At 32.2% G+C, this 63,276-nt stretch overlaps 1 protein-coding gene and 1 pseudogene across 1 annotated transcript; one reads left to right on the top strand and one right to left on the bottom strand.

Annotated features, from left to right (window-relative positions):
• The first annotated feature begins 2,530 nt into the window (after positions 1–2,530).
• On the top strand, positions 2,531–27,124 carry LOC149562366 (AUGMIN subunit 5-like; annotated as a pseudogene).
• Positions 27,125–42,790: 15,666 nt separating this feature from the next.
• Positions 42,791–45,931, bottom strand: LOC149562365 (sugar transport protein MST4-like). Its single transcript, XM_089825891.1, has 4 exons — positions 45,545–45,931; positions 44,779–45,101; positions 43,684–44,310; positions 42,791–43,580 (listed from the first exon to the last, which is right to left on the bottom strand). The coding sequence occupies exons 1-4, from the start codon at positions 45,681–45,683 to the stop codon at positions 43,077–43,079; spliced, it is 1,593 nt and encodes a 530-aa protein (XP_089682017.1). The 5' UTR covers positions 45,684–45,931; the 3' UTR covers positions 42,791–43,076.
• Between the last annotated feature and the right edge of the window lie 17,345 nt (positions 45,932–63,276).

Below are 63,276 nucleotides of genomic sequence, written 5' to 3'. Positions count from 1 at the left end.
TTCTACATATGATGTAGTATGTTTTAGGAGTGACATTCCTACTATGATAATACCGATGATCTCTTCGGTGATTTGGAATGTTATGCATGGAGGGATGGGTAGGGCCCACAATGGTCTAATGATGATATTTACAGTTGGGAGGAACCATGCACTTAGATAATTATATGTTATGATTCATGGTTATCTCTTATGATGGATGTTTATATTTTCTATGATGATGTTCATGTATGGTATTTGGTTTCATTTACTTTATTGCACTTGCATCATGGATTAAAATAGGATGATGTACTTTATTTAGTGCATGTATATTCTTTTAAGCCTTTCATACCCTGTGACATGTACAGTGGATGATTGAGCATTCTGAAATGTAATTTACTAAAGGGACATTTGGAACAAATCATATTATTTTGAGAACGTTGGATTTATCATTATTACTTCATGAGGATGTGATGTTAGATGGAATTAGATAGAATCAATAATAGTTAATTTTGATGTGATTCAACATTAAGGGATCCTTAAAGAATGTAACTTGTTATGTATGTTTATGGTTACTTCCAGTTGAACGTTTTTTATTTCTTCTGTTACTATGTGCATGGTTTAACTTTCATGTTTTAAAAAAAAAAAAAATGCTACCAAACTTAGTGAAACTTTAGGTTAATTCTTTGGATCCCTTGGTGGGGCGTTACATGTTGATTCTATGTTACTCGACACATACTGAACTACTGATGCTCGACACATGGTTGATCCTGGTTTGCTTGACACCTATTACATTCTATCTTGCTCAGCACCTATATGACTCTGGCTCACTCGGCACATGTTGCATTTTGACTTGCTCGGCATCAACTATGACTCAGCACCTATCTATCACTCAGCACCTATATAATGCTCAGCACATGAAGTCACTCGACACTTGCTGAAATTCTAGCTCGGCACATACTATAGCTCAACATATGTAGTGTACTTGGCTTCTATGTAGAAAGTGGTTAAGTGTGTTGACACTCAAATGTCAAAACCATTCTGAGACCAACAACCTATTCATCATGGTTTTTGAAGTGCTAAAAAGAGCTTTCTTATAAAAGGTGGAAGGGGGAGAGATCAAAGGCATTAAATTAGCTCCCTCCTTCCCAATAGAGGTCATACAAAAGCTTGTGGACAATACCTTCCTTAGTGAGAACACTTTAGTGTTGGAAGCTAGAGCCTAGAAACATGTCCTGGAGATCTACATTTTTAATGTAGGCCACAAAATTAACTTGGATAAAAAAAAGGTGTTCTTCTTCAACACTAAGCTAGATATTCAAAGAAGGTTGCTAAATATTCTAGGTTGCAATATTGCCTCCCTTCTTGGCATATATTTGGGGCTCCCATTGACTGTTAAAGAGGTTTGTAACCACTTCTGGAATATTATTCTAGAAAAGATGCAATAGAAGATGATTGGGTGGAAAGGTAAAATTTTGAGTAGTGCAAGTAAGCTCCAACTCCTGACGTCTTGCTTCCAAGATATCCATGTTTACTTCCTCTCCCTGGTCAAAATCTCTTAGGCTATGCTTGAGAAATTGGATAAAATCCAAAAAATCTTCCATTGGTCAAAAGGGGGGAGAAGAACTGGCTAAGTCTAGTGAGTTGGGATATTGTGTGTAAACCAAAAAGTAAATGAGGTTTAGGAATCATAAAGCTTGTTGACTTGAAAAATGCTCTTCTCACTAAGATTGGTTGGAAACTTGCGAAGGATGAGGCTAGTTGGTGTAAGATCCTCAAAGCTAAGTACCTAGGAAACTTGAAAAATATTTACTACATCTAGAGGAATGATCTTCCTATGGGATCCAGAATATGGGGTAACATCATGAAAAATAGAAGTCTTCTTAGGGAAGGAGTGAGGTGGTTGGTGGTTGAGGGTAGTCAAGTAATATTCTAGGAGGATACTTGGCTAATTGGCAAACCACTAGTCTGAATGAAGTTTGGTATTCTCAAAGAGCATCTCCAGTAGTAGGTGGGAGATAAGGTGATGGATTTCATAGGGTTGGGTAGGAGGTGGAAGAAGATACAATTGCACTAGGGATATTTAGATGGGGGAAGTCTAGTAGTGGACCTTGAAGAGCTCCTTATAGGTTACAGAATTCCAGAGGTGGCTCAAAAGGACACCTTCATTTGGAAGGCAACAGTGTTAGGAGATTTCTCAGTTGTTTCTTCTTATAGGATGATTTTTGAGAAAGATATGGAGCCTAATTGCTGATAAAAAATCTAGTTTAGCCAACTGATTCTAAAAGTCATGATTTTCTAGTGGCTCACTATGCATGGGAAGATCCTAGCCATAGATAATCTAAGAAAAAGGGGCTTCCAATTACCCAATAGATGTTATCTTTTTAAATAAGAGGAAGAAAGTATTCCACATCTTTTTTTGGAATGTATCTTTTCTATTAACATCTAGGGAAGGTTTCTTCATAAGTTGGAAATGGTGTGGGTGTTCCATAAGGAGATAGATCAATTTGTTGTGAATTGGCAATGCCCATTTCTCCACCCTCTCCTTATCCAAATGTGGAATGCGATCCCCTCCAATGTTTGCTGGGGTATTTGGAAGGAGATAAATAATAGGGTCTTCAAAAATGAAGAAATAAGTGAGGAGATCGGTACAGGTTTGATCTTCAAGCTGATTGTGGAGAATATGCAGAATTGCAAGTGGTGGAAACTATTGGTTCCTCCTATTATGATTGAACAAAGGATTGCCAAGTGTTGGAATCTTGTAGAAGGATTCATGGAGGTTGACAACTCCAAACAGCTTGCAAGAATAAGGATGAGATGGAGCCCCCGTAAGGAGAGTTGGATTAAACTTAACTTTGATGGTGCAATGAGAAGGGAGGGTTTGGTAGGAGAGGGTATGGTTAGAGATAGCAATAGTAGAATGTTGTTGGCCTATGCTGGTAATCTAGGGAAAGCCTCAGATAATGTTGCGAAGGTTATGGCTCTCCTTTGGGGCTTGAAAATGGTAATTGGTGTGGGATGGGAGAATGTGGTGATTGAAGGAGACTTGAAGATGGTCATAGAAACATGAAATGAAAGATGAAATTTGGTTGAGTGATTAAAAGGGTGATTGAAGAAATTTGGCATTTATTAACTATCCTAGAAAGATATGAAGAACAATATATTTACCAAGAGGGCAATGTAGTGGCAAACGTGATGGTGGCATTAGGTCTGAGAGTGTATGGCTTACGTTGCTAGAGAGAAATAGGAGCGTTACCAAATTTGGTAAGACCTTTAGTGAATAAAGACAATTCCCATGATTGAGTCTACTTGGATAGATTATATAGTTCTTAGTGACAACTCAATGTTAAGTCAACTGATGGGGCCAGATCACTATGGAGAGATGGCAAGAAATGATGGAAAGGGCACTTCCAATAATAAATTCATGTGGTTCAAAAGGGAAAGAAAATCAAAGTATGATTTGAGTATAATTTTTATGATTTACTTTATCACAATTTTATACTGGATGTCGAGTAATAATTCAAATTTCAAATTGCTCTAGCTTCTTGGAGATGATGAAATAGAGTGGTCTAGGGGAAGTGGCAGTTGACACATGATAACAAATCTAAGAAGTGACTTGGGTATTCATGATAGTAAGGGCTTTTATGAGTACTTTGTGCAACTTCTTTTTTCACATACGTGTGACTATGATTTTAAAATTTTCCTATGGTGTAGAGCTTTGAAAGGAGTGAGAATTGTGGTGAAGCTTTCTACAATGGGGGGAGATCTATTGCATATTCATCCTTCAATGATTGAGGATAGTGCTCGAAAACCCTTAACCTGGTACATGCTAAAGGAGGGGGGGTTGGTCTTAGCAATTTGTGGATTCTTGGGATGATAGAAAGGTGTTGGTTAATGGGATTATGTTTCAGGTGTCTTAGGAAAAAAAATTTGGCAATGGGTCTTGTGATCAAGGGGAGAAAATGGCAGAAGGTGACTAGGGTTGCGAACGAAGCCACCCTGAATCAGTTATTTCTAGAGGGTGAAGAATCCATTCACCATCATGGTGGGTTTCTATGCGAAAAGCTTCCAAAGTCATGGAATGAAGTTTGTTTGGTGTTGATGAAGTATCTCACCCTGGAAGGGAGGTATGGAGTGTGCTACTATTACCATTTTCCCCTCCTAAATCATTTCTACCATCGTGATAGTATTTCTATTCCTTTCTTCCTATTACATGAATTAGTTGATATTATCTCAGATGTTAAGGAAAAAATGAAAAAGGGAGTTAATTATACAATCCTTCACCAAGGTTTGATGTTCTACCTATACCAATTCCATCTAACCTTGTTACCCCCTAAAATTATGGAGGTTGATATCCCAACTTTTCATAACCCCCACCCCCACCATATCCCTCTAAGAATTACTGGCCCTAGAACCCCTACCCCCCAACCATCACCAAGTGAGTCCCCTAAGGAGAGAAAGAGCACCCCTATTGGAAAAAAACTGAAAATAGAAAAAGGGAAGGAGAAGGATTTGGAGGAATTGGAAGAAGAAATTAGAGGTGGAAGACAAAGATTTGGAGGAATTATGAAAACAAATTCCAAAAGGAAAATGAGGACCACTACTTCATAGGAGGAGGATTCAAATTCTAAAGAGATGGCCCACCCCAAAACAAAGAGTGAAATAGAAGACGTCAAACTATGGCATGGGGAATGAGGAGGAAAAGGAGGTGGAAATTTTGGATTCCTCTATGTTGGATTTGGGTGGTGAGGATAAGGAGAGAAAAGAGGTGACCCATGTCTTTTCTTCTCTTACCATGGGTAGGGTGGACCTTGTGCAGGATCAGTTCCTAGAAATGGTGGAAAGAGCCCCCTCTCCTATGATGATGTCCTCCCCGGCTAGGGTGATATATAAAGAAAAGATTATTTCTAACCCCCCAGTTTTGTAGGATAACAACAAGGACATGGTGGAGGAAAATTTGGATGGTGAGTTAGAGGATATCATGGAGACCCACAATTTGGAGGTTAAAGAGTTGAGAGAGAGGATGCAAGCCCAGGAGGAGAGGGTCAGACTTTTGTCAAAGTTCACCATCAAGGTGACATATGCGGCAACCACTACCCTGCACCTATTGAAGGACAACCAGGAGGAAGACTTGACTTAGGAGGACTCCAAGATGCTTTTGGATTTCCTGGTAGAAGATTGGGCAAACATCCTCCTCAAAGGGAACGCTGAGAAGAAGCCCAATTCAAGTACGCTCCTCTTTGTTTTATGTGTTTCTTGGTTTGTTGGTTTAAGGACTTAGTTAGTTTAAAGGTTGTTTATCCTTTGTTTAAAAACTCCTTTCTTTTAAGTAGTATTGTTACAGGTTGTTATCTTAGTAGGATTTCTAGTAGATTTTATTATTATGATCCTTCGAATGATGTTTCTATTTTGATAAGCAGTAGTAGGGGGTAATCTTTTGTTTGGATGGTAACCTAGTGGTTGTAGGCCAGTTCATCTTATGTAAGGGCCAGCTCCCTTATTTTGGTTGTTTTATTATTCAAAAATAATTATAAAAAACTAAAACTTGAGAAGGCTATTAGATTTTTTTTAATGATTTTATTTCTAAACAAGTAAGATAATTAAAGTAAAGCTTATGTTTTTCTAATGATCTATTATAAACACAAAGTATTTTTTATCGATTTTTATAAATAAAAAAGTATTAGATTATACTTAAAATTTATATAAATTCTTTGTTTTATTATTAGTTACAAAATTAATTTATGTTGCTATAAAAAAAATTGAAATATTTTTTTCTACCATTTTGTATATCTTTAAATGATCTATATAAATAAAGAGATAAATATGTATAGGAGGTAAAGATAGACAAATAGAGAGAGGAGGAGGGGCATTATAGCTTAAATTAAAATTTATTAAATTTTAATATTATTAAATAAATGTATAATTAATATGTAATATATAACAAGAATTAGATAATGTCAAAATAATAGTAATACATTTAGTAGTAATATTTTTTTAAACCTTTATTTATTGAAACAAAAATGGTCTTTTTATTTAGTTTATTTAGATACATGAAAAAAATTAATATTACAATGACAATTCAAACTATAAAGTAATACTTATTTTGTAGAAATAGCTACATCAAGATATAGTAATAATAAAAATTTTACAAAATTTCTTTATAGTACATTAGCTTATCTATTTTTGGACATAAGATGTATTTTCTTGTATGTGTGACCATCTTAACATCACCAGCTTCCCTACATGATTACCTAAAAATGTATGCTAAAATAAATATAATTACCATTTTGAAAGCTCAAATAATAAGCAATAAAGTTACAAAACCATGAAGGCTGGTCACAATCTATGAGAATAACATATTAGACATTTAGCCAAAACATTGGATAAAATGTTTATGAACAATACAAGCAAAAGTTGCCCATAAAGCTTGGAAAATAGCACAATGTAGATATTGGTTGGAAGTTAACTTTAAAAAAAAAAAATAGTAATTTATTTATGTGCAACTATATAATGTTGGCGTCTCCAAATTACAACTAAGTTCTATGTGATAGTTTTATGGTCTTACAGATGGTGGTTTCAAGAGACCTTTGATATCCTTTATGACTTTTTATTTTTCCAAACAATAATTATGACTCTTTTAAGATTTGACTCATGGTTTATTTTGTATGGGTATGTGTATATATAGAAACATCTCACTTGGGAATGTTATTTCCAAGTTATTTTCTTTCAACTTATAATTAGAGCTTAGGAATATGACTGTCAAGGCCCACCACATGGTGTGTGTCATTGGTATCTACTTTTATATAGATTATACTTGTGTGGCAATTTGTTCACCTGTGCAATTGTCTTATCCATGCTTTCACATGTTGCACTCTCTTCCAAACATAGCATTAAAATTCTTATACAAGTGCATTTGTTGGTTCTTAGAGGAAGATAACCATTTAAGGGAATGCATTCAAAATACATTCCAACTATGTTGCTCCCAAATAAACAACTCTGACCATAAGCTACAGGCACACCTATGGAGAGTTCTAAGATGTTAGCAATAGTAAAGTGTACATCAGTAAGACTCTTTATTCTACAACATTCATTCAATTGTTGGTTGATCTAAATGTTTGCAGAGTTTGTATGCAACACACCTTTGTCTTCTCAGCTTCAACATTTTTCTAATACATAGAAGCCTTCTAATGTAGTTTGAAGAAGACATCTGATGCAAAACAAAAAGTGGAAAGGAAAATTAAACATCTTATTTCCATCACTACACTATTACAATAAAGTTGGTATCCTCAAGACTCTTTCCCTCAGAGCCTTTAGAATTTGCGACGAAGAAAACTTACCCCGAGAGCTTGACCATTTATGTCAAGTCTTCAAGTTCAATGGGTACTCTCATAAGCAAATCTCTAAAGCTCTCACCCAAGCTAAGTCCTCTTATCTCTCTTGCAGTAGTCATCCTACCCCCTTCAACCCTCCTCCTCGTTATGTCTCTCTTCCTTTTGTGGAAGGCATTTCCCAAAAAATTGGCAAAATCTTAACCAAAAAGGGCCTTCAGGTTGCTTTCAAACCCCTCTCGATATTAAGAAATTATATCCCCCCGCTCAAGGACTCGCATAACTCTCTTCTTGACTCTGGTGTCTACAAGATCGAGTGCTCATGTGGCATGCCCTATATTGGGGAAATCGATCGCTTTGTTATCACTAGGATCCGAGAGCACAATGCTGACATTAGGCATGAGAGGTTGTAGAAGTTTTCCCTTGCTAAGCACTCATATTCTACCAAACATCATATTTGTCTGGAGAATACCAAAATCGTGTCCAAGGAGGACAATTATTACAAGAGGAAGCTAAAAGAAGCCATTGCCATTTCCTTGCATCCCATTAACCTTAATTGTGATGATGGGTGGTCCATCAACCATACGTGGCGCCCCCTCCTCGATTCTCTTGGCAGCCCCCATTCTGGCATGCTTAGCAGATCCCTCCATCCTTGATTCTCTATTGGTTCTCCTTCATGCTCTTTCTTTTGTTTTTTGTTGCAATGGTGTTCCCCTTCTTCCCCCCCTCCTCTCTCATATTTTTTGCTCTCCCTTTCTCCTTGGTTTCTCTTGGTGCTCTCCCTCTTGGGTTTGTGTTGATCTCTCTCTCTCTCTCTCTCTCTCTCTCTCTCTCTCTCTCTCTCTCTCTCTCTCACACACACACACACACCCTTGCTCACTCGATCCTTGCTTCTTGATTGCTCTTGTTGTCTATTCGGGTTCATATTTTCACTTCTCTATTCCTTTTCTTCCTCTTTTGTCTTATCAATTTCCTGCTTATGTTGTTTTCTTTTTGGTATTATATATATATATATATATATATATATATATATATATATATATATATATATTCATTATTTAGATATTTACACGTGGGTATATAGATATATATAGGTAGTTAAATATATTTATATATATTTATATATGTGGGTATCATTTTAAATTTTTATATTTATATTTATATCCCTCTTCTCCATTTCTTATTAATATTATATTAATCAATATTTTTGTATTTATATTTCTTAATATTTATATTTGTGTATTTATCATGTATATACATATATTCTTGTATTTATTTTTGCTTTATTTAATCTCTTATACATACGTATTTATATTTTTTCATATTTTTATTAATAAATATATAAATATACTTATATATTTATATTTATCCATATTTATATGTATGTGGGTTATATATATATACACTTGCATACATATTTTCCAAGTGTATATGCATTGGGCTTTTGCCTTGGTACTATATATATATATATATATATATATATATATATATATATATATATATATATATATATACTACACATTTATATATGGTTTCACGTATAGGTTTATATATACTTGGCACATTCATTTGGATATGGGCGTGTTTATAGTTGCATAGGTGTTTGCCTATATATATATATATATATATATATATATGATGGTAATATATTTGTGCTTTTATTTTTGTAGTATATTATTACTTTAGATGCATAGTATATATTTTATATATATACTATGATAATAGTATATTCCGTAGTATATAGCATTGCATAATAGGATGTATTGGTTGTTAATTAGTATATTTTTGTTTATTCGTATATATATTTAATTACTTGCTTTTGGTTGTGCTTGTATTTTGGTTCTTTTCTCTTAGGGTTTGTTTTTTTGAGTAGATATAAGGGTGTTATAGTACTTTTTATTACTTATTTGTATATTATATATAATAATATGCACTATTTATTAGTTTTTTCCTTAGTTATATTCTTTTATTGGTTTATATATATAGTGCGTAGGTATTTTTGTGGTCTTTTTTTTCTCATTTTGTTTGGGTCTTGTGGTTCTCTTAAGTTCGTCACTTCTTTCTTTCCATTTTCTTATTTTCATCACCTTTAATTTTATTTTTAACCTCTTTTGTGCCCTCCATCTTTGCTTTTCATGGATTTGCATGCTCTCCACTTCTCTTCTTATATCTCTTGGGTTAGGCTCAATCTGCATATCTCTACTATCCTACTCTTCTCATCCTAATGATGGATCATGTAGTATGATCTGAAATGTTGATGGTAAAAAATCACACATAATTGAATCCATAAAACTTCTTATTTACAAATGGATTGTGGAAATCTGATGATGTTAATTAAATTCTATTCTACTGAACAATATAATTAGGAGAATTTATTCTATTCTGATAATTTCATTTTTAAATTGATTCCTCTCTTTTGTCTTTGTATATAATATTTAATTTTATAGAACAAACCATATTTTAACCATAGAGCTTGAAACAACTTGTGCCATTAAAAAAAATATTATATATACCTTGCAAACATTATATCAAAAGTTGTATAGTCATATATAAAGATAATAAACATTATATGCGTGCAAACATTATATAAGTACCTGATATTTTCAAACCTATTTTTCTCCTACACATGATTCCTTGACTATGCAATAAGAAAAATATGCATAAATGTCAAAATCAAGTTTCAAACCTAGTTAAAATAGCGGCTAATATAAGAAAGCTAAAAAGGGGTAAAGTGTTGCAATAGATGCTAACGAAAATTTTATAAATATTTCAATTTCACATACTAGCAATAATGTAATTCAATTCAAGGAACATGACTATGTTGTCAGAAGAGGTAGAAAACACCGAATGTCAAATCATATATTGTGAAATCTATATTGACATTTGTAAATTCTTAGAACTAATAAAAAAAGTAAATTTCAAGCAGTTGCTTCACGGTTTGGAAGCCTTCCATGGCATCCATCATTATATTTCAAATTTGCAATTAAATGTACAACTTGACTCAACACTTACCCCCAAAATCCACCAGCATTAAAGACACAACTTTGGCACTTTCCCCCCTTATTTATAATCTTGTTTATGTTTGACTCTAGAAAATACTTCTTACTACATTAAAGCAGTCCAGAAAATACTTCTTACTACTTAGGGCACTGGCTAAATAGCCACAAAAATGCACCCGGCTGTTAGCCAGTTCCGTTTACACTGTCAATGTACTTTCCATCAATCGTACACCAATGCCAACTTGCAAAGATTTTGATTAGACTGAGGAATTTCGTCCTTTTGCTTTTATATCAGAAACAAGGTACATTGGTTGTATGATTTTATGAGTTAAAAGATTTATTTTAAAATTTATTTATTTTATTTGACATTCACGTTAGTAGGTTTAGTTTAGTGGAGGTAAATATATGCACAAACTATATATAGAATATTTTGATTAAAAAATATATAATTGAATAAAATAAATATTATTTTTAATATTGTAAAAATATGTATTTTTAGCTACAGTTTAATATGATTAAATCAATTTAATAAATTTAGTAATATCTAAGGACAATATATTACATGTATGTTAACAAGTTTATATCAAATATATAAATTTTTTTTTAAAGGTATAGTTTATCATGTGATTAGACAAATAATTTTAAAATTATTTAAAAAATCACGAATTCTATTTAAAAATATCTAAACATAATTCTCTAGTTATACTTTATTGAGTTTTTACACCATCAACATATCTACATACCTACAACATATTTATTAAGATAAATGTATATTATCTTTTAAAAAATCAATATATACAATTAATGAAAAAAATATTTTTATAAAAAAATTATTATTGTTATAATCTAAATTAAAAATTAACACTAATAATTATTATTTTATAAGTTTATTAAAAAAATTATTATTGTTATATTCTAAATTAAAAATTAAAAATTAACAGCCGGGTGCATTTTCGTGGCTATTTAGCCAGGTTAAATACACTTCATTTACATTGTTTTTTCTAACTTTTTAAAAAATTGATTCCTATGGAAGTGCATTTTCGTGGCTGTATAGACTACTTAGAATGACTAGAACATATTTGTGACTTCACATAAAGCTAGACGAGCGTTAACCCATTCAACACACGTGTTGTGACGAATAAACATCTCTCGCTACGTAAAAGACTAGAAGTCAGCACGTGCTCGAAGAGAAACAGAATATGATTTATATTTTATTTGAAGTTCAAGATAAGTCCAAAATGAAGTTCAGTCAACAGCGTTTGAATTTCGAATAATGGAATGACGTGTAGTTGGAAAAGACTTTTATTCATATTCATATTCTCCTGCTTTTATTTATTTATTTATGTATTTCCCTACCAAATAAAACAATATATAATCTTTGGACTGCCCACCAAGATTCCCAAACGGTCACGTTGGAGACCATTTCATAAACGGAAATGATTAAATTGTGGTTTATGAACATCTCATTTTCCAAGCTAACAATAACAACAATAATGATGATGTCCGCAAAAAAAAATTTGTTTCTAATGGGTTTCCAACAAATATCATTAGTAATAATAATAGAAAAATAGTGCCCTCATTTTACAAGTAATTTACATTGTCACATTATCAATGCAGATTTCCTTAAGAGCCCAACTAGTCCATATCAGGTGGCTTTGTGTAAGGAAAATAAAATGTTTCAATACAAAATATTAATCAATTAATCAATATTAAATATGTTGGGAATAAGAGTTGGAAAGGGATACTATCTTGTTATCAAGTATAAGAATCAAAAAAAATAATTTCTAAGTACACAATTCTGATTACATCACATGTTTTGAAGTAATTTGTCATTATTAAAAAAATAATGTTATTTAAATGACAAGTCACATTTGTAAGGTTTTTACTATATTGTCAAGATTATGGATTTAGATCAAATTTTATATATATAAAATTGTGTTGTATTTTAAATAAAATTTATATTTTAAAGATATATGATGTGATTTAAACAGAATAAATCAATCTATAAAATTTCTATTATACTATCAAGATCATGTATTTAACTCAATTTGAATAAAATCTTTTTTTGGTAACCTAATGTATGCTAACTTTTTGAACTTAACTTTCTACTTGTCTCAAAGCAATGTGTCATTCTCACCTAAAATTCACTTTCATACTTCCCATTTGCATGTGGCTAGGATAATTAATTGTATCAAATTGTATATGATAAATCTAGTCAATAGTTTTCAACAAAATCAAGGATAACAAGTCCATCGTTTTCTCTTGAATGTTGATGCAAAGTTACCATCACTATATGTTTATATTTAGATGTGTGATGCTTGTCAAAAGGTGTATGACTGATGTATTTTTTAAAACATGTAATGAATTTGAATTTATCTTTAAACACAAACCTAGAATACAATTAAACTAGTGCACCTTTTTTTTACTTCCTACTATATAATTAGTAGAGGGAAATTAAAAAGTAATAATAAAACCTACATTAGTAATGAGTAATTAAGGGATGTAAACTACAATTTAGGTTATTACTTTGTTTTTTTGGGATTACACTTCATATAATTTTGTTTGCATTGACCTTTGGATCATACTCCATGGTGCATCACTAGGATTCAAGAGCTTATTGGAAGAACAATGAGTGAATTGTAGGCCTTGAGGGTTACAAAGGAAGGGGGGAGGGGGAGAGGGGTGAGGGGTGAGATAGTCTTAAGAATAAGAGAGGAGAAAAGAAATCAAGAAAAAGAGAGGATTAAAATTTTTGAAAAAAAAAAAGTCAATGAAGACCTCCAAATTCTTGTCCCATGTTCATGTAGTTGGGATATACATATTGAACTTGAGACCTTATGACTTGTGTGGGACTCTTCTTTAATGTCCTAAACCATATTTATATTAGTGTCTAAAGTGTTGGTTTTTTTCCATTGTTCTCAAAGGGGTAGAAATTGACTCAAATGCTAACAACTCTATGGAGCAACTCGGAAGTAAGTGGAAGTCTAGAAGGTTTTATCATTTCAAACAAGGGGAGTTTCAATCCTAGCATATTAGATTTGCAAACTCGTGTTGATTGGCTAACAACATTTTGTTATTTCCCATCAATTATAAAGTGGGGTAGTGTTAGACATTTATTGTCATTGATGTCAAAGGTTTGATAAAAAATGAGCTTCAAGAAGAGTCAAGGAAAATGAGTTTAAATAAGAGCCAAAAAGTAGCAGTCATTGATGATGAAGTATCTAGAGTTTAGGTAAATCATGTGTCATGCCATGTCAAAAAAATCAAGCTACATTTGAGTTGCGGATGTAGTATTACGATTTAAAATGTTAGTGGAATCATTTGGGATATATCGTTAAGTTCATGTGACATTTATTCATTTTGGTGGAAGTTATCTAGAAGTCATATTTGGAAATTTATCATAAAATGATAAGGTATAAAAATGATTAGGGGTGTTGCTCAACCTTATATGAGCAATAGCGAAAGAGAAAAAGGAACCTTCAATCATAACCTTCAAGAGAACTCAAATTGGATTAACATAACCCAAAATGGATGTAGGGGTGTCAATACTAAACTCAAGTTCTTTCAAATGTGTATACTAAAGGATCTCTTTTTGTTGGTTGTTATTTCCCTTTATTGTAATGGAGACTAATTAATTATGTTAATAATCGATATAATGCAAGTAAATTGACTAATTTAAATGCAAGTAATCTAAAAACATATATGACAACCAAACACATAAAGGAATCTAATCCAATATGTCAAAGTAAGTACTATGAAATGGAAAAGATAGAATCAGACCCACCTTGGGACCTAGTAGAAGATGTTAATTTAGATCTGAAAATAGACTATTGAATAGAAAAAAAATAGACTTGGAAAGATTTGGGATTAGAAAGTTAGCACATGCAAAACCTAAAAGTCTAGAAGTCTCCACAAATGAAATAGATCTACAAGTGTCAAATCATATTAGACCCGTGTATGTAAGTATGTTCCAAATTCTTTAATGGATAGAATCTCTAAATACTTATGTATTATTAATTAATGTAGATATATTTCTTCCTTGATGACCAACTTCTCTATCTCAAATAAAGATATAAGATAGATCTATAAATGGAAATGCATGACTAATGTCATGAAACGGGGGCCTTTGATGAAACATTTTTTTCTTAGCTTGAACTTGTTGAATGCATCTTGAAAGCTTGTCTTAAAATTATGGCTTGAAAGTATGCTTGCTCATGAAAATATGAATGTCTTGCACAAAAGATGGATTGAATGGATCATAAATATTGTGGGTGATAAAATGAAGAATGCAGTCCTCCATTTATGTAGATTTTAGAATCAAAACTGAAAGAGTCAACTACACTAGGCATAAAATTAATGAAAAACCTTAAAATAAGACCAGGGTTCTAAGGCGAAACACCTCAAGGAGGTCAACCTCAACCTCAACTTTAGATTCAGATCAACATTTCCCTCCCAAGATACTTTTAGCAATAGGATTCCCTCCAAGATCTTGGGGGTAGAGAAAAAATGGTTGGAAACAAATAAAAATTTGAGGAAAAAAAGAAATTTTAAAATAAATGCATCCCTGTTCTAGGAAATCACTAAAATGTGGCCTAATAAGTATTTGAGCTTCCATATTAATGGGTTCTAGCTTTTAACATGGTACATTTATCCCCCACTTTAGCATAGTATGTGTCAAACTCACAATCATAATAAAGTAGATTGTTGATCTTGTCAAAACTAAAGAGACAATGAAACAATCAAGCCCACAGTAAATTTGAGTCCTCATCAAATCCAAAATTATGACAAGAGAAACATCGCTTAAAAAAGGAATGTGATTACCTTGGCTCAATAATAATACTCATCTTATTATGAATCTCATAAAAATTCATGTTGCAAAGAGATGCCATTGATAGTCTGCCAGGTTTGTGTGGCATACTAGTCAACCTATCATGGATTTATCCTTAAGGATTTGTGTCTCCAAAAGGTCAATCCAACAAAAGGTGATCTAGGTGTATATGAGCAATGTTAGTATGCTAATAGAAACCAAATTTAAATAAAGCTTCTACAAACTAAAAAAAATTCATAAACTTCAAGATAGACTAAGATGAGCTCTCAATTGAAAATATGAGCCATTAATGGGTTCTCTCAATGAGAAGCTCTCTTGTTGAGTGGCTTTATCTAAATGGATAGGATGTATGCTCAATATGCTTCCAAAGGCTTCAATGGATGATTGTGGATTTTTGGTGTGGATAGATGGCTTTAGTATGGATTTGGCTCTCAAAATAGCATTATAGCTTTACTTCATGGATTGTGTTATTTTGCAAAGGGGAAGGATCCAATTTATAGGCAAGAGGCTTGAGGGATTGAGGGCTAAGATGCAAGGATGGGAAAAAGCTCATGGAGGGCTCAGATTGCATGAGAAGAGAGCACATGGATTGTGCTTCCTTACAGCCAATCAAGGAGTGACACATGTCACATGGTGAGAGGATGGAGGAAAGGGGAAGGATGAGTCAACAAAGGAGGCTCAAGGGATAAAATCTTCATAAAGACCCTCATAATGACTTGTAAGAGCAATAAAAGGGCTTGGAAGAGTCATTTATGGCCTAGTGGGCTTCATAAAGTTTTATGGTTGAGATATTTTGAGGGTGATGAGAGCAATTTCGACTTGGACTTGATTAGGAAGGTTTTAAGCTTGCTTAGGCTTGTGCAAATGATTAGAGATGGATTAGGATGGTTTAGGATTAGCTTAGGGATAGGCAAGTGGATGGCATTTAATGAGGGTGGGTGAAGGAGGAGATATTTGTTAACTTTGGCTTGGGTTAGTAGGTTTTAACCCATGTTTAGGGAATGTGACAAGGTTAGGAAGGGATTAGGATTAGGTTTAAAGACATCTTCTAGAAGAGTCTAGACTTTGGATGAGGATAAAGACTTTCTAGAATAGTCTAGAATTTCCTAGGATGAGGATGAAGACTTTCTAGAAGAGTCTAGAACCTCCTAGGATAAGATTTTATGAAATAAATAAAGTTTTATTTATTTCAAGGGTTTGGGTTGAGGAGATATTTATTAAAATATTTTTAATAAACATGAGGATTAATATTTAATCTTGATTAAATATTTTGAGTTGGGATTAGGGGTAGGGAATGATGGGATTAGCCTTTAATCAAAATTAAAGAAGGATTAGAAGATTTTGGAAGAGGTTAGTGGTCTTGAGGAAATTGGCCAAGTTTTGGGCAAAAAATAAATTTTTTATTTATTTTAGGATTTTTGGTCAATTTATTAATTAAATAATTAATAAATAAGGAAATAATGTTTAAATAAGATTTAAACATTTTTGGGAGGGATTCCTTAATTAAATATTTTTAATTAAGATAAAGGGATTTAATGGCACAAAAATTAATTAATTAATTAATTAGTTAATAAATGATGATGTCATCAGGGATTTTTTTCAGAAAATAAAAATTTTATTTTCTAAAGGATTTTTAGGTGTCTACACTAGGCATAGGGATGTGTGCCTTTAGTGGGTTGAAATGTTGATAAGTAGGAGATATTTTCCTTAGCAAGTGAATTTGTGATATTGCTAGAAGGATTTAACTATGTAGATTTTAAGTCAAACTCATTAACCCATATATCATGAGTAGTGATTCACACATTAATCCATCTCTCATGAGAATAAATGGAACACTTAGAATACACTGGATCTAGGTTATGCTCATAGAGGTGAAGCATTAGGACTTTCAAGGAGGTCACCCTCATCCTAGTATAATCCATCTCGAGTGCGCTTAAGTATAGAGTCTCCTCCATGGTTAAACCCGCTATGCTTGCAACCCCATTTGTAAAAACTTCACCAATTGTTGTTCCTTATGATCCATTCATTATAAATCCCCTTAAGCTCATCAATTGATAAGTAGGAGATATTTTCCACATCAAGTCAAATTGTGGTATTGTTATTAGAACCTAACTGTGTAGATTTTGAGTCAAACTCGTTGACTCATATATCATGAGTAGTGATTCACACATGAATCCATATCTCATGAGAGTAAATAAAACACTTAGGACTCATTGGATCTAGGTGATGCTCACAGAGGTGAAGCATCAGAACTTTTCTAGAGGTCACCCATCCCAATACTACTCCAGCTCAAACACGCTTAAGTACAAAGTTCTCTCCATGGTTAAACCCACTCTTCTTGTAATCCCATTTGCAAAGCCTTCACCAAGTTTTGTACCTTATGAAAATAATCATTAGAAATCCCCTTAAGCTCATCACTTGATAAGTAGGAGATATTTTCCATAGCAAGTCAAACTATGATATTGCTATTAGGATTTAACTGTGTAGATTTTGAGTAAAACTCATTGACCCATATATTATGATTATTGATTCACACATGAATCCATCTCTCATGAGAATAAATGAAACACTTAGCAGTAATTGAATCTAAGTGATGCCCATAGAGGTGAAGAATTAGAACTTTCCCAGAGGTCACCCATCCTAGTACTACTCTAGCTCAAGTGCAATTAACTACGAAGTTCCCTCCATGGTTAAACCTACTCTTCTTGCAACCCCATTTTGAAAACCTTCACCAAGTGTTGTGCCTTATGAACCATTCATTAGAGATCCCTGTAAGCTCATCAATTGATAAATAAGAGATATTTTCCACATCATGTCAAATTATGATATTGCTATTAGGATTTAACTGTGTAGATTTTGAGTCAAACTCATTGACCCATATATCATGAGTAGTGATCCACACATGATTCCATCTCTCATGAGAATAAATGGAACACTTAGCACTCATTGAATCTAGGTGATGCTCACAGAGGTGAAGTGTTGGGACTTCCTGGGAGGTCACTCATCCTAGTACTACTCCAACTAGAGCCTGCTTAACTATGGAGTTCCCTCCATGGTTAAACCCACTCTGCTTGCAACCCCATTTGCAAAACCTTCACCAAGTGTTGTTCCTTATGAACCATTCATTAGAAATCTCCTTAAGCTTATCAGTTGATAGGTAGGAGATATTTTCCACAGCAAGTCAAATTGTGATATTGCTATTAGGATTTATTTTTGTAGATTTTGAGTTAAACTCATTGACCCATATATTATGATTATTGATTCACACATGAATCCATCTCTCATGAGATTAAATGGAACACTTAGCACTCATTGGAACTAGGTGATTCTCACAGAGGTGAAGCACTAGGACTTCTTGGTAGATCACCCATCCCATTACTACTCCAGATCGAGTGTGCTTAACTATGGAGTTCCCTTGGTGAAGGTTTTTCAAATGGGGTTGCAAGAAGAGCGGGTTTAACCATGGAGGGAACTTTGTAGTTAAGCACACTTGAGATATAGTAGTATTGGGATGGGTGACCTCCCAAGAAGTCCTGGTGATTCACCTCTATTGGCATCACCTAGATCCAATGAGTGCTAAGTGTTCAATTTATTCTCATGAGATATGGATTCATGTGTGAATCACTACTCATGATATATGGGTCAATGAGTTTGACTCAAAATTTAGACATTTATATCCTGATAGCAATATCACAATTTGATTGTTGTGGAAAATATCTGCTACTTATCAATTGATGAGCTTAAGGGGCTTTCCAATGAATGGTTCATAAGGCACAACAATTGGTGAAGGTTTTACAAATGGGGTTGTAAGAAGAGTGGCTTTAACCATGGAGGGAACTTCGTAGGTAAGCATGCTTGAGCTAGAGTAGTACTAGGATGGGTGACCTCCCAGGAAGTTTGTTGCCTCACCTCTGTGAGCATCATGTAGATCCAATAAGTGCTAAGTGTTCCATTTATTCTCTTGAGAGATGGATTCACATGTGAATCGCTACTCATGATATATAAGTCAATGAGTTTGACTCAAAATCTACATAGTTAAATCCTAATACCAATACCACAATTTGACTTGTTGTGGAAAATATCTCCTACTTATCAACTAATAAGCTTAAGGGGATTTCTAATGAATGGTTCATAAGTCACATCACTTGGTGAAGGGTTTTCAAATGGGATTGCAAGAAAAATAGGTTTAACCATGGAGGGAACTTTGTATTTAAGCATGCTAAAGATGGAGTAGTATTGGGATGCATGACCTCTCAGAAAGTCCTGGTACTTCACCTCTATGAGAATCACCTAGATCTAATGAGGGCTAAGTGTTCCATTTATTATCATGAGAGATGGATTCATCTGTGAATCACTACTCATGATATATGGGTCAATGATTTTGACTCAAAATCTACATATTTAAATCCTAATAGCAATATCACAATTTGACTTGTTATGGAAAATATCTCCTACTTATCAATTTAGGAGATTAAGGGGCTTTCGAATGAATGGTTCATAAGGCACAACACTTGGTGACGGTATTGAAAATGGGGTGCAAGAAGAGTGGGTTTAACCATGGAGGGAACTACATAGCTAAGTACACTCAAGCTAGAGTAGTATAGGTTGAAATATGTAAATGCAAGGATCATACCTTAAAGCATTGTTAGTATTTTAAGAAGCAATCCAAAAGGCATAAATTCGTCAAACGTATTGCATCTGCATAATGTGAGGAAAGTGTGTGATCCTATGTTAAATAAATTGAAAATGATTTAATGGAAGAAATAACTTTAACAAAGGGTGCATGCATCCACTATATATGTTTCCACTATGAAATGTCCCCAAGAAAGGACATATCAAGTGAAATAAGTACATGAAAAAAAGAGCATGTGAGGGTTCTACCAACTCTGAGGTTTTTATGATGATATGATAATGTATGAAATATTATGTCCAAATAAAATTTCATCATTCCCAAAAGGAAGTTGAACTACAACACAATGGAAGAAATATATGTAAGAGTTACAAGGAAGTGTATTTTTAGACTTGCATCATAGAGACCAAAAAGAATCAAGGGATACCTTGTTGCATCATCCCAAGTGGAATATACAAAGGCACATTTAAAACACAACATGTAACAACATATAGAAGAATGTAAAGAGTATAATGATTATGACATGTTTGATTCCTTTATCACCTTGCACGAATGGAGCAACAAGGGTCATTAAAAGAAACCTAAAAAAAAACATAGAAAAAGTAGCATGTCATGGGGGAAGTACATTACAAAATGCAAAAAAATAAAATAAAATAAATTCACTACACAAGAGGAGCTAATCAATTATATCGCATGCCCTTATATTTGTCCATAGTGTTTAGGGAAGGTGGACAACTCACAAGAGGAGAAATGTCAAGAATGGTAGAATGAACAATGGTTGGTTCCAAACAAGGACCATGCTGTGAAGATAGGTAGTCTCATATAAATCATCAAAATAAATAGCATGTATATCATTGTTAGTATCATGAATATCATCAAGAGTATCTTATGCATCTATATTAATCATAATTGAATCCAATATACAAATAGTATTATCATTTTTATTCATTTTATCCTTGTTTAAATTCACTTCCTCCATGGGCTTGGTAATGGGATAGTCAAAGGTAAGTGAAGGAGGTGTATGAGGTGATAAAGTAGCTTGAGAGGCATAAGCATGTATTGTAGTCAACTAATTGGAGAGAACTCAAAGAGATCATTGCAGCCATGCAACAAGAGTAAACATAATGGGAACCACAAGTATATGGAGAGAAACAAGATAGACCGACATTTATTCATAGAAAATCAAATATACAGAGGTTCAATGCTATGCCTTATTACATGTTAGGCTCATACATGCATACTTGCTTGTAATCTTTGGTCAAAGAAATTATATCCAACTTTAAGTTGTCCTCAAAAGATATATTACATTACAATAGATAGACATCACTAAATGGAGCTCAGTCTCAAGATCGAGACATTCCCCATGAATAAGAAACATATTACAACAAATGGGTACAATCCCCAATCATTAGAAATAAGTTACATAAACCATTTGAAAGAATTTGATTATAGATTTAGGTCTTTATATGGTCTAATAACATAGATAGATGTGCCACCAAAGATCTATGATTGAATATTTCTATTGCAAGATCAAAATTCACCAACAGTCATTAAACTAGAAAGAATACACTACTCAAGAAAGAATGAATAAGAACTCAGAAAAAAAAAATCCAACAAGCTACAAACCTAGAAGGAGGATCTAGACTACATCTAGATCATACTCCCAAATTAAAAAGTGTTGACTTGAACAAATCCTGGCAAACTAAAAAACTAGAAACAAATTTTTTTTTGGTTGATGCAAGATTTCTTTGGACCCAATATTATCTTGCATCAACACAAGCTCTAGCTTGATGATCATGATAATGATCATGAGAATTTTTTTTATATTTAGTCTTGGCAAATGTTTGAGGTGGGGTACTATCAATCAACATTGGGTCTAACTTTGTGAAGTAAGAACAGAAGGAAGCTTACTAGTTTAACAGATAGAAACAAGAGGATGTGCAATAAGAGGTGGAGAAGTTGATAAAGGAGGAATAGATGGAATATGAAGAAGACAAATGGTCAAGCTTACATTTACTAATTTCATAAATATTTTGGACCTTGAAAGATTGATACAATTGAAAGATATAATTAGGATGAGTTGGAAAAGATTGAGGTATAGAAGACCAAAATATATCAAGGTCAACACAATCTTGAGGCCTAGAAGGATGATACAAACTATGATTGATGGTCTTGATATTTCAATCATGGGGAAATTTACAAGTTCTATGAATAGGATAATCTACGACTTGTATAGAAGAGATCTAAGGAATACCAAACTTAACTTGAAATAAATTGGAAGTAGGCAGAACAATTAAAGTAGTACCACAAATTTACTAAATAGTTCTACAAGAGTAGAACCATGAGGATGATAAAGAAAACCATTATATGTTTGAATTCAGGCATCATATGTATCATATAAATCCTTTTGTAATTTTTTATTTAAATTATTCACTTTAGTTATGACATTTTCCATGGAAGTAGAATCGACAAGAATACCATGGGAAGGAATACCAACAACTCTAGAAGTAATATAATTAGGACCATCAAGTGCTTTAATTATCTCAATGTGATCAAATTCAATGGAAAGTTGAGGCTTAGGTCTATGTTAAATAGGTTAGGTTTAGGTTGGATATACTCAACATGGTTACTTCTTCAACTTTATCATCATAAATAGTATGTGTGGAAGAAGAAGGAGGTTGCACAACTGTATTAGTGAAATAAGATAGTAAAGGATTACTATGAATTTTCAAATTTTGATAATGAAGTGAAATAGATTAGTTTACATAATTAACATAAGAATCAATAGATATAGAATTAGAATCAATGAGATATTGTAAAGAATTCTTCCAAGTATAACACTTCTTAGTGTTATGATTGAATTGACAATAGTATTGGACAAAGGCTTTGGAATCAAAGGATCTAGGAAGAGGTTTGTCTAGGTCAATTGGTTCTATAGGAGGAATCTTACTAATGTTAGCATTTATTGTCTTTTTAATCAAATTATATAAAGATTCAAATAATATAGTATAAGTACAATTAGGTCCAAAAATGGAGGACCAAGGAGTCACACCCTTGGATATTGCCACGTCTTTATCATCTACTATGCTAGATGATTTTTTGATCTTGATGTAATTATTAAGATTGTTAAACTTGTAAGAATGGGATGTGGCATAACTCTTATCAATAGTAAATATTTAGTGGTAAAATGGAAGAGCTGTAATAGGATGTAGGTTTCTACTTTACAAGGCACTAATCCATTCAAATATGTGCATGTGAGGGAAAGAGGGGGATTTCCAAGTATGATTCAACTTATGATCTGAATTAGACTAGCTAGGATCCAAAGGAAGAAGGGTGCTAATACTAAATCTAGATTGTAAAGAGGAATAAAATACCGAAAAATGCACTCTCTTGAGCCCTTGATAGGATAATGTGAATGTAAAATCAAACTAATTGCTTAAGAAATGTAAATCTAGATGCTATATGAATGCAATCATTCCAATTAAGATGCAAATCTAGGGTAAAGATATGAAGTGATGTGAAATGTCAAAGATTCACCTTGAAATGCATAGAGGAAGATGTGTTATGCACAATAAGTTTTAGATCTGAATCTTTTCTAAACTTCTATCCACGAATCTTGGAATGAAATGACAAAAGGAACAAAACCTAGAAATCTTCCCAAAATTTGAGACTGAAGGACTAGGTCAACATAAAAGGATGACCAGGTTGATGTAAACCATGGCTCCAAAACTAAAGACTCTAGAAAGGTTGCGAACTATAGGTTCCAAATCTATAATTCTTTTCACTCCCAACCTTCAAATCAACACATAAAAGAAAGGTTTGGGGTTGGGGTTTGATGACAGCTTGCGTTGGTCAATCCCTAGGTTAAGTAATTAACCATAAATGAGAAATGTAAATGTAAAGGATAGTAAAGAATATGACAAATTTTAGGATTCACCTTGCTTGTGTGTATACAATGAAGATCTTGAATTAGGAATGTAAGATATCTACACACTTTGCAATGGATCTACCATAACTCTACCATGCACTAGTACAAAAAAACAATATGTGACTAAAAGAACTACTAGAAATTATATATATGTGACTTAACTTAGTCACGTGACTAATAGTAGTTAATATCCAGTCATTTATAACAATACTAGAAATACTACTAAATGATTCTAGTCACTTATTTGATCACTAATTTTGATCATTGATTTAGTAACATATTTAGTAGTATATTTAATCACATATTTAGTCATATATTTGATATTTGATTTAGTTGCATATTTAGTTGTATATTTAATAGTTTATTTAGTAGTATATTTGATCACATATTTAATAGTATATTTATTCACATATATTTGGTCATAATAGAGCATGATGGAATCTAACCATCATCCTCTTATATGTATATGTATGTGTATGTGTATGTATATGTATATGTATATATGTATATATATATATATGCATATACATATATATATATACATATACATACATATATATATATATATATATATATATATATATATATATATATATATATATATATATATATATATATATATATACATATACATATACATATCTGTATATATATATGTATATGTATATATACATATACATATATGTATATACATATGTATGTATATGTATATATATATGTATATGTATATATATGTATGTATATATATACATATATACATATACATATATATATATATAAATATATACATATACATATATATACATATATACATATACATACATGCATACATATATATACATACATATACATATACATACATACATACATACATATATATATATATATATATATATATATATATATATACACACACATATATATATACATAAATACATACATATATATACATACATACATACATGTGTGTGTGTGTGTGTGTGTGTGTGTGTGTGTGTGTGTATTTTGCTCTTCCATTGAGCTAGCAACCTTTAAAGAATAATCATGTATAATGTTTAATCATAAAGCTATAAGATACATTGCAAAAATCAAAAATTGAAGTGGTAGGAGGAAAAATATCACTAATTTTAATACCCCAACATTTGCATAGTTCCATTCCAATGTGTCAAGATGACTCTTTTGAATGAATTTGGTTAACCTACAAAACTACTTATAAGATCATCTAATGACTTTCCAAACTAGTAGATTGAACTATAAAAGTTATCATTTACATGAGCTAAAGGAACATTGCCAATTACGGGGACAACTCAAAGGCATGCAATAATTTTATTTATTTTTTGTATATAAATATAAGTTATTGTCTTTTTATATACAAGTGCTTCTCCAAATAACACTTTAACATCATTAGTGCCCCCATTTTGAATTAGAATTGTAATAATAATTTTTTTGTAAAAATGCACAAATAATTATTAAAGGATAGTAATAGTAAAATCATTTTAGGGACGGATGTTAGAAACTTCTAGGGAGGAATACCAACGGAAGAGAATTATTGACAATTAGTTAGAATACAAGCATAAGCACATGATGCTTGAAGCCTATGATCAACAATCTAAAGACAACCAAGATTTTTGCAGAATTCAAGAAACATCCCCATCGATATGTTGATTGGGCGTGGATGCACATAAGATGAGAGTTGGAGTTGCACAATATGTGACTCCTAACATTTTGTATTCTCATAATAAGCATGATACAATTTATGCTATAGTCAAGGGCAATAAACACACATATGGTCTCATTATTATTAAAACAACACAAGAAAGGAGTAGTAGAAAAGTGTATGTCTCTTGCAACTCATCTTATTGAATGAATACAAAAAACATTTCTAATTTATGATGGCTTAGGTGTTTAAGGACATTTATATTTGGAAACTTCACAGTTGTTATCGATATTGATGGAGAAATGCTTAATGATGTAAAGGACATTGTCCTAAATGAGGAATCCGTAATAATTACTTCATGCAATTGCATCTTAAATAACTTATTATCAATCTGATAAATCAAGAGACTGATAAAATTAATGTTAAAGCAAATGTGAGCTACTAAGGTGTCAATGTGAGAATAATAGAGTAATGGATGTTGCATCTTCTTATAGGAGTTCATATAGTCAAAGTAGAAGTAGTGGGACATATAATCAACCTCATGAGAGATAAAAAGCATGTGTGTAGTAGTTCATTGAAACTAAAGATGCATTGAATAAAGGTGAAGAGGAAAAAAAGGCTAGTGAGAAGTTAATAAGGTGAATGCACGATGGTGACAGTGGTGATGCAAGTTATTTATTTGTTGTTGGAAAAAAAATTCAAAACTTCAAAGGTCTGAGATAATTTAAGTTGGATGTTTTATCATAGGAAAGAGAAGTAGTAGTGTTATGAGAAAGTGTGAATACATTAACATCAAAAGTTCTACGACTGAAGGAAATGTGTGGAGAGAGCATAGAAGCAAAAAAGGCAAGGATGAAAATGGAAAAAGATCAAACAATTTGATGGGCACGAGAAAAATTAGAATCAATATACAACTCTTGGTTGATCAAATTTGGTTGTTGTGACACCTTGTGAGCAACATCCTCTAGTTTCTTGTGAATATTTAACAAACACAACTATCCCTGCATGTACAACAATTCAAAATAAGACAAAAGAGATACATGATCTCATTGAAAAAGAAGTAGATGCTTTTCACAAAATCCCAAAGAAGATTAAATAATTGTCTTTATATGTTACTATCCACTCCACATACTCTTCTAGATTACATAGGTGTAAATGGGATGACAAGACTTGAAGTACTTGATATTGCGAAGAAGAATGTAGAATTGTTGATGGCAAGAGTTGGTGCAAGGGATCCTTCAACAATTTCATCAATTTGTCACATGTTTATTGTACTACAAATATCATGTAGGTATTGAGAGTTGAAATGTTGGCTTGGGATTAGTGTTAGAATCATTGGAGCTTTGCTTGAAGCTCTGTGGGATAGAAGCAAGTATTTTGGAGGACCTTTCAAAGGCAATCGATCAAGTACATATGCTTAAGGAATTAGTTGGCAATCGTTGTGCACTATTGAGAAATACTTAAAGCTCAAGACCAGAATATGGAAGGACTACATATTGTCTTTTTATGGCAGTAGAGCATAAAAAATAGATATGAAAAAATGGTTTCCTTAGCTCAAGGTGGAATTTCATGAAGCTAAAAAGTACCTACAAGAATGCAAGAGTATCACAAGTTTGGTTGACGAATGATGGGAACAACTAGCAACAACATCAATTAATTGTATTATTGTTGATGGTCAAGATGTTATTGTTTGGATTGCAACAAAATGTTGCATTAATGGATTTTTGAGTGTCCATATCCCACATAGTTTGATTTGTATAGATCATTATCATGGTTAATTCAATTTTGGAACACATTTTTTAGTATTCAAAAATAGATTCATTGGGAAAGTTAGTCCATCAAGACAATGGCATTATGATTTAGCATGACCATAGTTTTAAAATTTGGTAAAACTAGCCAAACTTGACAAAACTCATGAGTCTTGTTTTGTAGACAAGTTATTTGTCAAATCACTAGTTGTGTCTACCAAACATATTTGCAAATAATAGATATAGTACTCTGCAAGTTTTTGCCTAGACTTGATTGTCTTAGAGAGTCTGAAGAGAGTTTTATTGTTGCAAAAATCATGCATAGATTGATCAAACCATTACATAAGCCCAAACAAGAACTCCACAAGCCCCAATACTTATCATGGCATAAACCATGCCTAGATCTTGCCAATTTTTGTCAATGCCTTGAGCAATTTTGGATTTTAGCACTGTGAATTCATTTTCAAGTTCTAAAAAAATATTGGCAATGGGTCAAAAGCAATAAAATGATGAGCACAGTATGTGTTATGAAGGTTCCCTCAGCCTTGAAGGCCCACGAATAGTGCTTCAAGAGTTTCAAACTATGAATTAACTAAAATCTCTCTCTCTCTCTCTCTCTCTCTCTCTCTCTCTCTCTCTCTCTCTCTCTCTCTCTCACACACACACACACACACACACACACACACACACACACACACACACACTCATGTGCATTGAACACAAAATTGATAGTGATGGAGAATTAATAATTTAATGCTAGATGTCAAATCAATACAAAAACATAATTAGTAATCTTAGTTTTCTCATTTATTGAGAACATTAGTTTTATCTTTTAGTTTGATTGAACTGCAAGCATCTATTGTGTTACTCCCCTAGCTGCATAATGCAAAGGTCATGTGTAGAAGCCTCCTAATACTCCAAAGGGATTGTGGAGATATGTGAAATAGAAGCATTCATGCCAATAAATTTAATTATTATGTTTTGATTCTTCACTGCTCTCTCTTGTCTCTCAACTTTCTTATGTAAGAAGAGGAAGAAGGTGGAATACGCATAGACCAACTCCTCTACCTTTCACTATCGACTAGTTGCACTTAATTGAATAGACAAAGTAGTATATGCTCTACTTATTTAATTTTCTAAGATTGGAGGGAATTCAATACAACATCTTCAATTTTAAATTTAATAAATGACTATAAAAAAAAAGTAAGAAAGTTAGAAAACTAAACCTATGATAGAAATTTTATTACAATAGGTTGCAAGAAAATGGAAAATTCTTCACACTTTAATAAGTTATTCCTTAACTTTCAAGATGAAGCAACACAAAAGGTTACAAAAATAAAATATTCTAAAGACTATGATAGAAAATAGAATAAGAGCATATCATAAAACCATGTAAATATTCAAGGTGTTTGATAACATAAAGTAGATATCAGAAAAGAAAAAAAACTAGAAATGATTACTTGTTGAAATCAAAAAACAATAATTTTTGTAGTATGATTGGGTATCAGAGTTCTCTTACTATAATAATCCTCTTAGTTTCATTCAATGGATTGGTTGAGCAAGTGACATGTCATGAAAACAAAAAAGAATTGTGAGGTTGGAAAGAAGAATTTTCTAAAGCACAAATGGTGAATTGCATAGATGTTCTACCTTGATGAACACTCAATCAAATTCCATAGGATGGTTCTTGACTACTACTCATGAATAGCCATTTATTTTGTGACCTTTCAATTATGTAAACTTGCAATAGTCACAATGCTATGGTTTAAATTGTTGAATGAAAGTATTAGCAATGTTTTAAAAGGAGTCAATGGAATAAGGTGGTAAGGAATAATATCATTGTAAATATTTATCTAGGTCTTAGTGAACAACTTATTCATGAACCTATAATTGTGAAAAAAATTACTACACAAGGTTTGAAAGGTTTTAATATGATTTATAGGATCAACCTTACAATTATAAGTCTCAAGGTGAGGTATCTCAACGTGTTAAGGAATAATGGATCAGATAATGTCTAAGGATAAAGGATTAGCAATTTCACATGTTAGAATGTTGAATCTGGATTGAGTCAAGAAATAAAAATTTGTTCCAAAGAAGAGACGGTTTGAGTTGGGCTACTAATGGTGAAATCCATAGAAGAAACAATAGGAAGAGATGCATTGGATGTATGAGGAAATAAGTTAGAAGTGGAGGGGATATTGGGAGGAAGATGAAGCATGTTAGAAGTGGTGGTAGGAAGAGGCTTGGAATATTTTAAAAGAACATTATTGTGAGAAGGAATATATAAAGGAAATAAAACACATAGAACACTTGTACGCAGAGTGGGAGTCTTAGTATTAGGAAGACTCACATGTGTAGGATTGGAAATTTGAATTGAATTAGAAATAAGATTTAGCACATAAGTGAAAAATCCAAGAATAGAAGTGGAAATTGGTAAATAAGTCCCAACACTCATAGAAAGAGGGACATAGCCTAGTGTTACAGTGGGGTTGTCATTGCACCTTAAGACCAATCTATTAATTCTAAATACAACCAATCAACTTATAGTACATAGGAGGTAGTTAAGCTCTTGTCACAAATCTTGATGGGAGCATTAAACAAATTTCCAACAATCTCCCCCTCAACGTTACCCGAGGGTCTAAGGATTCAAACCTGTGACCAAGCTTTGATACCACTTGAATTTCTTATTTGCTACACAAGCCAAGAACATTCTTACTACTTCCATTCTAGCTACAAGAGCATATGTCTCTTCATATTCTATTCCTCTTGCTATGAATATCCTTTGCACATAAGTCTAGCCTTGTTCCTTACAACATTGCCTTGCTCATTCATCTTGTTTCTGAATACCCATTTGGTTCCGATAAAATTCTTGTCTTTTAGTCTTGGAACTAATTCCCATGTTTTATTCTTCACAATATGATCTAAATCTTCCTGCATTGCTTGAATCCAGTGATCATATTTATAGGCTTCATCTGCACTCTTAGGTTCAACTTGAGAAATCAAACATATCTCTTGATTAACTATGTTTCTTGTCATCAATCATTTGTCTTTACTTCCAATTATCTACACTAGAGGGTGATTCTTTGTCAGATTCCTGTTAGAGGTAGGATTTTCTAACTCTTATCTCTTCCCTTGGTTCAGATCTTCCCCCCCTTTCTCAATAATTTGCACATCATTATGTAGATCATTGCTAGCCTCAATGAAAACTTCTACATTATGTCTAACAATTCTAGTGTTATCCTCTTCATCAGAATTGTAATCCATCATCTTTTCCTTAATTCCAAAATTTTCCTACATGTGTGCATTCAACTATAGTCTTAGTGCCATGGTTAAAGCATTTGCAAGCTTTATTTTCAATGAACAACCAAGAAACATACCTTCATGACTTCTTGGATCAAACTTACCAATTTCATCATCTCTCTTTATATAACATTTTCTTCCAAAGATTATGAAATACTTCACTAAGAGTGAGTGATCAAACCATAATTCATAAGTAGTCTTATCCATACATCTTCTTATTTGTACTTTTTTCATAGTGTACATTGTTGTATTGACTGCTTCTCTCCAAAATTTCTTGGATACACCATTTTCAAACATCATTGCTCTTGCTGCTTCTACTACTAATATATTTCTTCTTTAGCAATCTCATTCTTCTTAGGTGTCTTGGGTGAAGATAATGGTCTCTTGATTCCATTCTCTTCACAAAACATGTTAAACTCTCCTCCTCTAACAGATCTCAAACATTTTATTTTAACACTAGATTCATTCTCAACTCTATTTTTAAATATCTTAAAATTCTCAAATGATTTCAATTTCTCTTTAAGGAATGTTACCCACGTCATTCTAGTGAAATCATTAAAAATTTGAAATAACTTTCTCCATAGAATTCTCTCATCCTTGATGGACCACTAAAATCAGTGTGAACAATCTCCAGTTTCTCTGTAGAAGTGAATTTCTTGCTAGAAAAAGATACCTTCTTCTTCTTAGACATGATACATTCTTTGCAAATAATATTAGTAGGCTTTTTTGTCTTAGGTAGATCTCTAACTACAAATGTGCTACTGACTTTCACAATGTTATTAAAATTTATATGACAAAACCTCATATGCCATAGCCAACTATTAGCCACTTTAGCAACCAAATATGTTATTTTAGTAGGATTTAACTGAAATACATTACCTCTAGATCTTGTTCCTATTCCAATTAGCTTACCATCTTTGCCTTTGATAATGCAAGTCTTCTCTATGAATTTCAACAAATAACCTTTATCTACCAACTATCTAACACTCAACAAGTTATGCTAAAATCCATCAACAAAGTAAACATCACCAGCATTAGTCTTTCCATCAAGAGTAACAAATCTTATCCATGTGATGTGGGAAGTTGCATTGTTACCAACTCTAACAATACCTCCATCATGATTCCTAAGTTTAACAAAATTATTCATATCGCTAGTCATGTAATGTAAACATCCACTCTCTATTATCCAATTAGACTTCTTTTCAACTTGGGAAACTAGAGCTTTTTCCTCTCTAATTTCTATGTCAAGATCATATTCCTTAATGGCTATGAATCATAGCTCATCATCACTTTCACTCTAAACTTTTTCATCATATTCCTTATCTTTATTTTCATACAGACAATTTTGGTCTTCTAGGCTTAAATTTTCCCTTATACTTTTTCTCTCTTTTAAGATATTTTTATGCATAATGACCACATTCATTACAAGTCCAACATTTAAAAATATTCTTACCATTTGGTTCTCTTCTTACAAGAAGGGTTATTCCTTCATCAATCTTCTTGTCTTCATCATATCTGGTTCTACTGCTACTAGCAAAATCTCCATGTGTGCTCGCTCTTCTAATCAGATTAAGCTGAACACTTAAAGCATTGAAAGATGTTTCAACTCTTGTCAATTTTCTAGACTATCTCAAACTTTCTTCTATTGATTCCAATCTTCCAAGCAAGGTCTCTCTGGAAAAATTCTTAGTACATGGTATCATAAGTTCAATCATCTGGGTTGCTTTCTTGCATGGTGGTGTCAAGGTTTTCAAAATCTTTCACACAACCCCATATTCTTCTTTGGATCCACCATATGATTTAATTACTGCAAAAATCTCAAATATTCTACCAACATAGCTTCTTATAGATTCATCTTCCATCATTTTAGCATCTTGAAATGCACAAATCCAATTATGCAATCTTATTCTCTTCGTATTTGTATCACCCTCAAAAGTAGATTCTATTGATTTCCAAATCTCATAAGATGTCATACATTGAAGAAGAGATATATATTTAGATGCATGAAGGATTCCCTCTGATAGAAGAAAAAGATATGGTATGCACACTAAAGAAAGCTCTATATGGTTTGAAGCAAGCACCTAGAACCTGGTATGCAAGGCTAGACAACTATTTGGCAAAGCTTGTATTTGCTAAAGGTGTGTTAGATAGTAACATGTATTTCAAGAAAGAATAGGGAATTTTTTGTTGATAAAAGTAATATTTTTTGATTACATAATATTTGGAGCTAATAATGAAGTAAGTGATAAGTTTTCTGAAGAAATGAAGAATGTGTTTGAGATGAGTATGATAGGAGAAATGAAGTTTTTCCTAGGTTTGTAGATTGAACAAAATAGTGATGGCATTTTTTATTTCACAAGCTAAGTATTTGAAATATCTGTTGAAGAGATTTGGCTTGGAAAGTTGTAAGCCTATTGGTACGCCAGTGATAACTGGTCACAAGTTTTCTAGTAAAGATGAGATATCTACAGTTGAGAAGAAGTACATATCCATGATTGGAGGTTTGCAATATCTAACTCACACCACACCATATATAACAAATGTAGTTGGGATTGTAGCTATATTTCAAGATGATCCTAAAGAGTATCACTATGTAGCAATAAAAAAAGATATTCAAATATTTGAAGGGGACATTTGATTAAGGAATGTGGTATGACATATCAAGTGATTTTACTCTATGTGCATATACTAATGCAAATTGATCAGGCAGTATGGATGAAAAAAAGAGCACCGGTGGTAGAGAATTCTTTCTTAGAGGAATATCAATTTCTTTGCTAGGCAAGAAACAAGGTTGTATCTCATAGAGTACAGCTGAGGCAGAGTATGTAGCAACAAAAAATAATTGTACTCAAGTGATGTGGATGAAGCAGATACTAAAAGACATTAGGATAGAATTTTCAGAACCTGTTACCATATACTGGGATAGCACAAGTATAGTGAGTATGTCTAAGAATCTTGTATTGCATTCTAAGACTAAGTATATATCTATTAAGTATCATGTTTTGAGAGAGAAAGTAGTAGAACAGGAGATTAGATTGGAGTATGTGAGTACTAAAGATCAGATTGTAGATATCTTTACGAAACCCTTACCTAGAGATACATTTGAGTAATTGAGAGTTATGCTTGGGGTTATGCCCCTTCCTACTTTAGAGTAGATGGTGTAGAGATTTCATCAATCCAATGGTACATAGCTCTATTGTTTGACTGGATTGAATGTTGATGCTTCTTGTATAGGGGAGTATCTATGATGAGAATAGTCATTAAGGACTCTTGGTATTTGGTATTGAACTATGTCTTTGGACACTTGATTTGGTTAAAGTCTTTGAGCAACACTTGACATAATGAGGTCTTTTTCCATTGATGTCAATGGGGAGAAGATGCATGAAAAATATCTCCTAAGTGTGTATGGGGGAGAAGAGTGCATAAAAATCTCTATTTTGATAGGTACATATAGAAAGATTCATGAATATCTTTATGGGGAAGATATATAGCATGAAGATACATAACAAGTAGTCTTTCCAGAGGATTTTTAGATTCAATTGATGAAGATAATTTGAAAAGATGAGAACAATAATAACTACATCAAAGTATTGTTTGGTATTCATATAACTTAGATTTTTTTCATCTATGTTTCCATTAATGCTAAAGGGGGAGATTGTTAGCATGAATGTTGATGGTATTCCTTTGGGAGAGTATCCTAAGCATTAGAGAGTATTGACATGTTGCATTCATGACTATGCTTGTCATTGATGTCAATATAGAGTTTTGATGTATAAGTGAAGCAAGTTTAAGGACGTGTTGTACCTTGTGTCTTGATGACTAGGTTAAATCCACAAAATCTAAGTCAAAGAGCAATGCGAAGAGAGAGAGAGAGTACATGGAAAGCAGTTTCTAACGATCCTATTATATCTTTTAGCAGAGATATAATCTGATGATGCACAGTCAACCAATGATAGAAGAAAGTTTGATGGTGAAGCTAGCAAGTGTGTAAGTCCTTAAAAGTTGCACGTGTGAAGTTTTGTATAGACTATGAGCCAACAATGCTATTGTAATTATAGATTAATTAATTATCTTATTATAATTAATTGGGAAAGCCTCAAGGCCAACTCAAGGAATTATTTTGAAGATAGGGTATAAAGGAATATGATTTCCTTGTTTGTAAGTGTGTATGTATCAAGTATGGAATGTGAAGTGTGAAAAGGAGTGAGTGTTTGATGAATGGAGTAAGCTATCCAAGGAATTATTAGATGTAGAGTTTGTGATCTAGTATCAAGATCACAAGAAGCAGAGGTTTGGTTGTCAGGACAAAGAAAGAGGAAGGAAGTACAATTCAATTCTATTATTCTGCAAGGAATAGTACATAGATCATTTGGATAGTGTGTTCATTGGTCTTACCCTTGAAGCTGTTTGGATAGTGGATTCATCTGGCTTCTACAACTCCTAACAAGGATTCAAAATCTCATAACAGGGACTGATATGTACTAAATGTTGTTATAGACTGCTAACAAGGTCCATCCTCTAATAAGGAATATTTATATTAGTACATCATCTTGTGGGTACCATCCCACTGAGGTTTTCCCTCTGATCAAGGGTCTCCCTAGTTAACATATCTAGTGTTATTTTACATGAGTATCTTGTTGTTGTTTCTAATTAAATTACTCATATGGTTAAGATTTAATAAGGTTGATAATTGTGATAATATTTATATAACTGATTCACCCCCACCCCCCCTCTCAGTTATATTGGTGGATTATACATTCTAACAATTGGTATCAGAGCTTGGTCATAGGTTCAAATCTCACAAGCCACTATGAGTGACACTAGGAAGGGGATTTTTGGCAATGGACCAATGTCCCTTGTGGGATTCACGATATAGCTTAATTGCCTCCTATGGTTTATAAGACTATTGATTGTATCGGGCATTGATTGATCAATCTTTTAGTGCAACGACAACCCTATCCTTTCTAACACCTAGTTCCTAAGAACTATCCACTAAAGTTTTAACATTGGGATCAATGAAATGGGAAATTATATGCAAGAGGTAATAGCATGTCCATTATTCTTAATGATTTTCCTTAAGGATTCTATAGTGAAAATGATATTGGGATTGTGAAGTTCCTGAGCTAGCCAATTTTTTAATTTATCAAACTCGTTAGAGAGATTTAGAGCTTAGGAAGGAGGAACACTTGATGTTTTGTCTTCATAATGAGAAGAATGAGAAGAATGAGAAGAGATATTCTCTATGATAAAATTAGGATCATGAGGGATAATATTGGTCTCATCAATATAGGAAATAAGGATAGTTCAAGATCAAAGGAGCCCATGAGTCTACAACTTCTTCTAATTGAAATATTATAGGTTTGACTCAAAGTGATAAAGCCCATGAAAAAAGATATGATAGAAAAGAAAAAAACTAAAATATATCATACAAGATAGATCTAAATAGGAAAGTATGAAATCTAACCCAAGAGAATAGATAGCTATCAAGTTGAGAAGGTGTAAAGGACAATAATGCATAGAAAGAAATGTTACACAAGAAAGATCTAACTACATAAAGGTATAAAGTGTAAAAATGTCGAGTTGACCGAAATGTATCATATAAGATTGGGTACACAAAGGATTGGGGGTGTTAACCTTTAATGAACATTAGCGAAAGAAAAAGAGGGACCTTCAAGCATATAACCTAAATTAGATTAGCAAAACCCAAAATGGGTATACGGGTGCACCAAAGTCATTTCAAAAGTGCATACTAAAGTATTTATTTCTATTAGTTTTTCTTTCCCTTTATTGTAATGTAGACTAAATTTTATGTTTAGTAAATTGATCTAGTGCAAGTAAATTAACTAATTAAAATGCAAGTAGTGTAAAATTATATATGATAACCAAACAAATAAAAAGATCTAATACAAATATCTCAAATTAAGTGTTATGAAGTGAAAAAACCTAGATCTACAATCCTAAATTTATAATCCAAAAATCTATGATTATGCTCCTACACACAATAAAAATAGAAATTATTTGGAGGGCATTTCCTTGGTCAAACCCTTATTTAGGAATTAACCTTTATGGATAGACTCAAATTTTCTATCTACAAAGGTGTATGAATACTTGTATACAAGTATGTAATGATGTAGGACATCTTTACAAAAGAAATATATCTAAAAGTGATAGATAAAAAACCCATGTATGTAATTATGCTCCAAACTCTTTTATAGATGCATACTTTGAATGCTTAGAAGGATATACATGATTCCTCACATAAAATTGGGTCATTCAATGAATCATTAATTGCTTGGCTTGAACTCCTTGAATGCACCTTGAAATCTTTCTTGCAAGTGATGGCTTGAATGTATGTCTTCTCATGAAAATATGGATTTATTGCACAAAAGATAGATTGAATGGACCATAAATATTCTAAATGATCAAATAAAGTGAGTAAGCCTTCTTTTGTTGTGATTTCAAGATAAAAATTGAAAGGGGTGACTACATTAGGTAGGAAACAAATGAAAATAATTGAATTGAGCGCAAATATCCCAAGGCAAAATGCCTTAGGTTAGGGTCAATCTTAACCTCAACTCAAGAGATGTCTTTCATCGACATGCCCTCTAAGATCTCAAAGGGAGAGGAAAAATCACAATTTAATCATAAATGCATATATGTTCTAGGAGACCGCTAGTACAAGATTGTCTTGGGAAACTTACCTAGATAGTGAACTTGTTCTTATAGCCTTTTATAATCAATATTTATTTATTTTTAGATTTCACATCACGTAATTTGAAAAAAGAATATGTTTTCACATATTTCCTCATTATCCAAAGTTTTCAAATTATGTGTCTATCAATTAGTAATAGATTATCAATGTGTGCCTTCTAGATGCAATGTGTGGGTTATTGTTGGAAAAATAGGTGGCTATATTGGGACCAAAATGATATTTTCTATCGTTTGATGTAGTTTTTGGGCTATCTGACATAGCTTATTACATGTTTGATTTAGTTATTAAGTTTGAGGCTAGCTTGTGCATATTGCTTCTATATTTTAGGATTGGTGTATGACTATAATTATAATTGTAATACTAAAAGATTCTAGGAAATATTCAAGAAATTAGTCCTCCCCTAGACTATCATTTTTTCCTCAATAGTATCCCTACAAAAAATTCAATTCACGAGTTTCATACTATAAGTATTATGGAAACTATCTCATGTATAAGACATAGATCAAGAAACCAACCACTAATGAACAAGCATGTTTCCTTGGGTGAATGTGTGAAGTTTTTGGTAAAAAAGGTAGTGACATGAAAATATCCCAAAATCATTAGTAACTCGATCGAGTTATGGTTTAATGAATACAAGGCATAAGTTCTTCAAAACCCAGTCAAGTTTTGAAGAACTAAATTTCTTCCAAATGTAATCCTATATTGAAGAGCTTAAAACATGTGCATGTTATATTTAGTCAAAATCGAACCGTTTTCTATAGAACTAAATGTGGAATGTTCATTTTGGTGTCAAATGTAGAAAATTCATAGTTTTATTAAACCCACATGTGTTTTTATTCTAAACATGATATTCCTCCTTAAGAAACATCCAAAATAACATTTATGATTTAAGTGAGGATAGATTAGAAAGATAGGAGAGAGGGGAGTAAGACGAGGTACATAAAAATAACAAGGAGAGAGAGAGAGGGGGGGGTGGGGGGGACAATTAGGGCTCAAAATATACATAGAAGATGCCAACTACGTAGAAAATATACATACCTTTGTAGTCTCCTTTAGCACTATTAGGAGACTTGACATGATGTATGAGTTCTAATACTAGGAGTCTTCAACTTTGATGGATACCTACCAAACTACTTGTCAATAGCAAGGAAAGGCTTTGCCTCCACCCTAGAAATCACTAATATCAAAATAATCGAAATTTTATTAAGAACAAACTTGCAATATATTTTTTAACAAAATAGGGTGCACCTCATAATTATTACAATGAGGTTGGTCAAAGACCGTCTACTACCTTTTTTGGAAAAAAAAGATACCTTCATGATACATAAATGAAATGGAAACCTCTTTGAATTAAGAGGAAGATTCTTAGTTGTTCTATGATAGGTAAAAACAAAACATATTAGTGTTTTTCATATCTCTTTATTTGTCACCATTCCATATAACAATCCTACCACATAGTATTGATAATATGAACCATTGTAATTTTTCCAATGATTTGTTTGATTAGTAATTGTTATTGTTGATTACAAGTTAATGTAATAGAGATATGTAAGAAAGAAATGTGACATTGGTGTAAAGCTTTCAATATTGAAACTAGCCTTGTTTTGTTCTCAATGTCCTAAATAATTCATCTTGCTATAACACATCCTATAATCATGCAACATCTTGATTATGTTCTTCTTTAGTTTTATATCCAAATAAACAATCACAAAATAACTCATGAACATAAAATATATCATAACCATGTATTTATAACTCATTGCTACATTTTGAAAGTAGTTTTCTAGATGCTTTCTAAATAGATTCTATCAAGCTTTATAAGCATCTACCATCTATATAACATTTATGTAACACTTTTCTTATAGAAAATAAAATAAAATTTTCCAATTAAATAATGAGATAGTGCTCCATATTATTTCAAGTCTTATTAGTTCGTGCCAAAGGTAGGATACTTATAGAATCATTCAAAAAAATTATAATAAAACTAACCAATCAAATTGTACAATTAAACAAACTTCTATTGTTTAAATTCATTCTTTATTTTACAAGATTATATAACTCACAATTTTCTAAGATTCTATTGGACAATCCTAATTTTAGCAAGGGGTATAATTATTTTCCATCACCAAAAAAAATAGATTTTCCAAAGCCCTTATCTTGTTGTACCCTATGATGTCGTCTTGTTAGATTTTATCAAGCACGAGTGATGTGAGTGATGGATATTGAAGATTATATTTGGAAATGAATTTATTAAACATCTAATAGGGAGAGCAGTACATAGAAAATAGTCATGATAATATTGCCATATGCACGAAATTCAAATTGAACCTTCAAACCGCCATGGATGATGTATGGAGTGAAATGTTTTGGTCAAAATCCCAAACAAAGCAACGTTCGCATGTTTTGATGAGTTGACAATTATATTAATTAATAAAAACCACTAGCGTTGAAGACCACAAATTTATTTGAATAATTAGTTTATTTGTAATGTTTTAGTTATATGAATAATGAAATAAGTTTCTCTTGTTTTGTTTCGAGAAATTGAATTTTTCACGAAAAAATTGTTAGTTGGCCGAAAATGTTGTCAGTTTGGCCGAAAAATTGTAATTCGTTCCCATTAATTATTTACCAGCCAGTGTTTTTTTATCTCACTCCACTTTAACTCTTGTTAAATTGATATTTATTAGTTGTTATCTCCACTTTTAACTATTGTTTTTCTTTTTCTATTTATTTAAAAAAATTATTAGTTGTGATCTCTAATGTTGTAATCTTATTTATTTAACTTTTGACTTTTAAGATTGATTTATATTTTAGTTTTTAAATTATTTTAATTTATTTTTTTTAATATTAGTTTAGTTTTTTTTATTAGTTTTAAATTTTTATAATTTTTTTAGTCAATACAATATTTGTTAGAGGGGTGGTTATTTTTTCATATTATTTTTTGTATTTTTCTTATTAGTTTTTCATAATAGAATTTTTTGATGGGTTTTTTTAAATGACTTTTTTTTATTTGATAAACTAAATTTAAATAAATAATATTTATTAATCTATTTTAAAAAATTTAATAAATATTATGTTATTTAAGTTGAAAGCTATTAATAATCTAATTTATTCACATAATATTATAATTTAAATCTCCACTTTTAACTATTATTTTTCTTTCCATATTTATTTAAAAAATAATTACTTGTGATTTCTCCATTAGCTTAAGGTTGCAATCTCTATTTATTTAAGCTTGCAATCTCTATTTATTTAACTTTTGATTTTAAAAATTGATTTAGGTTTTAGTTTTTAAAATGTTTTAATTTTTTTTTTTTATATTAGTTTAGTTTTTCTTTAAATGTTATTTTTTAGTTTTTATAATTTATTTAGTCAATAGAATATTTGTTAAAGACGTCATTTTTTCATATTATTTTTTGGCATTTTTTCATATTTGATATATTGAATTTAAATAAATAATGTTTTTAATCTATTTAAAATATTTTAGTAAATATTATATTATTTAAATTAAAAATTATTAATAAACATAATTTGCTCACATGAGATTATATTTTAAAAAATAATTTTATCCTCTCAGCTTATCGTTACAAGCACAAAAGTATGCAACTGCTAGTTTTAAATATTATAAAAATATAGATTCATCTTCTTCTTTTTTTGTTAAATTTAATATTTCAAAAATAAGTAACACATTAAAAAATTGACAATTTCATATGATTTTATTTATTTCTTTTCTATTATAATCTTATTACCAAATATACTTTTAATATATAATATTTTTTATAAATTCTTCATCCTCATATTTTTCCTAGTTTTTTACTCTTCCATCATTAATAGTAGGTAAGTAATATAAGTTAGCAAATTGAAAAATATTTAAAGACTTATAAAAATAAATTTATCTAAATAATGTATGAGAAAAAATGAAATTAGTTAATTTTTTCTAAAAAGGTTTAACAATATTTACAAAAAATGTGGATAAAATACTATATATTTTTTAATCTATAAAAGAAGAAAATTAATTAATTTTTATTTATTCTTAATTTATATAGTATTTTTATTTCTACTAACAATTCTAATAAGAAATTAGTGTTTAATATATTATACAACAAAAATCTTGTTACAATATTGTCTTCTAAATAGAAGAAAAAACTATCTCAAAAAAAATATTAATCTACTTTATCATTATCTAATATTTAAGAATTAAATTATTTACTAGTTATTAGTTTTAAAATTAATGCAATAGCTAATTTATATTCCAAAGATATAATAATACCAAATTACTTTTTAACATTCATTTCACATCACAAATGGAACATTAAAATGTGTTTGCATTATTATTTTGAAATTATTCATCTAATGTCTTTAAAGATTATACTCTTATAATCTGATCACTTGTAATTGTATTTCATAATTTGTCTTTAAAGATTATACTCTTTCATAATCTAATCACTTGTAATTGTATTTCATAATTTGTCAATTTCAAGTATTATTTATCATTAATTTTATTTCAATTTCCAATCATCTTCTCTCTTGACTATTTGGGAGGAACTTTGACGCATTACATCCCTTGTTATCTTATGTTATTGTGTCAATTTTACCCTTAAATGCTAGAATGCCAAGGTTTTGTTAATAATCCAAAAGATTCCAATGGTACAATCTAATTTTTATTAAGCTATGAAATCATTTTTATAAAGTTTCTAGTATTACATGTCATTGATTGCATTAAGTTATTGAATTTTTATAAGACTCATAAATGTGCATTTTCCTTTATTATTTTCTATTCTTGGTATTTTTAAGATCATTCAAATATAGATCGAGGGAAAATCAATAACATTAACATGAAAGAATATGAAGCTTGCCACATATGTGACATTAAAATAAGATAATAATGTTCAATTGGATAAAATAAGATCTTAAGTGACACATTCAATATAGAGCTGTGTTGTCATTGTTAAGTGTCTATAAACATTAGATATAAACATAAAGATAAATGAATGAATGAGACTATTAACATTCTTCTTTGCCTTTGGGAGCACTGCATTGACATAATGTGACATAAAGTTTGACTTTTTGATACTACCAAATAACCCTTATCATATCCTACTCATACTGTTGATAACATTACCTACCTTCTCTTATCATATGACAGTACCTACCATCCCCTACGGTAGCTAAAATATACAAGTCATTTTCACTTATGCGTGAACCTAAAGTTTTATATCTCTCACAACAGAAACTAGGACAAACTTCATCCTTCTGCCACGCATTACTAAACATAGACGCGCAAATTTATGACCCTGACTTTCTTCTATGTAATTTTCAATATTATTTCACTGTCCCGTGAATGTTTAACATTGTACATAAAATAAACTCATCAGTTTTCCCTTAAATTTATTAATACATAGCTGTACTGCCCCACATGCAAACTTACATTCCGCTAACAAAAACTGCAAGAAAATTTATTTTACCATTTACTACTCTGCTAATATAAATTTGCTAATATAGATATAATAAAAATCAATGCTTGCGCCGTGCTAATGTGAGATTCACGATCAATGCTTTTAGCACAGTTCTAAGACTCCAGTCAGAAACCCAGTGGAATTTTTTTTTTACGTAAATAAATAAAACAAAGTTTATTTTAAATTATTGATCTTATATGAAATCAAAATGCTCTTACAACAGAAAACTTTATCTACTAAAAATCTTTCGAATATATTCAATATCATTCTGTTTAAGAACCCTCTTTACAAATATATATATTGAGGATCTGGTAGTAAACTAGGTTTCCTTCTTACAGTTTGAGTATCTTTTAAGGGAAATGGAAAAAGGTGTAGTTGGGTTGATTTCAAGCTCTACGCCTTGTCTAAAACATGCAATGGCGGCCATTTAAAGCAGATATGAGAGTACATTGATTAGGTAAACTACGCAAAAAGATTGATCTTAAAAACTAAATTGGGCAGCTAAAAAAAAAAGTTACAACTGTGAATTGTGATAGGCCTTGCCGTTGGCTTTTCCGATCTCTTGCTTGGCATAGGCATCACCGTCCTCATCGTCAATCAGATCAGAGTCTTTGACATAGTTCTTCCAAAGCCAGTGTTGCTTCCACACCTTCTCAATCATTTCTTCAATTGGCACATTCTTTGTCTCGGGGAGGAGAAAGAAGACGAATGTGGACATGATTAAAACCCAGCCAGAGAAAAACAAGAAGATACCATATTTGAAATGGCAGAGCATTGAGAGGAATGCCTGTGCAATGACAAATGTGAAGAGAAGGTTCACACAAACTGTGATACTCTGTCCAGCGGATCTGGTTTCCAATGGAAAAGTTTCGCTGGGAATGAGCCATCCAAGCGGCCCCCATGACCAGGCAAAGGCTGAGACAAATGTGCATACCAGTATCACTATAATAATGGCCACGCCCTTGGGAAGTTCGTCATCCGAACTCATCTGTGTTTTCAACAAAATTGCTATGATCACCTGCAATTCCATCACAAAATTGTTACAATTGGAAACGGAAAACATTGATTAGTCGTGATTACAATTTCTAGCCAAACACAAATGATGGCTGCATAGAATTTACCTGTGAGATAAACATTTGACATCCAGCTTGGAGAAGAAGAAATCTGCGCCCAAGTTTGTCGACTAAATAGATTGAAACTACAGTGGATAAAACATTTACAGCACCAGTGATGACCGAAGAGTAGAGGGAAGCATCGTTCTTAAAGCCTAATGTCTGGAAGAGCACAGGAGCATAAAACATGATAGCATTGATACCGGTGAACTGCTGGAAGAATTGGAGGCACATTGTGATGATCAATTGAGGCCTGTTTCTGCGCTTGAGAAGATTCCTGAATGGGTGTTTAACTGTTGCAGCTATTCTACTGGCCTCTACCAATTCGTTGAATTCTGGTTCGATATTGTCAGTTCCCCTAATTTTTTTGAGCACAACCTTACCCTGTTCCAGACGTCCCCTTTCAATCAAGCTGTTGGGAGTTTCCACCAAACATATGGAACCTACTGTAAGAAGAACAGCAGGAATTGCTGCTAAACCAAGTGAAAGCCTCCATCCCCAAGGCTTGATTCTATCTGTTCCATAATTCACCAAGTTTGCAAATAGAATTCCTATGGTGATATTCAATTGAAAGAGAATATTGAGACCTCCTCTGATTCTGGTGGGAGCAATCTCTGAGAGGAAAAGAGGAACGGCCTGCATCATTAAATAATGCTGTAAATCAGATTCTACACTAAACCGCCTGTCAATTTATCATAAATCAGTGCATGATTTCAGGGAAACAAAATTAGCAGAGTAAATTTTGGTTAATCTTGGAGAAAATAGGACGAAAAAAGTAGACAATTCCTGTTAGTTCGCAATTTAATTTGGATTACAAAGATCTGCAGCCTCCAGAACAGACCGAAAACAACCACTTACCATTATATTAAAAAATATCCTGTAAAAACACACTGAAGATTTCGGAAAATAGAAATAAATGCGACTGAAAGCTCTCTCTAAATTAGGAGTCAATTTTTGGAACGAACAGACGGAAGCGAAAATATCAATAAAATTAGAAAAAAACAAAAACAAAAACAAAAAAGACACCGAAAATAGGCAAATTCCTTTCGGAGTCTCTAAAAATGACAAATTCTAAAACTTTTCATTATAAACATAAGTGTCTACCTGGTTAGCAAATCCAACTCCACAACCAAGCAAAATTCTGCCAACGATAAGCATGGGGAGATCTTGAGCAGCCGCGTTCAGCACAACTCCAACCAGGAAAAACATTCCGGCAATAAACATGGTCGGCCTCCGCCCCCATACTCTGGTCGAATACGACGCAAAGAATGTCGCTACAAGACCGGCTAGATACAGAGACGAAGTAAACAGCTGAAGCCCCTGGTTGTCATATTTACAGTACGGATCGTTGTCTTTCATCTCATTCTTCTTGCGATACACAGTGGGAAAAAATTTCTCCAGGAAATCGTTCATAGACGTCACTCCGCCTACAAATTGAACAAAATCAGTCAGTTTCCTTACAAAAAACCTCCAATATTTCTATCAGATCGGCACAAAACAGAGCTCAAACTCACACAACCTCAAAATAACCATACATTACCATACATTACCAGATCTCCTTCCATTCAAACAAAAATAGAAATGCTTACACTACAAAAGTTAATAATTTCACTGGAAAAAATAAAATTCTGAAAAGAGGACTCTCCTTCCGTTTCTAACAAAAATACCAAGCCTTTCACTACAAACTTTAAAGATTTCACTGCAAACTCTCTTCTATTGCAACCAAAAACTCAAACGAATTCACTGGACAATGCAAAATTCTATCAGAGGGCTCTTCTTCCATTTCAAACAAAAACACCAAATCTTTCACCACAAACAGCAAAGATTTTAAACGAAATTTAAATTTTCCTCAAAGGGGGCTAAAGCTTACCTGAAATTCCAACATCGTAGCCAAACATGAGGCCTCCGCTTGCCGCCATGATGCATGTTATGATCACATACGGCGTTATACGCGCCTCGAACTCTACTCCAGGAGGAGCAACAGGACCTGCAAACCCTGCCGCAGGCATCTTTCCTCTGCTGGATCTTTACCGCTAAAAGCAAAAGTTTCTTCAAACGCCGACGATTCACGTACTACTAAAACCTTCACAATCTTTCCTTCGCAAACTCTTTCCAAACGACTGCAATTTCTCCACAGACTGCAGCAAATTCTTCACACAAGTCCACGAGAGACCTCGAAATTCTCCAAGAACAGAAAGGCCAATAGAAAATGCTCTGCAATTTTCCACGCACTTCAATAAGAAAAATAAACTCTTCTGGGAAATAAGGGCGCCCTCCCTCAATAAATAAAGCCCAAAAGTTTCAATCCGATTGTCCCAAAAAGTGCGTCGGTTGACACGTCGGCCACATCACCGATCGCATCTAACCACAATTTTCAACGGAATAAATGTACGCCGTCCGATTGGGTAGAGGAAACGGGCGCCGTTCAACTTTGACTCGTAAAACCAGCTCCGTTAAAAAAAACCCCGTTTAAGTCCTCGTTTTCCATTAGTTTTGTTCGACTTAAAAAGCAGTGGAAATTAAAACGAACTCTATCCAGATTTCAAGGGACCGCTTTAACTCCCACTTTTACCTTATCCAGTATTCCTCGTTTCGGATAAGATTAAAAACTTTTTAACCTGCGTGTATTTTTAGCGTGTGGTGGGCCCGCCCCCATTCCAATTCCATGTTTTTCCCTCTTATTTCTTTTACAATATCTACCCCCTTTTTGCATGGTCCCCTTTTCACTGGACAGATTATTTTTTATTTGTTTTTATAAATGTATTTAATTCGTCATATTCTACATTTTAATGTTAAATTAAAAAGCTAGAAACTATGCACAACATTAGTCCCGTGACAATAATTATAGTGCACTAAAGCTGAACTCCCCGTCAAAACGGGCATGACCCAAATGCCATTTACACGTGTATGGGTTAACATGCCACGTATATTATTATTTAGCTCAATTATGAAATAGTTGAATTAGGTGGATAGGAGCTCATGGTTGACATTTCATGCTAACATTGAAATCTGATAGTCAAGAAGATAAGTTCGATAGTGAAGATATTGGAAATCCTCTCATCTATTTGTAGGACTTGTGTAGACAATGCACTATATCCATAAAATTAATTGTATCTTGTTCTATGTTTTTCAATTTTCATTTATTTGGTTCTATGTTTTAAAATGACATTGAAATCTAATAGTCGAGAAGATAAGTTCGATAGAGAAGATATTGGAAATCCTCTCATCCATACGTAGGACTTGTGTAGACAATGCAATATATCCATAAATTAATTGTATTTTGTTCTATGTTTTTCAATTTTCATTTATTTGGTTCTATGATTTTCAATCTTCATTTAAAAAAAAAATTGTTTTTTTCAATTTTCATATATATCTATATCATAATTTCAACCAAGCCTTTCTTTATCATCTTTACTTCAATCACAATTTCTAAACTACTACTATTCTTGTGATATCTTTTCACACTACTTTAATGTTCTTGTGATTTCAACTTCTTTAGAAAATAAAAACATTTTGTATCTTTTGAGATAAGCATCCTAAAATTCTTCATTCTTGTTTCTTTTGATATCCTTTTCACAGTACATTATGTTCTTGTGATTTCAAGTTCTTGAGAATGCAAAAACATTGTGGATCATTATGCTCCACCGTTGACATAAGCATCCCAAAGTTTTTCGTTCTAGTTTCTTTTAATATAATACGAATTGTTCACTTGCATTTACCTTGGGATCACTTTAAGGAGTTGGGATCTCAAATATTAATTATGAAGATAAAATTGTAAATTCAAACAAAATATCTTGAAGATATTTAATATCAACTCGTCATACTATTGGATTTGTAGGACTTGTCTAGAATGTATAAGAAATTATAAATAATTTGTAATTTGTCCAACTTTAGAGATGGGTAAGTATTTCTAATCACCACTTACTTTTGCATGTCACTATTGTGTCCCACATATCTAGATCATAATTTTAACTAAACTTCCTTTTATCATCTTTCTTTGAACCACAACTTCTACACTAGCTTCATTTAAATCAAACCTACATCTACCATCTTTCTCTCGATTACAACTTCTATACTACCTTCTTTCCTTGCGATGTGATAGTTACAGTACCTTATATTCTTGGGATGACATCATTTTTTAGAATACAATAGAATTTTGTATCCTTCATTTGACATAAGTATTCTATTCTCTTTTTTTTATATCATATCCATCTTTTTTTTTCCAATGTAATATGAATTATCTCTTGTTTTTACCTTGGGATCATATTTTAATGTAATAAGTATTCAATAGATTTTGAAAGTATTTTTTATGGTCAAGATATTAGGAATTGACTCATTATGATGTTGGATTTGAAAGTCTTGTTTAGAGAACATATTATAGTCTATCAATTAATTGTATTTTTCTATATTTTATAGAGAAGAAAATATTTCTAACAGTCATGTATTGTGGTACCCTACTATTGTACTTATTTTGCACTCTACTATTGTACCACAAATATCTAGGTGAGGATTTCAACAAAACTTTCATTTATCATCTTTCCTTCAACCACAACTTTAACATTGTGTTTATTCCAACCAAATCTTCATTTACTACCTTTCCTTCAACAAAAACTTCTATGCCATGTTCTATTTCTATGACATTATTTACACTATGTTATTTTTTGGGATAGCAACCTTTAAGAAGGGCTAATGCCTTGTCCCCATGCTTCAAATTACACCAAATAGATTTATCCCCATAGATTAGACTATATTCTATTATAATATTGTTATTATTGATTAACCTTTTCATTTAGCCTTGAACACATTAGATCATGCAACCTTGGTTGAAAATAGGCCTACCACTGTATCACTCAAATGAATACCTTCCCATGAAATTTCTTTAGTGAAGGTAATCTAGCAATTTTAAGTCTAATTAACACCTTCAAAGGCTTCACTCATTGAACAACCTTAGCAAATAGTTGATTGCTACAACAATACCCAGGTCCTCAAAACTTCTAGCCTTAATCCACGTTCATTATTTCTTATAGTATGTCATCTCTAGTTAAAAACATGTATTTTTATATTCCTTTTAATATTCAACTAGATAAACTCTCTAATCTAATTTTCAATGTAATTAAATTGAGCTTGATTGAAGAGCGAGGCAAATGCATAATAAATAGTATAGGATGAAAAAATCTTTTGACATACCCAAAATCTCCTTGCTAAGAAAAGGTACCATGTATTCTATTTTCTTTCTTTTTTTCAATTTTCCCCTTTATCCAATCCCACATCTATTTTAGGTCAAGATTGATGGAAAATAGAAAGCCCAGTATTTGACGAGATGGTTTGGTCCTTCAAAAGACAAGGAAAATCGGTTACACCAAGTTGGGGATGATCATCCCATCCCAACATGATTGGTTTAGGAAGTGAAACTTTGCCCCCTAAAGTAGCACAAAATAGTTGGTATAGTTTGTGCACTAATTCACCGACATTATCTTCTTCTAGTCTAGTAAGTGTAGTTTTGTCATCTGCAAATCACATATTATTTAAGTTTCCCCATTAGTTAATCTAACTCTAACACTAGGGGAGAGTGAGTCACTTCTTAATTAAACAGTATAGAGAATCAACAACACTCATAATAATGTTGGGGAAATGGGACATCCTTGCTTGATAGACCTAGATAGGTCATAAACATGGATAATCACCAAAGAATAACTGGAGAAATAGTCATAAGCCAACTTTAAGGCATCAAGACCATCATCATCCAAACCAGATCTTGGAATATAGGACCAATAGAAACCTTCACATTTTCTAGGCCTTTCCCTAAAAAATCTCCAATAGTCTTTCATTAAATGCGGCTCCACTATCCAGAGTACCATTACTCTCTATGTGGGAAAGAGGGTGGGAGAATCATCTTCGTCAAACCTCAAGTTATCTTTGGGGACCTCATTAACTAACTTGTATATTTTGATGTTGCATCTTGCTCTTTTTCTAAAACCAAGGTTTTCTATGAATTTTTCCCAAAGCTAGTTGGGCCTACTAATTCATTTATTCTCAGGTTGATGGATGTTCCCATCAAGCTTGAGATTCAGGGTATTAACTCCTACGAGATCCCATAATTCAAGGAGAGAATCTCTTTTATTCACAAGAGGTAGATCTTTTATTCTTCAATTAATTTCACTTCACCCATTCATGCAATTAGTTAACCATTCTATACAAATAGTCAACTCTTCTTAATTTTTTAATTTTATTTAGTTAAGTGTTCCATATAGATAGTTAACTCATTAGTATCAAATTCACTCTTCAATTAATTTCACTCCACTCATTCTTCAATTATTTTCATTTCACTCATTTATGAAATTGATTAACTATTTCACACAAATAATTCTTCTTACTTCATTTCATTCATAATATTTAAAATATAACACAAATTTTTCTTAGTTTAATTACAATTTGATTAGAAAAAATAAAAATAAAAACTATATCCAAATATTTTTGACAATAGATATCTCAAAATCTTAATAGTCTCAAATGTAAGAAAGGAAACTAATAAGATTTGAAGTACCAAATATCTTTCACCAAATATCTTGCACCTAGTTGTATTTTGTACATTATCAGGTGCCAACTAACATGTATAAAAAAGCTTTAAATTTGGTTAACAGAAAAACAGTTGCTTTCGCAAATCGCTGCGCGTCCAGGCTGGGCCACCGACTGAGAACGTTGGATTTGAGGTAGGTACCGTAAGCGTAATCTTAAAGTTTTGGTCCTTGTCGGTGAGATTCATGATTCATCTGATGATTCAGACTACACGCAGCGATTCAATTCAATAACCACATCACATCTACGCGTCTGGAAAAGGATTTGCACGGTTTCGGACGATTCACGTAAAATAGTCAAGATTATGTTCCCTATTCACTGTTAGAGCTTCAAATCATAGGGTTTGAATGATTTCCTTAAAATAATTAATGAATAATTTTATAAGATTATGTAGATCATAAGATTGTATGTTAAATTCCCTGTTACTGTTCATTATTGAGTATCAAATCTTAGGATTTGAGCGATTTTCTTATAATAATCAAGATTTATGTTTGCTATTCACTCTACTGTATTATTATTATAAAATAATGTACATTAGACGATTATGTTCGGTATTCACTGTTCTTGTTCATTGTTGCTTGTCAAACCCTAGGTTTTAACGATTTCCGTAAAAATTAAATTAATAAAGATTATGCTCACCATTCACTGTTCTTTCTCACTGTTGAGCATCAGATCTTAGGGTTATAATTAAAATAATCAAGATTATGTTTACTATTTACCGTTCTTGCTCAGTTGCTCACTGTTGAGAATCAGACCTTAGTGCTTTATTTAAAATAATCCAAGATTATGTTCATTATTCACTGTAGAGCACCAAACCCTAGTTTCGGGCATCAAACCCTAGTTTTGAGCACTAAACCCTAGGGCTCGGACCAGCATCCAAGACTCGCGCAACTTCCTATGAAAAAGAGTGTTTAGATTACCAGGGGAAACTTTGTCCGTGTTCGAATTCGATACAAACTGTCAGCATAGATTTAGTTTTAAAGCTTGTCTTGTTCCTTTTGATTTTTTGTTCATTTTGAACTTTTTCCTGTTAAATCGTTAATAATTTCTTGTCAAAGCCTGTAGTTTTTGCAGCACGAGCCAGGTAAAGGGTCAGACTCAGGCCAAATCGGTCCAAAACAGGAGGAGTGTGCGAATCTTTTTCATAAGCATCTCTTACGATTCACAAGTCTTTCCATGTATGTAAGCATTACGAATGGCCAAAATCATGGCTGCTGCCATGGAACTTTGACTTAAAATGAGCAGAATTGAATGGACTGAAAGTGCATCCATGTTTTAGTAATGGCCAGCACAGAATGGACAAGAGACGTGACAGCAGCATCCATGAAGATTCACAAATGTGCTTCCAAGAGTCAAACAGAAATTGTGGCGAATTAATTGCGATCTTCCATTTAAAGTCCACGAAATGAATTCCAGGATGATCGGAGTGGATTTGCACCGTCCCTCCATTGCCAGCGGAGCCATTCAGCGTTCCCGTTTTCGCACTAGGGTTTTGACTGATTGCGCAGGTGTGAAACGGGTGTTTTCAGGTATGACTTGGAGACTTTTTCTGTGTGAATAATATAGAATAGAATACAGTAGCTTCTTTGTTTCAATAAATTAAAAAATCTTGTTTTGCACGGTATGAATAAAATACAATGGAATATAGTATCTTCTTTGTATGATTAGTCCCAAAGTGTGACACGACAAGAGCACGGTGAAAGCAAGTGGAGCCACATGCTCTTAGAGCATATTTTTTTGTCCAATATGGACCCATAGGTTCATTGGTCACACTCATAATGTTCTGTTTTGGGGAGAGTTTTGCTAGAAACATCAGCTCTCCATGCCCGGAGTCTCAATTGTATAGAAAATGATCTCTAATAGTAGGGGTTTATTTAATACATTGGCTATAAGATAAGTAAAATATAAATTTGTTGTAAAATAATTAAAATTTAAAAAAATATTATATTAGAAATTTGGATCATTAAATGATTTTTTTTTCAACTTTCCATTTCGATATTATAGTTGGTCTTATATTCTTAGAGAATGTGTTGGAATCAAAATATAATTAATAGAATTTGAGTCTTAAATGACTTAAAGTTGGAACATATCTTAGAACACACCCTAAGATATAAGTTAATGAAATAAATTTATATATTTATTGTAGTTTATTTTCTACCAGGCGTAAAGTTTATTATAATTAAATTATATCGTGTTTGGCATTTTAAATTTGGTCTTCTAAGTAGTCTAAATATAAATCCATTTTAGAGTGTTAGAATTGAATTACACTTCATTTCAATTTTTAAATTAAGAATCAAGTGGTTGAGTGATATAAATTCTTGGATTAAATATCATTGGAAATCTTAAAATGAATGTACTAGAGGGTGTGTTGGAATTGAGATACATTATTTTATAAAAATTGAAAGTTTATTTTGAAATATGTGGTTCAATGGTGGATAATATTACTAGTGAGAAACTATTTCTTATTTTGAATTTTAGTTTGTCTACTGTTCTAATTAATGTAACTATTGCTCTTTTATTTAAATAAATACAATTCTTATTAGAAAGTAGCAAACATGTTATGAAAATTAAAATCCATGTAAAACTATCTTAAATGTTTTGAATAACTCATGTGTTGTGACATGTATTCAAGCTCCAAGCTCTTGAAAATAAGTCACACCTTTCTAATATTTGGCAATTTGAGTTGTCTTAATGAACTCCAATTCACATTCATTATTCAAGAAATAAATATTAATAACCATTCTTATGTAGCAATGGCGTGCAAAATTGTTATTTGACTATCTAAGCCATAAAGAATGTGATGTTTACGTAGAATATAGAAAGATTGAGTACATTGTCCACAAAATCTCTTCAAATTATATTTGTATTCTAATTAGAATAGTGATACAAAATGACTAATTAAATAAATATCATAAAAAAACATTTTAATCACAAGGTCTTTGATATCTAAAATTAAAAATAATCTCATTCAACATTTTTAAAGTATTAAAGTTATAAAATTAGCATAACATCAAGGAAGAAAAAAGTTGGGAATATAATATCATAGTTGAATAGTCAAAGTATTGGCAAACATTTCCACAATTGAAAAATTGTTTGGTGATACCCAAATAGTCCCAAAAAAAAGATCTTTTCTTTAATGTCATTTTACAATAGAGGAAGGTAGTATTATTATCTCATACTTTGTTTGATCCTCTCACATATAGGAAGGTCAATGTCATCAAGGCCAAACATGACAATCAAGTCCATTATGGAAGTTTGATTAAAGTCAAATTCATTACACATGGTAAAAACATATTTGTCAAGTGTCATTTTCCCACTTAAGATTCATTTTGCACAAAATCATTTGACTAGAAGATAAAAGGTAAACCATTTTTGCAAGGATGATAAAGAAGAAAGGAACAATCAAGGAGATATTATTTTGTTTGTAAAATCAAATATATTATAGGAAAAGTGGGGTTTTCATCATTCAAATTATTCCCAAGATAGCCTTCCCATATGATGTAGATTAAGAAGTTGTAAAGGAAGGTATATAACAATACAATCAAACAAACAAAAGTATGTTAAATCAATGCACATGCCTTATATAAAATAGTGCATGAGAAGTGGTTTTTCTAGGAATTCAAGAGAATAAGGTGGTTAGAAGCAATAACATATGCATCCACTCTAAAACCACATCTCTATTAGTATTAAATATGGTGAAACCCTTAAACATTTATAGAATATGATAAAGAGATGATATTTTCATAATCAAATCTAATTAGAGATGCCTACTACTATAAAATCACACATAAATTTGTATGACTTTTTATAAGAATAAAACCATACTTGATTTCTTATTTTAAAAAATAGTAAGACTTCATTCATGGTTTCTAACAAGTATTTCTAAATAAAAAGAAAATATGCTTTATAGTCATTTTGAGCATAAACACAATCCTTAAAAGTAGAATAATTATGTAGTATCCTAGTCCGGATTTTTCGTAGTTTCTCTATTAACAATATGTCCTGAACCCAATTTCTTGTTTCCCCCTTTTAAAGTGACCCTTATAGTATGAATTTGGTTAACAAACAACCAACAATATGGATGAAAGATAATATACTTGTTCAAACTCATTAAATAACACCTTCAGCAAAATACTCGCATACAGATGAAAATATGAGCAGCATAGTAAATCCAAACTTTCACCACTAAGTTTGTCTTCCAAAATGATATTAAAGATGCAAGCATAAGAAAATACACCACAAATCGAAGCATTGAACTAGCAACCTAACAAACGGTAGCATGTTTTCCTTATACAGAAACAGAATAATATCCAGTAACTTCCAACAATTCTTAAGACGTTATTTTATTATACAACAACAACACAATAACCAACACTATAAATCCAATCTTAAACACAGATTATTACAGTCAGATTGGAAAACTAAAGAGAAGAACCTGTAAGCACAACTGAGACACCTGAAGTGATATCTCCCCTGACAATGGGTTTTCGTCCACTGTTTGTCGGCATGAGGGGCTACGTCCTCACACTGGCTGAAAGCTAAAGCTTTCTGAAAACTCTCAGAAGAGAGAACTGGAAATCTGAATAATAAATCAAGCATATCCAACAATGAGCCATTTTCTCCTTTTAAAACACTAACCAAGACTCTTCACCTCCTTTCTGGTTACGTTTTATTCCCTGGTGGCTCTTCAACTTCTCCAAAGCATTTCGTCTTGTTCCTCCTTGTCCCTTTGTCCTTAATATAACATTAAATCGACCCTTTTTAATATTTTGAGCCCAAGTCTCAAAGTCAATTTAATATTGCATGAAATAAAATTTCAATATTTTCTAATGTACCAAAGGGAACATTACAAATTACCCCAACAATAGTTGCATACTATTCCATTTAAGAGTGACTAGGATGTGTTTGAGAGGAAGCAAATGGATTGTATGGAAGCAAAATTCACATACATACTCTTATTATGACAAGTATCACAAGGAGGGGGTTAAAAAATAGAAGGAATGTGACCATTTTGGGAGATGTGAAGGGTACAAAGGTGTAAGGGATGTGTAAGTACATTTAAGGTTGACATTTAATGCACTTGATTGAGGAGTGGGAGGATTTGAAATGAAAGTTGGCTTGGGTGTTGGAAACTACAATTGGAGCAGTTGTTATGTTGTCATTGATGTCAAACCTATTGGTAAGACAAAATATCAAACCTACTGGAGAGACATTTTGCTAATAGTGTAGAGTGTCATACTATTTGATTGATGAAGAGGATTTGAAAAGAAGAGATAACAAGGTGAGCTAGTCGTGTTGAAGTAATGAGAAGTTAAGTATCATGAAAATACAATGGGCACTTGATAAGTTAGTCCTTGACAAGATAATGTGTTTGTCAATCAATACATGAAGTAAAGAAGACAGTTAGATAAGCTTAGGGTTGAAACAAGTGAAAAGGATAATCTTCACTGAGTATCAATATTGGTTGGTAAATGAAGGAACTGAAGAAAAAGATTAAGGAACTTAAATAGAAGTTGACTAAAATAGTTCATGCCGAGTGCTAGTTATTGTCGAGCAAATGTATGAAGAATTGTTGGTAGTGACCAAGCATAGTAATGGTCAAGTGAGCCTATCGATGTTGAGGGAGAAAGTGTAGTGTATGTCAAGTTACACAGTGATGACTGTGTAGAAGATCACAATGATTGCCAAGTGACAACAGAAGTTACACTTTGAGAAAAAATTGAATTTGAGGCCAACATAGTTAGAATTTTGAATTAGTGAAAGTGCGTGAAAAATAAAGATTAATGAGTTGTCATATTTAATACACGAGGAGAGTTTGTTAAGAAATCAAAGGCAAGGATTTAATCAGGAGTTTCTAGAAGAAGGAGAAAATAAAGATGAAAGAATTTGATGAATCTGACCTAACCCTAAGATCAATGTGGTGCTTAAGTGGAAAAATATTGAAATTACCTCTTTAAGGAGGCATAAGAGATGTTTTCTTGAGGTTTGTTCATTGTTGATTAATGATCTTAAGGAGAAGTTGTGAACAACATAACTATAGAGGTGAAGTGAAGAGTTTGGTGAAGAAGTGATTGCTTGAGGAGATGCCAAGAAGATCAGTGATGGATATGTCAATGGACGCCAATCAATGAACCGACAAATGAGTGAATGGAGATCTAGATTTGTAATGCGAGTTGTACTTTACAGATCAAACTTACTTTTACATTCTAAACATTGTATCAGTCAAAATCCTTAAATCAAGGTTGACCTAATAATCATTCTATAAATCCTTTAATCAAGATTACATTCTAATAGAATGATCCAAAGTCCTCTAACAAGGCCATTCCTAACAAAGTGATTAAATCCTTTAATAGGGTCACATTTAACAATGTGTTGTATAACCTTTAATAGGGTTGGCTCTTTGAGCTCACTTCGTAAGAGTGAAAAATTGGTAGCATCTTACTTGGTAGTTTTTTCCAAATTGGATTTCTACTTTAAATCCTGGTGTCAAAGTGTTATTTTAATGTGTGGATGTTATTTTTATGCATGCTATATGTTAAAGTAGTTTATTTACTAGCAGTCAACACATATAGAGATAGAGAGTTAAGATATAACATGAAAAGTTAAGTTGCTGATGATATGCTATATAGAGCGAGTGGGTATATGAGATTGATTAATTTGTTTGAATTTAGTAAAAGTTGAACAGGTATATCTGGACCTGAGCATAACTAATTCACACCCCTCTCATTTATTCTAAATCATTATAACGATTGGCATCAAAGATTTGGTGTTTGTAAGTAAAATTTGAAGGGACTCAAGCCAATGATCAAGATGCACAAGAGAGAGATACCTAAGATGAACAAGGAGGACTTCCCAACATGACAAAGGTTGATGAGACTACACTTATCTGGTATTGGAGAGTCTACATCATATCACTTAAACAATGAATACATTGAGGTGCCTAGACCTATGACAATTGAACAAATGAAAGAGAAGCAAGAGCACAACCAAATGATGATAGAACTTGCACCAACCCTAAGTTATGCAAAATTTGATGATGTGAAGGAATGAACTACTGCTAAGAAAATGTGGAACAAGTTAGAAAATCTATGGAGGAGACGAAAATGTGTTGATAGCAAGGGAGAAATCTTGACAGGAAAGTTTGATGACATGTGAACAAAAGAGGGCGAGACTGTTGCATAATATTATGGCCAAATAAAAAAAGTAGTGAATTCTATCAGAGGAGCTAAAGGACAAATAACAGATAAGAGTGTGATAAGTAAGGGCACGTTTGGTTGCTGGAATACAACCGGAATAGGAATAGGAAATTAGAATATGATTTGTATTCTTTGTTTGGTGCGTGGAATAGGAATAGGGAATAGGAATACGTATTCTCATTTTAGCCCCAAAATGAGCTTTTGTCCATTCCAAAAAATACCTGTAATTGGAATTGCTATTCTTGCATTCATTTTAACTTTCTCAAATTTGATTAAATTTTCAAATTCGCTTTGACCTGGGGTGAGCACTGGAACTTTGTTTTCAATATTTTCAAATATTTCAGCGATTTTCCAATGGCGCCGATTGCATTTTCAGAAATATTTTCAAATGGCGCCGATTGCAAGTTAACCCTATTCCAATTTAAGTTTGCATAACCAAACAAGGGATAAACAAGATTGGATTGCATTTTTCCATTCCTATTCTTCATTCTCCATTCTCATTCAAATTTTCTATTCTAATTCTCAATTCCTACGCTTGCAACCAAACGGGCCCTAAGGTATTGAGGACTTTACTTCCTATCTATGCAATTAGAGTATCTACAATTCAAGAATTAAGGTTTACACCTAGTAATAACATGATCTTGGATAGTCTAATTGGTAGACTTACTACATTTGAATTATCAAATTTTGATAATTATTCCCTTTCTAGTGTTGAATCTACATTTAAAGCACAACTAACCCTTGATAGATCTAAGAAAAAGAAGGGGGGAAAGTATGTAGAAAGTGAAAGTGGATCTGATGATGACCTTGATGAGCTTGAAGCATTTTTGGCTAGGAGACTTCCTAGAGGAAAAGGAAATACAAAGGTAAGCTTCCTATTATCTATTTTACATGTAAAAAAGTTGGTCATATTGCTACTAGATGTCCTGATAGAGATGAAAAAGAGAAAAGGAAAGATTTTAAGTACAAAAGAAAGGACGATAATAGAGACAATATAGATAATAGAGACTACAAGGATAAAGGTAAGAAATCTTTATATATTGCTGAAGAACATGGTTCTAATAGTAATTTTGATGATCATGATGAAGAATTTTTTTATGTTGTAATAAAAGATGATTATGATGAAGATGAGAAAACTGCATTGATCTCACATGTGAGTAAGAATGATAGATGGATAATCGATAGTAGTTTCTCACATCATATGATTGGTGATACAAGAAAGTTTGATAAGTTAGAATATTATTATGTAAGTAGTATTAAGTTTGGTAATGATGCACCATGTTATGTGAAAGGTAAAGGATCAATTAAACTAAATGATAAGATCAAATGTGACAATACATATTGGGTTGATGGTTTGAAATATTACTTGTTGAGTGTGGCACAATTGATAAGTTCAAGCTACAAAGTTGATTTCCAAAACAAGAGGGCAAAGATCTATGATGCTAATGGTGAACTAGTTGGACGTGGAGAACAAACAAGAGGTAACTTGTTCTATCTAGACCTATCTAAAGATACTTGTATATTTGCAGAAAGTGAAGATGTTTGGTTATAGCATATGAGTCTATGTCATGATAATTTGGTAAACATTAGTAAGTTAAAAAGAGTTAGAAGGTTACCAAGAGTAAGAAAACCTAAAAAAGTGATGTACAAACAATGTCAAATGGGTAAAATGACAAAGTCTAGTTTCAACAGAAAGACCTATTCCTCTGATGATATTTTGGAGTTGGTTCATACTTACTTATGTGGTCTTATTGGAGTGCAAAGCTATTACGGTGACAAATATTTCATTTTGTTTATTGATGAATTTTCTAGAATGATGACTCTGATGTTTCTTAAGGAAAAATTTGATGCATTTCAAATGTTTAAGTGGTATCCAGCTAGAGTTGAAAAAGAGACTAGAAAGAGTCTGAAATGTTTCAGATAAGATAGAGGTGGTGAAATTATTTTAGACGAGTTCAACATATTTTGTAATGACAAAGGAATCAAGAGACAAATAAGTGCACTAAGGAATCCACCACATAATTGTATAACCGAGAGAAGGAATAGATCAATTATGGATTGTGCAAGAACACAAATGATGGAGAAGGATGTTTCATTAAAGTACTGGAGAGAGGTTGTAAGTACTACAGTATATACTCTAAACTGAATGCAAGTGAATAAAGGTACAAAATAAAACACCTTTTGAATTGTGGTATAGATATGCACCAAGTGTGAATTATTCTAAAGTTTTTGAAGCAAGTGTTACATTATGAAAGATGCAAGTAAATGTATACTTGATGGAAAAATTGATGACGGTATATTTCTAGGTTATTCCACTAAGAGAAAAGCTTATAAGTGTTTGAATTCTAACACTAACAAAATTGTGGAAAGTGCAAATGTTAGAGTTGATTTTGGAGAGAAAAATGAAGAAGAATGCAAGAAAGAACTTGAAGATTATAGAAAGTTTGTCTATATCTATGAAGGTGAACCTAGCACCTTACTTGAACCAGAAAAGGTGGCTGCCAAACATCAACACCTAGACACTGTCGAGGTTTTGCAATAGAGTTCTTGTCGAGCATCAACAAACTACTAAGGATCAGGCTACAAAAGCCGAGTCATAGGCTATGACTACTGACTAGTAGACAAAAGAAGCCAAGTTGCAACTTGAGACAATAGAAGAAGTTGAACATGCAAAATCCAACGAACAACAACAAGAGGAATCAAGACTTGAACATGTATTGGCTAAGTATGTGAGAAGACATCATGAACCAAATCAAATCATTGGAGATAAAGATTCAAGAGTCATTGCAAGAAGAAGACTAGATAGTTATACATGCTTATTATGTTATTTTGAACCCAAATATGCCAAAGATGATTTGGAGAATGAAGATCGGATCAAGGCAATGAATGAAAAAAATGAGCAAATAGAAAATAAAAAGACTTGGACACTAGTACTTAGAACAAAGGACAAGAATGTGATTGTAACTAAGTGGGTTTTAAGAAATAAGTTGAATGAAAAAGGTGAAGCCAGAAGAAAAAAGGAAAGATTGGTTTGTAAGGGATATGCACAAGAGAAAGGGGTTGACTATGGTGAAACTTTTGCCCCAGTTGCAAGGTTAGGAGTAAGAACTTTGCCTACATATGCTGCTTACAAAGGATTCAAAGTGTATCAAATATATGTAAAATCTGCATTTCTAAATGAAATTCTGGAGGAAGAAGTCTGCATTGAAAAACTTGAAGGATTTGTTGATCCAAGCAAAAAGAATATGGTATGTAAGATATATAAAGCTTTATATGGTTTGAAGCAAGCCCCTAGAGCATGGAATGAAAGGTTACACAATTATTTGGTGAAAAATGGTTTTTCAGTAATTAATGACAATAACAATCTGTATTTAAAAAATGAAGCTGAAAATAAGATATTGCTAGATGAGAATTTTGTTGATGACATCATAGTTGGAGGAAAGGACTCATTGAGCAAATCTCTTGCTGATCAAATAAAAAAGGAGTTTGAGTTCTCAATATTTGGAGAGATAAAATTATTTGTTGGATTACAAATGTATCAAATGAATAAAGACTTTTTCATCACTCAATTCAAGTATATCTAAGAAGTTTTGAAGACTCAAGACCAATTAGAACACCTATGGTGTTTGGGCATAAATTGTTGAAGAATGATGATTCAATCGAGGTGAATTAGACATTATACATGTGAATGATTGTAAAACTATAATATTTTGTACATAGAATACCTAACATTGCATTAGCTATTGGAATTGTTGCTAGATTCCTTGCTAATTCTAGAGAAAATCATATGATGGTAGTCAAGAGAATACTTAGATACCTGAAAGGAACATAAGACCATGTTTAATGGTACAAGAAAAGTGACAAATTTGAGTTGAAGGTTTACACAGATGTTGATATGGTAGGACATGTTGATGAAAGAAAGAGTACAAGTGGATGAGCTTTCTTTTTAGGAAGGAGATTGATTTCTTGGACAAGCAAGAAACATAACTATAATTTAGAATCCATAACAGAGGCTAAATATGTTGTTGCAATAGTGAATTGTTCAAACCTTGTATGGATCAAGAAATTGTTGAAAGGAATGAAGGAAGAGATAACTAAACTTGTTGTGATATATTGTGATAACACAAGTGTTATAAACATATCAAATAACCTTGTGATGCATACAAAGATTAAATATATTGAGATCAAGTATCATTACTTGAGAGAGTTGATACAAGACAAAGAAGTGAGATTGGAGTATGTGAACACAAAAGAGAAGTTAGTTGACATATTCACAAAGACACTACCTAAGGATTCTTATGAGCATCTAAGAGGTAAGTTAGGGATCACTCCCCTACTTGAAGAAAACTAAGTAGAGATGCTGCATTGCATCAAATATTTTAATCAAAATATCATATACATTGATGTAGGAGGTCACGCTTTACGAGCTTCGTAAAGATGTGAAAAGTAAGACGCTAAACTATGAAAATATGAAGTTGCAAAAGAAAAATGTTGAAGTGACATTGCTATATCAGTCATAATAGTGACATGATGATGTATGAGAATGATTGATGTCTTTGGCATTGTTGTCAAAGAGGGAGAGATTAGCATGATTAAGTTACTATACAACATTGATTAGTTAAAGAGGGAGAGTAAGACCGGGTTACCATACAAGGATAGATATAAAGAGGGAGATGTATGATATAGTGTTTGCCCCTAGTTTATGTTTAGTTATTATTGCTGAACTCTTTTAGGCCAGTTTATGTTTATGCATGATTATTTACAATGATTTCAGTTATTTGATGATGTTAGTTAGATGGATTATTTATGTGTGTTTTCCTATGGACACTTACCCCATATTGCATGTGTATGGTGCACCACATAGGATCTAAACGATGCACCACATCCTGCCATTGCTCATTTAGTTTAGAATATATATGTTTGTACATGCATGGATTTTATGCACATTACAAGTACCAGGTATCGACTTCCTTGAATTGCCAGGATGAGCGTACCCTATCGCAATCTCAATGGTAAGAGAGGGGAGATAAATTCTTGAGTTCAAATCCTAACCTTTAAACCAATTGTCCTAGAAAATTAGGACAAGTTTATGAGATGATTACCCTTACACATTCGACATATGACATAAATTCGTGATTATAACCTTTGAGTTTGATCTTGTATGTGGTATTTTATGATGGGCTTTCATATTTCGTCTTCTAGGTCTTTGGTGATTTTTCTGTTAATTAAGTCAAATTAAAAAGATTAATTAATGATTTAATTTAATAAAAAATCATTAAAATAATTTCAATATTTAATTATATTTAATTAATTGAGAAAATTAATTAAATTTAAAGAGAAAATTATAGTTCTAATTTCAGAGCGTAATAATATTAATTTAATTTAATAAGAGTATATTTAGGAGATCCTTTTTAAATAAATGCTAAATATTATTATTACTTAAGTTAATAAATATTTTATCAAAAAATGCTTCAAAAATTAAATAAAGAGAGAAAGAAAAATTAATTTATTTTAAATTTCAAAAAGTGTGTATGAATATTCAAAAAAGTAAATAAAGAGTTAAAAGATTGTAATCAATGAGTTCACTTGCTTGATCACACAATCAGTGCCCTAGATTTAGAGGCGAGCTCCATATAAGAGATCGGGAGTTCATTTCGCAGGGACCGAGATTTTTGGAGAAGGGATTTTTTAGAGAGAAGGTTTTGAGAGAAAAGAATTCTCTCACGATCTTCGAGTGAATTGCATATTAGCATTAGATTCAGGTAGAATCTTGTGCTTTATTCACATAATGAATTATGTTATTTGATATTCCTATTTACATCATGTCAGT

The sequence above is a fragment of the Cupressus sempervirens genome, chromosome 4, assembly GCF_028749045.1.
Source record: "Cupressus sempervirens isolate cs-2001-9-10 chromosome 4, ASM2874904v1, whole genome shotgun sequence".
NCBI classification, from domain to species: Eukaryota; Viridiplantae; Streptophyta; class Pinopsida; order Cupressales; family Cupressaceae; genus Cupressus; species Cupressus sempervirens.
This window is presented reverse-complemented; position numbering and strand designations above follow the sequence as displayed.

Excerpts from the sequence above, each read along its gene's own strand:
- LOC149562365 (XM_089825891.1), bottom strand. The coding sequence starts at position 45,683 with ATGCCTGCGGCAGGGTTTGCAGGTCCTGTTGCTCCTCCTGGAGTAGAG. Across the intron at positions 45,102-45,544 it reads CTACGATGTTGGAATTTCAG|GCGGAGTGACGTCTATGAAC; the intron begins GTAAGCTTTAGC and ends TTCAATTTGTAG. Across the intron at positions 44,311-44,778 it reads GAGTTGGATTTGCTAACCAG|GCCGTTCCTCTTTTCCTCTC; the intron begins GTAGACACTTAT and ends TTAATGATGCAG.